General features: G+C 36.7%; 6 protein-coding genes across 7 annotated transcripts; 4 read left to right on the top strand and 2 right to left on the bottom strand.

Annotated features, from left to right (window-relative positions):
- Positions 1-1,988: 1,988 nt before the first annotated feature.
- On the top strand, positions 1,989-5,147 carry LOC113314045 (probable glycosyltransferase At5g03795). The gene is made up of 4 exons (XM_026562820.1): positions 1,989-2,471; positions 3,054-3,184; positions 3,876-4,224; positions 4,372-5,147. The coding sequence occupies exons 1-4, from the start codon at positions 2,193-2,195 to the stop codon at positions 5,032-5,034; spliced, it is 1,422 nt and encodes a 473-aa protein (XP_026418605.1). The 5' UTR covers positions 1,989-2,192; the 3' UTR covers positions 5,035-5,147.
- A 614-nt stretch (positions 5,148-5,761) lies between these two features.
- LOC113310355 (uncharacterized protein At4g26485-like) lies at positions 5,762-7,832 on the top strand. Its single transcript, XM_026559003.1, has 3 exons — positions 5,762-6,117; positions 6,207-6,405; positions 7,269-7,832. Exons 1-3 carry the CDS (start codon positions 5,937-5,939, stop codon positions 7,555-7,557), a joined length of 669 nt encoding a protein of 222 aa, XP_026414788.1. The 5' UTR covers positions 5,762-5,936; the 3' UTR covers positions 7,558-7,832.
- Positions 7,833-7,959: 127 nt separating this feature from the next.
- LOC113310354 (7-deoxyloganetin glucosyltransferase-like) lies at positions 7,960-9,891 on the top strand. Its single transcript, XM_026559002.1, has 2 exons — positions 7,960-8,678; positions 8,751-9,891. Exons 1-2 carry the CDS (start codon positions 8,177-8,179, stop codon positions 9,419-9,421), a joined length of 1,173 nt encoding a protein of 390 aa, XP_026414787.1. The 5' UTR covers positions 7,960-8,176; the 3' UTR covers positions 9,422-9,891.
- Positions 9,892-11,061: 1,170 nt separating this feature from the next.
- Positions 11,062-11,628, bottom strand: LOC113312311 (uncharacterized mitochondrial protein AtMg00310-like). Its single transcript, XM_026561074.1, has one exon. The coding sequence runs from the start codon at positions 11,626-11,628 to the stop codon at positions 11,062-11,064; it is 567 nt and encodes a 188-aa protein (XP_026416859.1).
- A 27,528-nt stretch (positions 11,629-39,156) lies between these two features.
- On the top strand, positions 39,157-41,787 carry LOC113310231 (protein SINE1-like). Of its 2 annotated transcripts, XM_026558828.1 has the most exons (3): positions 39,157-39,203; positions 39,579-40,951; positions 41,242-41,787. In XM_026558828.1, the coding sequence occupies exons 2-3, from the start codon at positions 39,587-39,589 to the stop codon at positions 41,713-41,715; spliced, it is 1,839 nt and encodes a 612-aa protein (XP_026414613.1). In that variant the 5' UTR covers positions 39,157-39,203; positions 39,579-39,586; the 3' UTR covers positions 41,716-41,787. The 2 variants fall into 2 exon arrangements, with proteins under 2 accessions (XP_026414613.1, XP_026414614.1); XM_026558829.1 differs by lacking the exon at positions 39,157-39,203 and having other exon boundaries at positions 39,258-40,951; positions 41,245-41,787.
- A 226-nt stretch (positions 41,788-42,013) lies between these two features.
- Positions 42,014-43,521, bottom strand: LOC113310232 (protein NDH-DEPENDENT CYCLIC ELECTRON FLOW 5-like). The gene is made up of 3 exons (XM_026558830.1): positions 42,958-43,521; positions 42,397-42,864; positions 42,014-42,303 (listed from the first exon to the last, which is right to left on the bottom strand). The coding sequence occupies exons 1-3, from the start codon at positions 43,483-43,485 to the stop codon at positions 42,109-42,111; spliced, it is 1,191 nt and encodes a 396-aa protein (XP_026414615.1). The 5' UTR covers positions 43,486-43,521; the 3' UTR covers positions 42,014-42,108.
- Between the last annotated feature and the right edge of the window lie 28,568 nt (positions 43,522-72,089).

The following is a 72,089-nucleotide window of genomic DNA, read 5'->3' as shown; positions in this document are numbered from 1 at the left end:
TTACTAGTTAAAGATTTTCCAAGGAGATTTTCGGTCATTATTTTGGACAGAGCATTTCCAGGAATTATGAAAACCGAATTTGGAATGTATGGAATATCTTTGAGAATATTTTCGGTTTCGGAAATCCTTGGTGTCCAAACTTCCTTGTCTATAAATACTTCAAGTTTGCATTTCTAGCAAACCAATCCTTCGTGACAGCAAACTTCCTCGGTTGTGTTGTTACTGGTATAGTCGCCTATTCGAAGAGGAGAGTAACCTAATTAGGCGAAATCTCTTTCGGTCGCTCAGTTTAAAGTCTTCTTTGGGATTGAGAAGCTCTACGAGTACCGTTGGTGGGAAACTAGATAATTGCGGTTTATCTTGTGTTTTCGATTGATTTGGTTGACTAACGGTGGTTGAACTTTGATTGCACCTAGTTTGTTCATGCTTGAGAATCTTCTCTTCTGATATAAGATTCACTCAAACTAAATCGAAGTTTCGACAGGGATCTTTAGACTGTTGTTAGTGCTAAAGACGATCTTGTGATACTCCATTGTTACCAGACTCCGTTCTGTGCGTGATTGATCACAAGAGATTCAAGTTGTTGTGTGCATGTGTTTATTGAAGATCTAAGAAGATTTAAAGAAAAATAAGAGATTAAAGATTTCTGACTTGGGTTTATAATCTTTGGTGTGCACAGTACTTGTTTCTGTATAAGAGGATCCAACTATAATTGGTTTATCCTTATAGTAGATTGGATTGATTAGTTGTGTAGATCGGCATCAATACAATTCTTTGTTATTAAAAGTATTGATTACAAAATCTTAACGATTACCTTTGGTAATTGAACATAAGATAGATTTAAGAACCTGACGAAGGAGTTTATGTTAAGATAAACAGAAGAGCCTTTGTCCGACTCATATCACTTGGTTGAATAGAGTTGATACCAAACAGATTTGTTGTTCCTTTACTGTTTGGAATACGAACCAAAGGAATTGTTCCAAGTAGGCGTGGGAATACATACAGAACTAGGTGAACTATAGGTTTAGTTGCTTGGTCTCAACTATACGAAGTTGGTGTAATTTTGTGTAGCGGCTTAATCCTCAGAGCATTCAATTCTGGACAAGGTCTCAGTGTTTTTCTGCATTTGCGGTTTCCTCGTTAACAAAATCTTGTTGTGTCATTTACTTTATCTTTCCGCATTATAATTGTTTTATTATAATTAGAGTAAATTACACAAACGTTAATTCTTATTTACTTGATAAGCAATCCTATTGTGTTTTGTAAGTCCCAACATTTGTATCAAGTAAACATACTTCGTTGTTGTATTGTCTCGATCTCGTATCCATAGACAATCACACGAAGTGTGAACCGATTAGTTGTATTGTCTCGACTCAGTTCATACACAATCACTTTCGGAGAAAGGACTTATAGGTAGGAAAAGTTTTAGCTTGAGGTATATTTGGGTACCCTCGCCTTTTCACATATCTTCATAACTCTGTCTTCATTTTGACCAATTCCATCATAGTTTAATTAAAATTATATTAACTTGTTGTTCATTTATTATTCAAAATACCATCGTTCAAGCCCAATTTGTTAAAAAAAACGAAAAAAGAATTTAAGTATTTTGAATATTACGAACTTTTTAAATTGTATGGTTATAGGTCTAATTCATTGTAATTGTTTTAATCCATTAATTTTGATTCTAGTGTTGACGTTATGAAATCGAATTATTTTATATGGAAATTTAAATGCGTATAAAATCCACATATCCCATCCACCTAGCTCACTATTTTTTTTCTTTTTTGATTTTGTTTAGAATTCTTTCCAACCAACAACATGCATTGAGTACCATTTTATAAAGAAAAAGTTTCTTTTGGGAGGCGAGGCAATAGTCTTTTCATGGTCCACTAAAGCGTGTTTTTCTTTTTCCGAAGGAGCTACATCACGGATTCACACATGGGCATGCTGTATGGGTTTTCACAATGCGGATACCATTTGTTATGTTTCCTGTGTGATACTGACACATGGGTATATTGCTATAATTAACTCTGGAGGACGAGGTTACACTCTCTTTGTAACTGTTGAGATAGAGCTCCTTCAATGGCAAATCATAAGATTAGTTATTTACAGCTGAAGAAACCTTCTTTTTAAGGTTTTAACACCAACACTCAATCCAAATCACTAGATTTAAATTGATTGGGATAGAGAGAATGCCCTCCTTAATATCTCCTTCTACACCAACATTTTCTTCTTCTACTTCATCAAAGCTTCAATGGGTTGTTATAATTTCGACACTGATAATTGGGTTTGTGATCATGATTAGTAACAAGAACCCTGATTGTCTGTCAGAAAATAATGGAGGTAAAACATCACCTCATGCTGTTACTACCCATAATCAAGAAAATGAAAACGGAGAAGCACTTCTGTTATCTTCGTCATCATCCTCTTCGTTTCGACGCACCGACAATTCTCGTATACTCTCAGAACAGGTACCAATCCCGCCCTGTATTTTTTATTGATTCATCTTCAAAAATCTGATCTTTATTGAAGTTAAGGATATTTAACTGATTAATGCTAATAGGTTTTGTGAAAATTTTCTATTCAATTTTTTATTAATCAGCTTTAATTCAATTTAGTTGATATCATTTTGGGCTGTTTCATTTGATTTTTATCTTTTGGATCCAAATTTCTGCGTTGCTTTGAAATAAATTATGGAACATGATATCTGGTGATTTTGGGCTACTGCATTTGCTTGCGTTAAATGTACTAGATCGGTGATGCATTGACGTGATTCTGATATTTGGTGGAATAAATTTACTCTTGTGTCTGAAATATGTTAGTGGAGACCGTAATGGTACACAGAACCATGAGTAGCAGTGGATGCCCGGATGAATCTTCTACTCAACTACACTCTCCGCCCAAAATAGAGAACCTTTCCTTCTTCAATTGTAACCAGGAACATATTTGCATGGTGGCAATGAGATCGAATGTCTCATGTTTCTGTAGTTGTCTTGTTAGATTTTGATTGTAGTTTGCATTGAGCTTGTAATGACTGCCGTGTCCTTTTGCAGTTGAGTAAATTACAAGGACTTGAAGAAGGTCTAGCAAGAGCTCGGTCTGGGATAAGAAATGCAGCTCGAAACCAAACATCACATGGAGAAGATAAAAATTCCATTTATAGGAATGCTGGTGAGTTTCACTGGTAAGTTTTTCAGACTGATGTTATTATGGGATTACGGGAACACCTTTTGAACCATAGATTTGTAGGCTTCATGCCGACTGCTTCTCTGTTTAGGAGTGTGCCCTTCTCGTTGGAATAAACATGTATTCCATGATACCTTCAAAACCATAGATTTCAATACAACTAAATTTCAGAAATCCTATCGCACTAGTAGGTAAGGTAACGCATTTACTACCACCACCCACATGATCATGTAGCTCGCTACCAGCGCGACTGTAAAAGCAAATAAAACGTATGCTCTGATCGAACCAAAATCAGATACTGTCTGTTTTCGTTGTTCATTGTAAACATTAATTCAATTGTCTGCGAAAGATTATGACTAAATAGATACTGAACTTTAAGTTAAAGATTTGAAACCGCCGGGATTATATGGCAAGTACTAATACTTTTCTGAATTCCAGTAATTGTTGCTGAGTTTCAACGTTTTGAACCGTATTCATATGCAGAAATTGATTACTAGATGTTCAAACAGCTGGTTAGTCAGCTGTCACAACTCTTGTTTTAGTTCTCTAAAAGTGGATGCCATTGTTATCTCTTTAGTACTTAAGATCTTATGTTTCAATTTGCCATGTGTGAAAATTACCTGCCTCACCATTAATAGCATACTTTTCTTATGAATTTTGTTCTAAATTCTTGGTCTAAAAAATTGTAGGAGTTACTCAAAAATGGAGAAAATGTTTAAGATCTATGTATATGAGGAGGGCAACCCACCACTATTCCACAACGGCCCTTACAAGGGCCTCTATTCAACAGAGGGAATGTTTATAAACGGGATAGAGACTAGTAAACAATTACGAACACGGGATCCTGATAGAGCTCATGTCTATTTCCTCCCATTTAGCATCAAAGTGATGGTTCGTTATCTTTATGAGAGTGATTCTCAAGACGTCGAGCCGATAAAACGTACCATTGCCGATTATGTTGATATCATTGCCAGAAAATATCCCTATTGGAACAGAAGCTCAGGAGCTGATCATTCCATGCTATCCTGCCATGATTGGGTAAGTTGTTTGCTTTCAGAACTCCTCTATAATTTACTCTCATTCCATAAGCATCACACATGCACCAGATTTCTTGAATAACTTTCTCCAATCCTGGGAATGGAATCCTAATACTAACATACTTCATCATGTGGTTGATACTTACAGGGTCCACGCACATCTTCCTCCATTCCATTACTAAACAAAAATTCAATTAGGGCTCTCTGCAATGCCAATACCTCCGAGGGGTTCAATCCCTCAAAAGATTTATCTTTTCCAGAAATCAATCTTCGCAAAGGTAATCTACCAGTTATAGTTGAGGGCTTACCGCCATCTGACCGTTCTATACTTGGTTTTTTTGCCGGGCGACTGCATGGAAATATCAGAGTCATACTAGTACAACACTGGAAAGACAAAGATGATAAGATACTAGTCTATGACCACCTCCCAGCAGGAATCTCATATGGCACCATGATGAGAAAGAGCAGATTCTGCTTATGCCCAAGTGGCTATGAAGTCGCGAGCCCAAGAATTGTTGAATCAATTTACTCAGAATGTGTTCCAGTTCTAATATCTGACCATTATGTTCCCCCATTTAGTGACATCCTTAATTGGAATTCGTTTTCAGTTCAGGTACGGGTAAATGAGATTCCGAACCTGAAAACAATCCTAATGAGTATAACTGAGGAACGGTATTTGGAACTGCACAAGAACTTGAAGCAGGTCCTGAAACATTTTATGGTTAACGATCCTCCCGTTAGACATGACGCCTTCTATATGACTATTCATTCAATTTGGCTTAGGAGATTAAATTTTCGAATCAACACTTGATTTTTTTAGTGATTGTAGGCAAATCCTGTGTGAATTCTTCAGAGTGTCATTGTTGTTACTTGTTCATTTGTTTATACATAAATGTAAATTTCCTTATCCCATTTCAGCTCTGTTATTATTCTTCCAGGATCCGCTAATACTGTATATGCACATATATATTCCGATAATGATTCATGGTATTTATAGAAATCCGTCTCTTCCATAATAATGCACTCGTAAGAACTTCTTTGACCTGAACAGTGCACTTAGTCCCATTGAGCGCTGTTAAATTCAGTTGTTTTGAAGAATTTTTTATATGATTGTGGACTTCTTTTAGTCCTGTATTTTTTTTCTCACTTCCTGGAGCAGACATGGCAAGCCGGGAGCTAGAGCAGCCACACTGCCAAGCCAATCCAACAACTTGTCATTCCTAAGCAACAATTCCAAGATCCCATTATCCATGGCTTCTAACAGGGGGATATCAATTTGCTTGGGGGTATACCATTCCAAAGGTGAGGAAAATGTTGTCTTGCATAGACTTTTAGTACACCTCCAAGTAAATTGTTGCCCCCAATCTTGCATCTCTCTGTGGTAACTTGTTACCATCCTAACCAAGGACACTATTTTTCAATAAAGAAATAGGAAATCCAACCAAACACTCCCTTTGTGTATGTTCACATCAATCAACTTTTCCTTGGAACTAGACTAGACATTGGAACCCCAGTGTAGCCCCCCCGGTCCAGTCTTCTATGTCCAGCCTTTGGTAATACCAGAAGACTTGCAGTCAAAACGTAAATTTGGTTAGAATTATTAAAGATATGGAGATCAATTGTATTGATTTCGGGAAAGCTTAAACTTTTCATCTTACTGAAGAACAAAGGTTTATTTTTGGAAGTTCGAAATTCATCACTAAAGAAGAGAGAATGAACAAAGAAGAAGAAGAAGAGGAGGAGGAGGAGGAGGAAGAAGAGAAATGGATTAATCATTACTCAAATTCACAGAGAATATTATTAGTAGGTGAAGGAGATTTTTCGTTTTCACTATGCTTAGCTAAAGCTTTTGGTGATGCAACAAACATGGTTTCTACATCCATAGATACTCAAGGTATGTATGCCACCTTCGAATCTCTCCCTTTATTTCTTTCTTTCTTCAACTTGTGTTGATCAGTTTTGGGTATTGATATCATATTTTAGATAGTCTAGCAAAGAAGTACAGTCATGCAATTGGGAATGTTAGAGAGTTGGAAGAGAAAGGGTGTTTAGTGTTGCTTGGAGTGGATGCAACTCAGATGAGCCAACACTTCTTTCTAAAAACTCAGAGATTTGATCGAATCGTTTACAACTTCCCTCATGTGGGTTTTCTCCATCGTGAAAATAGTTATTGCCAAATTCAGTAAGTTACTGTTACTGGATGTTTCTTATACTTTCTTACTCTCTTTTTTTTTTTTTTTGTCAAAAATGTATAGATCAAGCCCTTCGATTATCTTTGTGTTATCTTTAAATTAGTCCCAACACAAGCAATATGCACCACTAATCACATACCCTACTGGAATTCATAGTTCTGAAACATCAACTCTCCTGTAAACTTACAAGGTTCTTGTATGGGGAAGCTCACCTTAAGAAATTGAACTAATTACCAATCAATGCAAAGAGCAGAGTTCTCTTTTACTAGGTAGTATTAAGGAAAGTCTGTTTGCTAGATCTCAAGTATTATTCTCATGTCTCGTTGAATTGAGTGGGTATGTGTATAAGTAAATCATCAAATATCTACCAAATGATTTCCCATCCTCCCTTGTGTCTGCCTTTGTTTATAAGAGAATTGATGCTACTAGTTCCTATTAAATAGACTTGCATTTTGCAAACTGGAATTTTAGCAGTGTAAATTTCTTGATAGAATTTGGTGGTACATTGTATATAATCGTGAGAAGTTGAAACGGCAAAAGCAAGTGAGCACCATGTTAAAAAATTTACTGTGCTTGGTGTTCCTGGATTAAATCTGTATTACACAGACATTTTATGACTGCATCGACATTTAAGAGATTCTGATAGTGCTAGCGTTTGTACTGACTAGGGACATAATTAGTCTTTTGAGGTATTGCAATCATGTTGTTGTGAAGCCTCACTGTAATTGCACATTCCTGTTCAGTTGCACATTTCTTATTTTTTGCATTCTTATTTGACCTGATCCCTAGCGAGACTCCCACAACATAAGGTCTAGATTTGTGGTATTGATGGAATACTTGGATTGTAATGTAGGTTGAATAAAGGATTGGTGAAGAAATTCTTGAAAGGCGCCAAAGAGTTGATGCAGAAGACAGGAGAAATACATGTGACTCACAAGAAGGGTGAACCGTATGACAAATGGGAGATAGAGAAGAAGGCAGCGAAGATTGGCCTGGCTTTACATGAGAGTGTACCTTTCAAGAAACAAGACTATCCTGGTTATGCCAACAAGAGAGCTCATGGTAACAATTCTAACTTACCTTTTGCTCTTGGGGAAGCCAATACCTTCAAATTTACGCTCAAATCACGTGTCACTGGTTAAATGACTCGTATGCACTTGAATGTTTTTCTTAATAGTTCATTTTTCCTATTATATGGACATTATGGCGTGGCTAGACACTAAGTCTGTATAATATTACAATTGCTTCCTGTCCAATGCAAAATGCGGTTAGCTCGTTACTCTATATGTCTTGCAAGGCTTTTGCTATGGGGAGCAATAAGTCTAACTGGGTTTGTCAAATTGGGTTCAAACTTGATTTCTGGAAGGGGCCATCAAAACTAGCAAAAAAATAACTGATTATCTGTGTTTTTAGACTGCATATCGTTTCGATTACAGGTGCATCAAAATGCCCAAGTAATCCTTAAAACCACAAATTGTATAAAATCACAAGTTGTGGACAGCTACATCAGACATTTCGTTGTTCTTGAAATAAGGTATTGATTTGCTAAGCTAAGATTATCAATTTATAAACGGCTATGAATAAAAGTGGTGTACTGTTCAATGATAACCACAAGCATTAAGCAAAACATGTGGTTTCAAATAATGTGACTTCAGTATCATAAACCATTCTTGCATCTCACTTATTTAGTTCTATGCTAAACGCCTAAACTTCAAGAGTTCTTAAAGCTTGCATAATTCGCATTGGATACCAAGAAACAATATGGAGAAGATTCATGTGGTTTCCGTCCCATACCCAACTCAGAGTCACATAAGTGCCATGATGAAGCTAGCAAAGATTCTTCATTTCAGAGGCTTTCATATAACCTTTGTAAACACAGAATTCAATCATCAACGCCTGCTGAATTCAAGGGGACCAGATTCACTTACCGGCTTGCCTGATTTTCGTTTTGAAACAATCCCTGACGGTCTTCCACCTCCAGTCAATCCAAATGCTAGCCAAGATTTCATAGCCCTCTCCATCTCCATACAAAAGAATGGCTTAGAACCCTTTCGGAATCTCATACACAAACTCAACGATAACAAGTATTCAAATGTCCCACCTGTGAGCTTTATAGTTTCTGATAGTTTTATGAGCTTCACTCTACAAGCAGCTAAAGAGTTCGGAATCCCTGAAATGTTATACTGTCCAATTAGCTTCTGTGCTTTCGCATGTTTTCCGCACTTTCCCCATCTCATCCAAAGAGGCCTCGTTCCACTTAAAGGTATGCAGAATCTAGTTGCATTCATATAGTTCATTTACTTAAGTTTTTTCAATTTCTTATTTAATACTGCAGATGAGAGCTGTTTTACAAACGGCTATTTAGACACACAAATTGACTGGATACCGGGGATGAAAGATATTAGATTTAGAGATCTCCCAAGTTTTGTTCAAACTACAGATCCAAATGCTCCCTTTCTCCATGCTTCAATGATAGAAATGGGAAGAACTTACGATGCTACGGCCCTTATTTTCAATACCTTTGATGCGCTGGAGGTGGAGGTTCTGGATGCATTCAAGTCTCAATTGTCATTGCCTCCTATTTATGCAGTTGGTCCTCTTCAATTACTCCTCAATCAGATTCCACAAAGTGAGTCACTGTCTCTTGGATCAAATCTCTGGAAAGAAGACACCCAGTGTCTAAACTGGATTGATTCCAAAGAACCAAACTCGGTCGTCTACGTCAATTTCGGCAGCATCACTGTTATGACTACCCAACAACTCGTCGAATTCGCATGGGGACTAGCTAACATCAAGCATAACTTATTATGGACTATAAGACCCGATCTGGTAGTTGGTGATTCGGAGATACTGCCGCCTGAATTCTTAGAAGAAATCAAGGGAAGAGGACTGCTTACGAGTTGGCGTCCGCAAGAAGATGTCTTAAATCACTCATCTGTAGCTGGATTCTTAACACATTGTGGTTGGAATTCTACACTAGAAAGCTTAAGCGTGGAGTCCCTGTAATGTGTTGGCCGTTTGTAGGAGACCAGCAAACAAACTGCGGGTACTCATGTCATCATTGGGGAGTCGGCATGGAGATCGATAGCAATGTGAAAAGGGATGAAGTTGAGAGGGTGGTTCGTGAATTAATGGAAGCCGAGAAAGGTAAAAACATGAAGAAAAGAGCCATGGAGTGGAAGAAGAAAGCAGAAGAGGCAACTTCAGCTGGTGGCTCCTCTTCTGCTAATATGGACAAGATTGTAAATGAGATACTTGTTAGGAAAATCACAGACCAATAAAACTTCGATTGTCAGGAATCCGGCCGGTAGAAAGAACTGCTTTACTAGCTTGCAAAGAAAGATCTAAATACACTAGGAGTAGGACGATTATTACATGCTCTTGTAATTCTTAACAATAAATACTACAAGGCTTATTGCTAAGGCTTATTGCTAAGGCTTATTGCTATGCACAAGGTTAAAAGATGTTGTTTGACATATCAGATGGGCTGGCAAATGAGTTGCGTCGCTGTTGAAAAACAACTTTTTCTTTTATAGATAAAAAAAAATTTACCGACAAATATCCAAAAGCAAGGGTGCCTCCCACAGTTGAGGACGTTAAGATTTTCCTCCGGCTATGGCCAGCCATTGGAGATCAGAAAAGGCGCCATGTTTAATAGTTTTACAGCAAATTATGTCAAAGTTTTTTAGACACAAAATAAGTTTATCTATTCTGGCATTATTTTTCTAACTGGAGCTTTAGTGATACTTGGATTGCTTCCTAGAAGATTGATGGATCTGCAGTGGAGTTGAGAGACCCAATCTATAGCATCATGCGCTGCTAAGCAGTCTTCTTCTTCCCTTCCATGGATTCTGGTTCTCCTTCCTGTGTCTCCTGTTGGACCTAAAATACAAACACCAATCCATGTTAGTCCAGTGATATTATCATAAGAGGACTTAAAAGCAAAGGTGATCTTTCCATTTGGAGACTGATCAACTCTGTCAGAACTTATTTCAGGTATTTTATTCCCCTATGTTTGTGTGTGCATCAGAACAGAGGTTAAGTGACATATTATCTGCTTCCTTGTTTGTCTAGGACAAGATTTGATTTTTTTGAACACCAAATCACACTTGGATTTCCAAATAAACCAGCATATGGTGGAACAAAGATCTGCCCAAGGGCCCCATTGTGTCTGGTGATTGTTCCTGGAAAACCAGCTAGAGCACCAGTCCTCTAAGTTATAAAATCTTGAACTAGAGTTTTCAAGATTCAAAGAACAGTAATCCTTAACAGCTCTGGCAAAGTTACAATACATAAGAGAATGCTCCCCAGTTTCAGCATGGTTATTGCAAAGAAGACAAATAGGATCAGTATTCCTGAAAAATCTAGCATAATAAGCACTAAAGGGTAGGATATTATTTTTTATATCCCAGATGAATAACCGAATCCTAAGAATGACCTTCATATTCCAAATTTTCCTAGCCAGAGTATCATTCGGTCGAGAAATCTTCTTATCCAGAAGATGATAAAGAGACTTGCTAGTGAAATGCCCTTGAGGATTATCAATCCATCTTAGAATGTCATTCATCTTTCGGATTTAGTTCACAATGTTCCACTCAAAAATCTCATTTAAAAAAGTCACATTCCAACATGTTTCTGTCATAAGCTCATGAAACCATTTTGAGATTTGTAACTTCTTCCATATATTCTAATTTTATAGGATTTCCTTCCTCACCGGGAATCCATTCTTTCCAGATAGGGCCATTGCCAATCTGCCAGATACTAAAGTCTTTCAGAATCATCAGACATTTATAGACACTTTTCCAAGCCCAAGAAGAGCCATCATTACAAGTGTCATGGAAGGGGTTCGAGTTAGGAAAGTATTTCCCTCTCATAGTTTTAGTAAAGACATTATTAGGTTGATGAAACAGTCTCCAGCCATTTTTGGCAATGAGAGAAATGTTTATAAGATCCAACTTTTTAAGACCATTTCCCCATTTTTCCTTGCTCTTACATAGACCTCTCCAGCCTTTTATGTACATCCCTTTTTTAGGACCTAGCTTCTCCCACCAGAAATCTCTTATGGTGTTAGTGACTCTTTTGGTGATAGTTTTAGGTAAAATAAAGGTTGGCATAGTGTAAACAAGTAGGGATTCCAGCATTGTGTTTGCCATCACCCCTCTCCCAGGAGGGGACATCGATTCACTCTTCCAACCCTTTAGTCTACCTCCCATTTTATCTGTCAGGTTATCAAAACAGTGAATTTTAGACTTGTTTGTAAATAGCGGCCTCTCTAAATATTTATCATCTAGTCTAATCTTTTTAACTTTAAGAATATCAATTATGTTTCTACCTAAGCTTCTTTGAATATGGGGAGTGAAAAAGAATACCATACTTGAAAAAATTTATCATCTGCCAAGAGGTTTTACCATAGTCTTCTAAGGCAGTCAGAAGATTTTTGTTGTGGGCAATGTTAGCTTTCGAAAAAAATCAGGCAGTCATCTGCGAAAAGTAAATGACTGATATAGGGAGAATTCTTATTAATTTTAAAACCAGCAATAAGACCTTGTTGTTCAGCATTTGATAGAGTCCTTGAGAAGGATTCCATACAAAGAATGAACATATAAGGGGATAAAAGATCCCCTTGTCTTAATCCCCTAGAGGGCTTGAATGGTTTACAAGGTACACCATTCACAAGAATAGCAGACATTGGAAGATAAGAGAACACCAAGCTTCACATAACCCCATTCTACGAAGGATGGCAATGAGAAAATCCCATTCAACACGGTCAAAGGCTTTGTACATGTCTATTTTTAGACCTAGAAATTCAGTTTTACTCTTCTTTTTCTTCCTCATAGCATGAATTATTTCATGAGCCACAAGGATGTTGTCAGAATAAGACGTTGTTTGAAAAAAAAAAAACATATTGATATGGGATGTCAAGGAAGGGCTTTATCCTATTGGCAATAACTTTAGAAATAACCTTATACACTATCTTGCATAGACTAATAGGTCTGTAATCCCCAGGACCCGTATGATGAAGGATTTTTGGGATTAAGGATATATAGGTTTGGTTCAACTTGGTTAGCATATGCCCACTCCTAAAAAAAGCCTTAACAGTTTCTATAATATCAGTTTTGACAATGCTCCAATTTTTTTGAAAAAAACTAGCAGGAAACCCATCTAGGCCAGGTATGGAATTAGGAAGCATCCAAAGAGGGCAGTATGGATTTCTTCTTCGGAAAGAGACTCCATAAGTTGCTCATTCTCTAACTCAGAGATGGAGAAAGGAACTAAGTTAACTATATCATTGTTTATTACTGACTTAGAGGTAGTTAGAAGGGTTTCAAAATAAATATTTAAACAGTTTGCAATTTTATCTCTTCCCTCCACCCAATTGTTATTATTATCATATAAACCCATAATCATATTCCTTTTTTGTCTAATAACAACATTTTGGTGGAAATAATGGGTGTCTCTATCTCCTAATTGAATGGTAATTTCCCTACCTTTTATTTTCCAGAGCTCTTCTTCATAATCATGCAATTTTTGTATCCTAGTCTTAGTATCTAAAAGGTTTCGATCATTTAATCTAACACTGGGGTTAGACATGGTTTGATTAAGTTTTTTGTTCATACGGAAAAACAATTAAGCGATAGAGTTACTGTCGACAATTATTATTTATAGTGTTGGCGATATTATGAATATCGTTGGCGTCATAGCCTCGCTCGCTAGCCTGATGGTCTCCATCGCTCTATCATTTCTATATCGTTCAACGACTATTTTGTAACCTCTATTTCCACCATGCTTGTTCCTATATATATACCCACATATACTTCTTCAAATTACTCACACTTACTTCTACATATATTTTACCAATTTCTTTATATGTATTCTCGATTTTAAATTTCATAATCATCAATTAAAAAATCCAATGAAGAGTGAAATTTTTTTATGAATCGGTTTAGATTATAGTAATAAATACATCAGCGGAGGTGCAACAACTTGATGATGAGGAAGGTGAAGATAAACAACTAATCGACACTCTTATGCTCGTACATTCGGGCCAAATCCCTAGAGTTCCAGAGCCAAAAGAAGTATTCTTAAGAAGATATACGTATCGAGGGAGGGAATTTTACCACCAGAAGCTTATGCACGATTATTTTCTTCCCAATTGTGTGTACCTTGATCAAGTTTTCCAACGTCGATTCCATATGCCTCAACACCTACCTGGTGGAAAAGATTATTGATGAGCTTTGTGGAGTAGAACCTCAATGTAGTTGCAGGAGATCCTACACTACACCACTCATATGATTTCATGGATGATCAGCTCATTTTTAGGTTTTCACTCTTAATTTTATTGATTAATTTTTGAATGTTCTTACAAGAAAGATAAAGAAGTCAAGAATAATCTCTGCTCTAAACTTTCTCTCTCCTATTTACTTGTTTCTTACTCAAAAAAGATCTCTCCCTCTCTTTACAACTCGAATGACTATTTATAGGGAAATACATAGTGGATGACAGCTAATCTGTCCTTTATTTTAGGATATAGTTTGCGATATTCTCGCAACCTTACAAATGTTAATTTCGCAAGCTCTCTAATTTTCGCAAGACTTTCACATCTTTCTCATGACTTTAAATGACGTCATTTATTCTATCATTTCTAAAACTGTTCTGCGACGCTATTGTGCTGTACCATTGATAATTTCGCTGAGACATAATTGTTGCGAGATTCTGATCCTACATCTTGCCTCTTCTCATATCTTCTCTGCAAAGTAGAGAATGATGTGAGAAATGCCGTAGCTGCTTATCTTTTCATATTCCACATTTATCACATGTACTCTCTCTTCCATTTATTTCTTGACACGTCTTCTGTAACCGCTACTTTTCAACCGCTCACGTCTCTTCGTCTTAATGGTGTTTATTTCTTCGAGTAAAAAATTTTCTTTATATACTCTTCTCCCCCCCTTTTTCCACTTTTTTTTTACTTTCTCTTCTATTTTTATTCTCTCATCTCTGCAACTTTACTATTCTTCTGCAAATTCTGCTGTTGTAATTTTTTCTTCCTTCAATCCTTTTACTTTCCATACATTCCCATACTCTATATTCAAACATGGCTCTAAGTGGTCATAGATATGAGAAGGATTTACAAGATGTCCAAAAAGATCTTGCTGATAAAGGTTTTACACTCTCCACCATTCCTAGTGAGAATGCCAAATGAATTCTTTCTGTCAAGCTTTTCTCTGATCAAAATTGTGATGATCAATCAATCATAATCTCGCTAGGTCAGATTCTCGCAGGTCTCCTTATTGCTCTTTATAACCCAGATCTTTCTTTATTTTATGAAACTCTCGCTCATCCGGGATTTTCGCAAGCCATCTTCCAACTAAGTGGGGACTGCATCCGTATGATGCTAGAGTTCGCTAATTGTGGTGCTGGTAGAGGATCTCTTTACTCCAAAGAACTTAGGGATCCAAAATTCACAAACCTATAAATAGTTGCTGAGAAGTATACAGTGTCAAATTTCTTTGAAAACTACGAACTTATCTCCATGAAGAAAGAGAATACTCGCTGGGGTATTCGATTAAGAAGGAAAGATAACACTGATGAAGCCAAAATTCTTATGCAAGATATTGACTGGCATTCTGGTAAAAACACAACTCCTAGTCAATCCAAAGATGATAAATGGTGTTTTTTTCCTTTAATGTTAAAGGGACCCTACATTGTTGGATCAAACGTTCTTCCTGCGAATCTCGCTGCATATCAACCTTGGGTTTTCTCTTGGCCCGAGAAGGAGAAAGAGGTATGTTTCTCCACTTTAACTCATTTTATATTTATTTATTGATTTTTAGTATTATGTTCGCTAAAACTTGCGATATTCCGCAGATCCAAAAATTGAAGGATAGTTATAATATGACTGGGAAATCTAGTACTGTGTTAGCTCTTCGCTCATGCACAGATGAGGTATGAAATTTTGTCTTATGACTTTAAATAGTAATGTTACTTTCATGATTCCATTTCTTATTTCTATCTGTGTGTGAAGATTATTGCTGAAGTAGAAGAATCTGCTGATGCTGCGAATATTGGTGATAAAGGTAAAGGTGATCTTCGCAGGGAAAAATCAACTGGTCCTCCTCCAAAGAAAAGAAAAGTTCGTTCTCCTTCTCCTTCAAATGTTCCTTCTAACGAAAATTTCGAAAGTGACAAGGGTGATGAGGATAACGATGATCTTGCTGCAACTGGAGATTCTCCACCTGAATCTTCTATGGCTAAGATTTCTGGCCTCTTTTCTGATTCTCTACAAGGAATGGGAGATAGCCAATTCTCTAATACCTGCAAAGCTCTCGCTACCCTTTGTGACGTCCCTTTACTAGATGGTGGTAGCTCTCTTCGTGGAGTTTCTAGATCAGTGACTCCCGACTTCTTGCATTCTCTCAATAGTCTGGTATACTTTTATTTCTTTTACTTCTTCATTGTTATAACTCAAAATCTCTTTCTATATTAATATTTTTTATTTCTTTTCGCATGCTGGAAAAGCTTCTTTTGCGGTTGCCTCAGATCTAGAGAGAAGACGCGAAAATCTTGAAAAGAAGAATCTTCAATTTCGCAAGAAGAATGAAGAATTGGAAGCTGAAGTTAAAGGTCTTCGCGAGAAAAATAGACAATTAGAAATTGATTCTTCCTCGTACAAGAACAAAATTTCTAGTCTTCAACAAGCTAATAATCAGCTTTACGGTATTCTACTTTTCTCTTTTCTCTTTATTCATTCATCCTGTTGTTTTATCTTATTTACATGATCCTTTTTGCAGAAATTTCTGGTCTTTCTGATGAAGCTACCCTTCTTCGCTCATTTCCTAATGCCTTGGATAATGATACCCTTCTTGAACGTCTTAACAATTCTTTAAATAGCTTCTCAAATGATAGAATTTCATCTCTTTATCTAAATGAACTTAGATCGAAATTTCGCCTCTTAGAAATTGATCATAGATCCAGTTTAGGCTTAGACAATAGATTTAAGCGTCTCCTTATTGATTCCAAAGAGAAAACCAATGAGTTAAGAACCAAGATTAGCGGTCTTATAGATGATAAGGATCGTATCTCTGATCAAGGTGCCAAGGCTTTGGTGAAATTCCAAGAGGCTCTCCTTGAAGTTCAACTTGAGCGAGATGAAGCTAACCGCAAGAATATTGAACTCTGCGAAAGGGAAAATCAAATTCGTTCTCGTCTTCTCATAACTAGTGAAGATGAATTTGTCTGGGCTGCGAAAATTTTAGATGATGCTAGAAAAGATTTAGGCGTAAGTGTTAGTCTCCAAGTTGAACATACAGCCTTGATTAGAGACATGATTTCTGACAGAGAAGGTTGCTAATTTCCCTTCTTTACTAATATTTTGCTTCTTATGAATTTTCATCAAGTTAATAATTGGTTGTCTTTTGTTCGCAGATTCTGAAAATAGATATCGTGAAAAGATTGAAGAACTTAAAGCTGAAAAGGAGGAACTCGCAAAGAATCTTTCTTCTCGCAACGACAAGTATTCTAGATTAAAGAATCAAATCAAAATCACCGTTGAGAATTTTAAGAATGACGATATGCATTTTCGCAATCAAACCATCCATATGGTTTGTGATGATCATAATATCCCACATTCTGATTATCCTTGTCTTTTGGAAGAAATCCCACAGAATACTCCCAGTTTGATTATCTCTGATAGCGAAGCTGACGATGAAGAATCTGATAGTGATGGAAGTTCTGATGGTGATGAAGATTCTGGCGAAGATGAAGAAGGAAACAAGTCTGATGAAGATAATGAAGGATTAACCAAGAAATAGTTTTTACTTCTTTCTTTGACTCTTTGTAATACTTGTATATTTATTCCTTCTTTCTGTATATTTGTGTTTCTTCCATTTTAACCTGCGTAAATGAAAACAATTCTTCTTTGCAATACAGTTAATCAATACAATCATTAATTCTTGAATTTTTGAGTAAATCTCTCATATGGAGATAAATAACATTTTCTAATTTCATACATTCCCATACTTGCCTCTGTTATTTGAATCCAAATGAGAGATTTCATAAAAAAATTCTTATTGTATAATTTCGCAATCTTTTGCGAAGTGAATTTTGTTTCTTTTCAAAATCTCATTCCCGTGTGGTCTTATTTTGCCTTCCTAATTAAAGGTCTTATTATGCCACCTCTTGTCATTGCGACAAAATCGCAGGACGTCCTTGCATTTTCATGCAAAAACCCATTGATCTTGCCTTAACTTTTTCTTTTGTATTATGGCCTCTTCAGGAATATTGCGACAATATGACAGGCCTAAATATTCTTGCGAAAATAAATCCCTGTGACATTGCCGTCGTGCAACGAAATCGCAGGACGTCTTCGCACTTTCATGCGAAAAACCATTGATCTCGTCTTATCCTTTTTTTTTGTATTATTGACTCTTCAGGATTTCCATCTTTATATTAACAAAGCATCCCCTCTTTCTTCGATCTTTTGGAACCGGTATAGAAATAGGTGTTTTTTCTACGTTCTTTACCTTAGTGACTGGAGCTTTCTGGGGGGGTAACTCTTGACTCAACCGTGTACCTCGGCGCCTTGATCAGATATGCACTCCTTGGGAGAGTCCTTATTACCTTAGTCGCCCAACCCAAGTCATATGTTCAAGTTGAGAATCCAAGGTGCCTCTCCCGGATGGGCTTTATTGACCCCAAATCTTTATGACTCAGGTTCCGGTGGAGGTGTAGCCTTTCCCTGGATCATGCAATAGGTACCCCCTTATATGACGTACTTTAGGTCTTACATTTGCCTCTTGCGAAATTGTATTCGCGAACTAGGGTGTACGCCATAAAGGTTCGCCTCTTTCTCTTTTGTCATTCTTCTCTGATTATTTTCTGTAAAATTCATTATCTCTGCGAGAGTCTCGCAAATCATTATATTATATCCGAACTTCGCAATCTCAATTTTGTTGCTCAATCAAATATTTTTTTTGAGAATTTTACTTATTGCGAGATTATCGCAACAACTTAATCATTCATACATTTATTGTTTTTATTGCCTTCGCCATCCTCTGCTTCTTTATTATTTTCTGCTACTGCTTCCTTGGTAGTGGTATATTCATCCTTTTTATTCTGAACTAGCATTAATTTCGCAACATCTCTTCTCATTTCTTTTCGATTGTATCCACCATCAACCTCTCACTTCTTTGTAAGTCTTTGATTTTGCGTCGCCAGTTTTCCTTCTTGTTTGCTCTTCCTTCGCAAGATTCTATCTCAGTTTCGTAACATCTCTTTCCTTCAATCCAATCTCCCTTTATGATTCCTACACCATTAGGGTGAGGGAATTTGATGCATTGGTGGAAAATTGAAGCTACACCTAGAATCCCATGTAGCCAAGGTCGACCAATTAATGCATTGTAGGGTGATTCTACGTCAACGACACATAATGAGATTTCAGAAGATATTCCCTTCAATGGAATTTGCATAGTAACCTCCCCTTTAGGCTTGTTAGCAGTACCATTAAAACCATAAATCTTATATGTTGATGGTATAAGATCATCATCTCTTCCACCCATGGTTTTATAAGTATGATAAAATAAGATGTTCACAGAGCTTCCAGTATCGACTAGAATTCTATTGATTGTCCATGAATCTTCAGCTTCATCATCCTCATCTTCTTTCGGTTTTGGATTAATTTCTAATTTTATTACCAATGGATTGTCATGCACCTCTTCTCCTTCGGGAATTTCTTTTGTGGTAAAAGAAATGATCTGTTTCTGCCATTCCTCTAATCGCAAGATTTTCGCAATATTCATAATTTCTCTTCCATCATTATCTCTTGCGAACACTCTACTCAAAACATTATCATGAAAATCTTCAATTTTCTTATATGAATGTACGATAGAGTGACAGAATAGATTTTTTGCTTTTGCACCAACTTCTATGAAGAATGTTTCTTTCTTTTTCATCGTATTCACTTTGTGATGTTCTGGTGGTGGTGGTAATGGTTGAGATTGTGGATGCCCTATCATAAAGTCGTTTAGTTTTCCTTGATCTATCATTCTCAAAATAATTCTCTTTACATTTCTGCAATCGTTTGTGGTATGTCCATGAAAATGATGATAAGAACAAAATTCATGACTTCTGTGGTTTGGGGGTGGTTCCGATCCCATGTTCCATGGTGTTGGTATATTCTCCATCAAAATTATAGCTTCCCATATCTTCTCCACACTTGCATTTAGAGGTGGCATCTTGATTTCTTCCCATATTACCTTGTGACTTCCTTGTCCTCTATTACAGTTTGGTCTTTGACCTCCATAAGTTTCTTATGGTTGATCGAGTCTTTGAATCTTGTTATTTCCTCCACGATTGTAGAAATTTCTTTCTCTTTCATACTCTTCTTGATATCGACTTCCCATAGCTACCAACTTTTGTTGATTGTTACCTGTCACCTTTTCTTGTTGTACTTGCGAAGTATTCGCCACTGTGTTTATTAGCTTGGGTAATAAGCTTGCATTCGCTGTTTGTGAGCTGGTGTTCGCAACTGGATATGATTTCATTTCATTTTGTCTTTCCTCTAAAGCAATGTATTCTTCTTGAAGTTCTCGCAATTCAATCATTGTAATTGTATTCTTGACTCTGAAAATTTGGACATACAACAAGTTTGTTGCAAACATAGCATTAATGAATGATAATATGAGATATCTCTCATCTACACGGCCAGCCATTTCGCTACACATAGTTCTCCATCTTTTAGTCAAGTTTTTCAAACTTTCGCCAATCCTTTGTTTTAATCCAAACACATCTTCTATACCAGGTTGTGAGGAATTATTACTTATATATGCTCCCAATAATGTGGTCTGCAAATGATTGAAAGTGGTTATTGTATTCTTTGGTAAACCTTCAAACCATTTTAACGCTTCTCCTGTTAAGCTGGATGCGAAATATTTGCACAATACCGCATCATGATTTTCCCATTGTAACATGCACCTCACATAAGCTTTAATGTGTTGAATTGCACAAGTTGTTCCATCTAAAATGCTGGTTAATGCAGGCAAATTGCATTTTGGTGGTATTCCTCCTAATTGTACTTCCCTTGTAAATGGAGTTTTCGCAGCTTCTTCTATTGCTTCATCCAATTGTCTTCTACCTACTTCTCCTCTGTTATTTAGCATTCCTCTCATTTCTTCTAATTCTTTCAAGATTTGTTTATTTACACCTGAATCTTGATCCATTGGTCTCTTTAATTTTGCTTCTCTTCTTCTACGTTCACGTCTATCTTCTCTTGCGAAATTTTGCATCTCTTCTTCATTATCCTCATCTCGCCTTCTTCTGCGATTCTGTTCCTCATCTCTATCTTGAATTCGCAAATGATGATGCCTTTCATTTTCCCCTCAATTATTTTGTTCATTTCTTATCAATTCAATTTGCTGTCTTTCAGCCATTCTCTTTACTCTATCATACTCCTCATTGAGATTATCATTATTCCGGTTTTGTGTACGCCTTCTCTCTCGATTGTCATGATTGTTCTGGCGAATTGTCTCCTGAAGTTCTTGTTCTTCCATTTCCGCTCTCAATCTTTCACGTTCGCAGATTAAACGTGCTTGTTCAACATAATGTCTTTCAATTTCTTCTTCAATGTCTGTTGATTTCTTTGAGTTTCTCACACATGTAAAGATCTTCTTCCTTCCTCTTTATTTCCTTCGCCATCTTGGTTATTTTGTCCATGATTTTGTCCGTTCTCTTGATTTCCTCCAATTTGCCTATCATCAAAAGTTTCATTTTGTGCAACGTAACGATCATCAGTTCTTTCTCTATTTTCGCGATTTTCTTCATTAGGATTTGATATTTCTTATTGAATATTATTTCCAGCATTGATTGTGGGTGAATTTCGCCTCATTTCTCTTCTAGTCGATCTTGAATATGATTTTGTAATACTTCTCGATCTTCTATTCTGTAGTCTTATATTCTCCATCCTTAATTCGTGATTTTTCCTTGTTAAATTTGCACGTTCTTCTGCTTCAGATCTTCTTTCTTCATGTATTCTTCGTCTCAATGCTTCTAACGCTCCAATTTCCTCACCTCCATGAATTATTCTTTCATCTACTTCTTGATTTCTCTCTTCCTGTCTATAATTTCTGTTTTGTTGATCTTCTTCTATTTCTTCTGCTGAATTTGATCGCCAAGTGTGTATACTCACCCTGTCATAATCTGTATTCCTCTCTTGAACTAGTGTTTGTTGAATTGGCGGTTGAATTTTATTTTCTCTATCATTTCCCATTCTAGTAGATTCTCCCATTTCACTTCAATCTCTTCCAGCAATTCTTTTGCTTCTTCTAATAGTAGTCGGTTGTTCGGATATATTTCTTCTTTTAGCCATTTCTTTAAATTTTCACGAATCTCAATATCAATCTTTAGCCTTTTCTAGAATAATCTTATACTCAATAATGTTTCTAGCGCCATTATATAGTTGCAGGAAATCCTACACTACATCACTCATATGATTTCATGGATGATCAGCTCATTTTTAGGTTTTCACTCTTAATTTTATTGATTAATTTTTGAATGTTCTTACAAGAAAGATAAAGAAGTCAAGAATAATCTCTGCTCTGAACTTTCTCTCTCTTATTTACTTATTACTTACTCAAAAAAAATCTCTCCCTCTCTTTACAACTCGAATGACTATTTATAGGGAAATACATAGTGGATGACAGCTAATTTGTCCTTTATTTTCGGATATAGTTTGCAATATTCTTGCAACCTTACAAAATTTAATTTCGCAAGCTCTCTAATTTTCGCAAGACTGTCACATCTTTCTCATGACTTTAAATGACGTCATTTATTCTATCATTTCTAAAATTGTTCTGCGATGCTATTGTGTTGTACCATTGATAATTTCGCTGAGACATAATTGTTGCGAGATTCTGATCCTACACTCAATTTAGTTATCAGTTTGATGCACTAAATATTAGAGGTCATAGTCCTGAACAAAAAGTTACTTCGACTCTAAGGATTCTAGGTTATGGCAAACCAGCGGATGTGAATGATGAGTACCTTCGTATGGGCAATACAACTTCATTCACTTATCTTTCATTGTTTTGCCAAGTAATAATTAATCATTTTGGTCCAACGTATTTACGAAAACCAACTGAGGAAGATGTTAGGCAAATATTAAGGGATAATCGGGAAAGGGGATTCCAAGGATTGCTAGGTAGTCTCGATTGTATGCATTGGGTATGGCAGGGATGCCCTGTTTATTGAGCCGGCAATATAAAGGTCATTACGGAAAACCAATTGTTATCCTTGAAGATGTTGCTTGGCACGTTTTTGTTGTTGTTGGATATGGCACGCTTTTTTTGGATGTGACGATCAATATAAGGGTCCACATCTTCGAAATATGATAACAACTTTCGAATGCAATTTTTTTGCCATTTTTACGCTGTCATTCTGTACGAACCTGTCTTTCAACATCACCATCCACGAGACCACTCTATCGGCCTCTCTTGGCTTGCATTATCAGTGCAACATAAGAGGCGACTTCCTTATTGACCATAATGAAGCGTTGTGCTAACCCAGTCGTATCACGATCATTGATGTTCATGGTTTGCTCTTGATATCTCAGAAATATGTTATCCCACATGGTGTTACCATGTTGATGTGCACCATAGATACAATTTTGGGTAAAATAAACATAATTACGACAGATACATTCATCTTATGTGATGTTGAATTTTGCACCCGGAACTTTGACCTTTTTACCTTTACCTTTGCCTTGACGTTGAGATTGTGAATCAATATTACAAAAAAAATAAGAAATTAAGAAGTGTAGAGAATGTATGATTGGTTAATCTTGTTTTACATCAGAAGAATATTGAGAGATAAGGAAAATTCTAGAGAGATTTAGAAATTCTGGTGTGAGTTGAAATGAATTTGAACTTGGGTATTTATAGAGAATGTATGATTAGTTAATCTTGTTTTACATCGGAAGAATATTTGGAAATAAAGAAATCCTAGAGAGATTTAGAAATTCTGGTGTGAGTTGAAATGAATTTGAACTTAGGTAATTATAAAGGGGAAAAATTGTAGTCGTTGGATGAGAAACTGTTGAGCGATGATCTAGTCAACGAACAACAGCGTGACTAGGTACTGGACTGACCATCGAGCGATGTTAAGACCATATAACAATGGAGACAAGGGCGGAACTATGTATAGACTTGGGCTGGCTTAAGCCAGCCCAAAGTCCGGAGAAACTTAGATTTTACAAGATTTTGTTAAGTTTGGTTAAAAACTCAAGTCTAAAAAATAGGCTTAAGCCAGCCCAAAGTACTAGCCATTTAGTTTTCAAGCCACCCGACCCCACATTTATTTTGAACGCGCGATTGGGGGATATTAAAAACAATTGGGGGATATAGATTACTTCTCCCAACCAGTAGTGTCTTTTAAGGGGTGATTTTTGGGTATGAAAATACTAAAATACCCTTTGGTTAATCAAAAAACATTATGAAAAGACCATAATACTCTTTCTACTAAAACTTAAAATCGAAAACCAAATTCATATATCCCCCATTCTCTAAAAACAGTACCGGCACTCTTAGGGTTAGGTTTTGGAAAAAAAAATTCTTTCATCTTCTTCTTCATCCATTCTTCATCGACGATTCAAAAATTTCTTCGTCAATTAACCTACCTGAATCATAACAATGCCTCCACGAAAGAAATCAAACGCCCAATAGAAATCAAACTTGATTGCTCAACAGAAATTATTGGAAAGGCTTGCTTTGATTTCTCAAGAGCAAGAAGAAGAGGAAGCATCCAACTCGGACAATCAACCTCTCGTAAACATGGCTTCTGTGAGAAGGTAAGTGATTTTGAACTACTTTATGAGTGTTTAAATCGATTTATAACAATGGGTTTAGATTAGAATCGCAAACCCTAACTCAACCAATTGAGTTTCAGTGAGTACCGGCATTGAAATTTGTATGAATACCACGCCGGTACTCAATTACGGCATTCAATCTAGAATGAAGGCAGTGCCGGTATTGGGTTACATCATTGATTTTAGTATGAATACAATGCCGTTTTCAAACTCAGAGTCTCCTGAAGCTGAATGTTCTATACCGGCATTCAAATTAAGTTGAATATTATGCCGGTATTGGGTTACGACATTACTTTAAAATTGTTCGTGTATGCCGGTAGTGCAGTTTTGGTATCCAGGAACATTCTAGGAATTACCGGCATTGGTTTGAGTTAGCATTCTGTGCCGGTACATGGTTACGACATGGAGTGAATTATTAAGTGTGTGGCGGTAGTGTTCATTTTGTATCCAGGAACAATCTAAAATACTACCGGCATTATCGATATTTATTGTACATTGCCGGAACTGTGTTCCGGCATGCGGTATTTGCTTGATGACCATGTCGTTTCTGGTCCCGGCACTGTTTTTTTTTAGTGATTCTATGCCGGTATTAAGAATAAAATTGTGTTGTCTTGTATTCATTTCATGTGTCTTTTGATAAGGAAAAAAGCCAAGGAAGCTAACAAAGGAAAAACTAAAGATGTTGTCGTTAAGAGTAGAAGGAAGGACGGTCTTGATACTCCTCAGTCTCTGCCTCCTCGAGGGAAAGACAAAGGTCGCAAAAAGCGTTTGGGGGCTGATACAAGAGGGATAATTTGGGAGAGTGGTGGTGACCGTAATCGACTTGTAATCCGTGAAGCTACTGGAACAGTTGAGGATGATGAGCATGATGAAGAGGAAAGTGAGGAGGAAGATGATGAGGTTCATCCAAGTCAATTATCAAGCAAAATCGAAGTTGGTGGGCCAAGTCAACAACCGACGCAAGGCAAGGCCAAAGGCATAGTCAAAGTAAAAGTTAAATGTTCGCACCTTCATCATAAGGATGACATGATACCTGACCTTGCTCGTGGTAGAATTTGGGGTGAAGCTCTGGAACCGAAAATGCTATTTGGATATAAGGACTTGTGGGCTCGTACTATCTATCAAACCTATGTAATCATTTTTTATCTTGTGCATATGCATTGTTGTGTATTTATGTAAAATTTCTTAATTGTATTGTCTCCTAATTGTAGGATCATAAGAAGGTTGTGCGTGTTTGCCGAAACCAAGCCACGGATGGTTGGAATTTGTCTGAGGAATGTGAAGAGGTCCAAACAATAGTAAGGGATTCTGGTCTATATGCTTTGGTTGTAAATTATGTGAAGCCTGATTCTGTGACTGTCAATTGCTTCGTCGATAGGTATCATGGTGAAACTGATACCATGCACTTCCCTTTTGGGGAGATGACCTTCATCCCTGAAGATGCTCAGAACATTCTAGGCTTGAACGTTATCGGCAAATCAATTGCAGAAGGAGATAAGTCTCCGGACCTAGAGTGGTCGAAGTTGCACGCTCTGACTAACAAGCTGTTTGGTTGGGACTACAAGACTTCTGTGGAGAGCTTCTATGTATCTAAGGCTAGTAGGACAAAGACATACTCTGGTAGTTTGCGATCCAAAACCTATTCTTGCACATTTGAGTGAAAGAGGAGAACGAGGACTTGTGTTGGATAGGGTTGGTTGGTAATTGGCGAAAAACGATTATGAGACCGAACCAACCTTTCTCAGAAGTCATTGGAAGTACTCGCATCCTGATGTTGTACGCCCGGCTAACATAGAAGTTCCTCCACAAGCAGCACCTCCCTCCACAACTGCGGCTGAACTTACTGTACCCGGACTACAAAAGATCCTTACGTTGTTGGTATGTATTTCTTGTTCATTTCCTATTCTTTCAATCTATATCTATGAACTTATATAACTCTACACACACTAATTACATTTTTAAAAATATGACAACATCGTCAACGGATAGGAAATTTGGCAACGTTCTTTAAGAAAAAGAAAAAGAAATGAGAGGTGTTGACCAAGAAAGAAATGGATAAAGTCAAGCAAAAGATGGACAAAATAGAAGATCCAGATGCAAAAGAATTGTGGGGCGAAAAGAAGAAGAGGGCACACAAGAAGCCAAGGACCGAGTGATCGTGTGTTTGTTCTATAGTGTTAGTTTGGTCTTAAACAATCTAGTGTTGGTTTATATTTTTTTGTGTGTCTTGAACAATGTGTTTGTTTGTGTGTCTTTATAAACTCTTTGCTTGATTTGGTTTATGTTCGATTTGTTTTAGGTTTGGAACCTCTTAAATTGGAGTTTGTCTTTTGATACAATCTAGTGTTGTTATTTGATTTATTATGTTGATAAACCAGTGTCAATTACCTCTTTTACAGAGTTTGAATGTGCCAAGACTTAACAAATTTCCAAGTTTTTCTTAAGTACCGGCATGTTCGAAAAGCGTAATATCAATGTCGGCACTCAGAATTTTCAAAATCCCAAAAATTGCAGAGTTTCGGCATTGAATGTATTTTGGCCTACCATGCCGGCAGTCTGTAACTCCAGGTGAAAAATATTTTTGTCTGAGTACCGGCACTGTTTTTATTTTACTTCCATTGCCGGCACATTTACTAATATCTCTGGATGTTTTTCAGAATTTCCGGCACTGTTTCAAAAGGTAAGTTATACGCCGGCACCTAAGTCCCGGCATTGTAATAATGAAACATAACCATGCCGTCATTGGAATCAAAAGATTATTTATTGTTTACAATTCACACTTCCAAAAAGAAAACAAAATGTTGCGTATTAGTGAACCATATATATCCAAATTACTCATCATCGCTTCCACACGAATGAATTTGCATCTTCTCCTCTTGGAGAGGTTTGTTTGATAAGGCCAACGCATCCCAAAATTGGTGATTCTCCTCATACAATGCCATTCATCCCTTCCAGATATTGGGATCTAGATCCTTGTTTTTAACCATCCCGCAAACATGTGGCAATAGACAATTTTCCTTAATTTTTAGAATAACGAAATGATTACCGTTCACGAACGCCAAAACAACTCTTCTCTTCTTAAGGGATCCTTCGCACTTTTGCCACTTTGGTGTAAATGTTACTTCTACGGTGGGGGTAAAATAAAGAACAACACAATTAAATATATCTGCTACTAGATGCCCACAAAGAGACTTTCTCATCCAATATTCAGAAGGAATAAACTTCATCTCCTGCTCGGGTCCTAACACTTGAGCATACATATTACCAAACCCCTCGCTTTGACCAACCAATTGCTCATAAAAGATCCTTTTTTCACAAGTTGTTCGGCCATCCTAATTCTAGCATATCGGCATGGTGTCATTCCTCTACTAATCGTCGTCTCGAAGATTCCTAATTGTTCGGTCACGGAATTATAGCCACAATTTCCATCTCCATCGACATCATCCGTGTACACAATAAACTCGTGAATAGTCTCAGAAAGTTGGTTTACGTAAGACTCTATCTTGGTATGGTAATGTATATAAGTCCTACCTGTTTTGGAATCCTTAAACATCTTCATATTACCAACTTTTAGCTTAATCATATCCATTCCATCCTCTGCAATCTCTACATTTCCAATGTCTTCAGTATGTGTTGGGAGTCCGTACTTCCTTGAACTACCCCTTCGCCTTGGAACCGAAACTACATCAACTTTGGTCATGCCTACGGAGTTCTCATCCTCGTGTGGTTTTTGACTAGATATGGGTCGCTTACCTTTGCTATCACTTATTTTTGGGGCAGCTTCGGAATTTTCACCTTGATTTACTTAACTTGATGTAGGTTCCTTATTCGGCCTTCCCTTTTTGTTTGGCACTCCCGCCTCGTCACCTTGTTGTTCTTGGTAGCTTGATGTTTGTACCTTTGGCGGCCTACCCCTTTTCCTTGGAACCTCCGCTACATCGACTATGGGTGTGGCTTCGGAATGCTCACCTTGTTGTTCTTGGTATCTTGATGTTGGTACCTTTGGCGGCCTACCCCTTTTCTTTGGAACCTCCGCTACAACAACTATGGGTGGGGCTTCGAAATTTTCATGTTGTTGTTCTTGTTCGATCGATGTGGGTACCTTCTTCGGTCTACCCCTTTTCTTTGGAACCTCCAATTTATCGGTTTTTGGTGTGGATACAGAATCCGTCGTTTGTTGTTGACTTGATAGCGGTTCCTTTCTCAGCCTACCCCTTTTGTTTGGAACCAGCGCTTCCGCGAACCTTGCTTCTGAAATCTTACATACGGTTAGATCTATTTTCTTACTTTCCTTGATTTCATTTTCACGTTGACTCATTTCTTTCAATTCCTTCCTTTGTTTTCTCCTTGCTATTTTGGTTTGTGGTCTACCGGGAGGATCTCCCTTTGTTGGATCTTCACTTTGTGTTGTCCATGGGCGTGTAATTAGCCTTAGTTGGCTCAACAAGACTTGTCGGCTAACCGAGTTTCCACGTGAGTAAGCTTCGTAGAATTCCTCTGCTTCGTCCGTATCCCAAGGTGATTATCCGGGATCTTCCGTAGGGGGAGGATCGAAAGATAGTTGCTTCCAAAACGGATCGATAACCTCAATAGGTATCACTTCTTCATACTTCACAAGCATATGACGACACGGAAGCCCCGATGGAGACATGTCGGGACAAATACACACATCACCCGGTTTGTCGTAGTGTCTCTCCCATATCATTTGTCTCATCATATGTTTTATTTCCCATTGAGAGACGTTGAACTCTATTCCTTAGAGCAACTTAAAAAATGGTAAATATGAAGTCATCCTTTCCATTGAGCTTTTCTCAAAAGACTTCTTGATCCTATCGATATCACTCTTAAAGTATTGCTCCATTTCCTCGGTGACCGTAACCACGTTTCCTTGGCCGGACCGGATTAGATCTTTAAATCTCCCATGAGCGGCCTCCGCTATACTAGTTTCTTCATTCTCGTAGTGTCTATACCGGTTTGTCCATGCACGCACAAATATTTTCTTGAACTTATCCAACCATTGAGTCTGACAATACCAGACGACAGTCGGATAAACTTCATTCCAATCGGCAATAAACTTGTCCAATCTCTTTTCATACATATCCTCGGTAAGAGACCAATAAACTTTCTCCCAATCTCTTAAAAATTCCAACCACTTTTTCTGATTTTCCTCATGTTCTTTATCCACTCACTCTTTGATCTTGCCTCTCACATCTTCTTCTTCTTCGGGTGATAGTTTGTTTTTGCGAACATCTTCCTCTAGTTGAACAATCATTCTCTTCTTAATATCCGCCTTTGTAGGTTCAAACAAGGCATGACAAGTTTTTATCACATTATTACGTATATGCTATGTACATATGAAATTTTGTGCATCCGGGAAGACGTTGGATATTGCATTCATTAATGCATCATCTTGATCGGTTACGATGACCCTCGGGAGTTGATTTTCCCGGAAGAATATTTTCAATTGACGTAATGCCCAATGATAATTATAGTCCCTCTCATTTTCCATTAAACACCAAGCCAATGTGAATGTTACCTTGTCCGATATGTGCCCCAAGATGTTCAACAACGACATATTGTATTTGCTTTTCTTTTAGGTGCAATCCATCATAAGAACACCACAACATGTATGAGCCAATTGTGAAAGCAAAGGATGCGAAATGAATATTTGAAGGGGCTTGTTGTCTGAACCTCTTTTAATGACACGCGTGTAGTTGTAATCTCAAATTATCTTCTCAAATTCTTGCATAACGCTCCTCCCTTCCCATTGCACCCTTCTAATACTTGCTTGTGCGCTATAAATTGTACTTAGAGAAGACACGTTCGTCTTATCATTTTCGTTGAAGCCTCTGAGAATTTGTCTCGGTTTGATAAATGCTTTGGTCAATCTCTTTACATCCTCCATTTCATGAGGTTTTAGCTTCGCAACTAGGGAGTGACCAACAAAATCTTTCGGATCCCGGTGGTTATGACGGCAGAATGAAACCTCACAATCCCATTCATTGTTCTTGTCATTTAAACGGAATACAAGCTTAAAGGGGAAATTATCCTTCCTCGCATGAGTCTTGTATACCCTATTAGTCTTCTTTGGATATACATAATCCTTTCTCTTGTGGCTATTCTTCTCCTTGTATTGCCCAATTCTCTCGCAAACCATCTCAAAACGGCTTTTTGAACCTTGGGTATTCCTCACCAACACACACATGTTCTTAAGAGCAGTCTTTTTAGCCCAAGCAATTGCTTCCTTTGGATTTTTTATTCCCTACATAAGGACAACAATGGGAGATTATAAGGTTCATTACAAGCAATCCATTGGTAATATTCAAGATACTAGGTGAAAAGAAATCTTTGGTAACATACCGGAGGCATTTTATAGTATTCTGACGTATCCCGACCGAGCGGTTTTGCATTTGTTGGATCAATATATGTCACAACCTAAGGATCGAACGAAAAGAAAATAAATTAGTTCCAAAAAAGAAAAATTGAATACTATGCCGGTATGAAGTTCCGGCATGCTTGATCACAGTCCCGGCATAGTCGAACTGCACCGAAACTGAAGACCAGTTTTGAGACGCTTCCGGCATTAACAATATATTTGAAAGCAATGCCGGAAATACTGGTTCCGGCATGCTCGTAATCTAAGTTACCACGCCGGTAGGGGGTTCCGGCGTGGCCCATATTAATATACCATGCCGGTATTTAGATTTGGAAAACACTCCTTCTTGTATGTTTTTTCGCAGGTACCGACATGGTAACGTTAAAATTGAACAACGCCGGCAGATGTTCCGGCATGCTCGTTATCTATGGTTCCACGCTGGTACACAGTTCCGGCGTGGTAGTTAATTAATTTTACATGCCGGTATTTAACTTCGAAAGACACTGTTTCCTGTATATTTTTCATGCAGTACCGGTATGGTAACCTTAGAATTTAACAATGTAGGTAGCATATTCGATAGAATATTCCGTGGTAGGTAAAACGTAACTTTTGTACCGGCATAGTTTTTTGGTTGCAAACTATGCGGCTTTTAGTTTTAAAATGGGGGATATCAAGGTTCCGGCATGGTCGTAGTATGAATACTATGCCGATATTGGTGGTTCCGGCATGGTATTCATACTTTGACCATGCCAGTACCGAGCTTTTACAGCAGCAACAATGGTGGATTTAAAGAAAAAAATCAACTTTTCAACCTATTCGCAGCTTTACCTGAGTATTGGGAGTGCTTATATGTTGAGCTAGTTTACTCTCTTGGGTTGGTTCTTTACGAAACACTTCATGCTCATAAAATTCATGTTCCAAAGGTGCTGGTTCCACAAAAACTTACAATTGTGAGTTGTTGTCATTGGATGAAGATTCAAGATATGCTCCTTGTTGTAGTTGAGTTAGCTAAAGATTCAGCCGCAACAATTCTCTCTTCACAATCATCCTCCATTTTCACAATTCCCTCTCAAATTTTCTTTCCCTCCTTCTACTCTCACCTCACTCACCCAAACACAAATAATAACACACACTAATCATTTACCAAAAATCTTAAGATTTTACTAATTATTATTAATCATTAATCCTGATTAATGAAGGGTAGATTAGGAATTACATAAAATACTTAGATAAGGGGTGACTCTGATTTGATATTTGGATCCCGTTTTTGTCCTTTTCCTATATCCCCCATTATTTTTTATATCCCCCAATCGTGCGTTCTTTATTTTCTAGTTCCCACTGAATGGAGATTTTATCGTTCGCTGGAAACTTCATAATGTATACCTAGATGGTATATTTGACACATTAGTGCATACATTTACCGCTTTGACATACCCATAATGAGTATAAGAATGACAAATTTTGGTGTTTGATGTGTGAAAAAGCATGTGCCTAAATAAAATCAAATTATAACATTCGTAATATTGTAGTGGCGGATGGTAGGAAGTTGCAATCACGGTCGGATTTTCCAACCCCTCAGGTACAGTTACTGGACCCAAATGCCACTTATTTCGCCGGTGGTTGTATAGAAAGTTTTTTTTTTTTTTTAATAAGCAAAAGTTTTTTCTTTTACAAAATCGTAGCAGGAGGAAAACTTGAAAATTTGAAATGAGCCATGCGACAGTTTCATCCATGGACCACCACATCCACGAGACTAGATCGGCAGCAGATAGGTATGTATCAAGCAGTAGACCAACAGTCGTCCAATTAAAAAAGAGAAATCACGTGGTGAGTGGTGACCATCAGATGAGACAACTAAGAGACTTCTCCATGTTTTTTTTTTTTTTGTTTAAATTTTGTCCGATTCAGAAATTATTTATCAATAAAAAATTGACAGCGCAGTAGAATGAAAAGGAAAAAAACGAGCGGGATGAAATCAAATTTCAAAATTCGAATTATCTAAAAGATGCTCTACTGCTGTACTTTTGTGTTTTGTCTTCGCATCAACTAGTACAGCTCTACCTCCAAAATAACTATTTTACCCCTTCTACCGCTCCACCTCCAAAGGACTATTTTACCCCTTTTAGCTCTAAAACTCAATTTTTCCTCATCATTTTTCATTATAACTACTGATGGTAATTTTCAACGCGTGTTTCCCATGTAGGTTCCATTAGTCCATGCATCCACATTACTGTGTCATATACCATGAAAACCACTATTTTTTTGACCCACAATTAATGATTTATTTTCATATGAAAATTTTCAAATTTAAAGCATTATTTTGAAGACAAAAATAATACATTTAAACACTAAAATGACAAACAACTTCTCTGAAAATGTAGTCAAAATAAATTATATAATTATCTACAAATACATACAAAATTTTCATAGGTTCATATAATTGAAACTGGATATTTATAAGATGTTTGAATTCCAAAGACAGAAGAGCAGAAATTTAACCCAAAAAATCAGTAGCAAAAAAGTTCATCTCATCACAGTAACAAAAAAATTCATCACATGGCTAATCAAATGTTCTGTACCAAAGTTAAATTGTCCAAGAAAAACAAAAGAATGAGGTCAAAGGAAATTGTAGAATAAAGGATGGCGGGGTAATTTTAAATAAAGAGTTCGAACATCAAGACAACAAAACAAAACACTCTCACTCACAGCCTCAACTCAAGCGCTGCTGTTTCAACTGAACCTAATAAAAGGAAAGGTCTTTATTATTTTTCCTCACACCCAGATCTTGCAATAAATTCTCAGAAATAAAAATATAAAAAAATTTAATCTTTCAATCGTTTCATGAAAACCCTAACTTAAACACATCTCTGTTTCTGATTAGTGATTGGGAAAATTGGGAAACTACCCCAATTTGGACTGCAATCTTGGAAAACTGCCCCAACGTTAAAAAAAGTTGGAAAACTGCCCCACTGTTAGAAATCTCAGTTAACTCCGCGTGTGCGAGTTCTCACGTGCCAAAAAAGACAAAAATACCCCGAACCGCTAAGATGTTGCCACGTATGCGAAAGATCTGACGGACTGAGATGAAGAAGTAAGCACGTGACTCGCACGTGATATTCAGTGAAATTACTAAAACAATATTACCTTTTCCCATTTTGACTTCTGTGAACATTGTCTCAAATTGTGACACGTCGCCGGAGTAAATGCTTACAGCCGTTGATTGATAACACTATTAGATTCTTCCACGTGTCATGTAAAGAATGCAAGGCATTCCAAAGGGTTTCCGATGCACACTTTGTTGCACAGCACAAGAAATTTGCTGATCAGGAAAATGCTCTACGTGAACAATTTGAAAGTAAAATGCTTTCATTATGTAAGCATAACATATGAATTGCACTACTAATTTTATAACAATAAAGACCATACCATCATACCATAATAAAGGCTATACCATAATACCATAATATATTACAACCATATTATCTTTATGTAACATAACATAACCGGTCTTCAAAGTTTTTGGGAAGCATAACATAGCCAGTCTTCAAAGTTTTTGGGAAGCATAACATAACCGTAAGTCTTAATACAACCATAATACCACTGACCACTAGAACAAAGAAAAACTAGACTAGACATACTTTGAGTTAGGCTTTCTTTTCCTTTTTGATAATGGTTCACAAATATTATTTGTCTGGTTCTGTATGTTAACCGTGTCATGGTAAGTTTGACTAAACAAACCAGCAGCTAAAGAAGAACCAGCACCACCTGCGGAAGAGGTGGTTGGTGCAGTAGTTACCTTCTTTGAAACAGATGTAGATGGTGTTGTAGAGGTTGATGGTGCAGCAGTTCCATTTGCCTTCCTTTTCGATCCAGTAGAAGATGTAGCTTTAGCGGCAGAGGTCAAAGGTGCAGCAGTTCCATTTGCCTTCCTTTTCGATCCAGCAACATATGTAGCTTTAGGGACAGAGGTTGAACGTGCAGCAGCAGTTCCATTTGCCTTCCTTTTCGATCCAGCAGCAGATGTAGATCCAGCAACAACAGCAGCAGAGGTTGATGTAGCTCTATCAGCAGCAACACTTTTGCTTGAAGATGCAGTTGCTGATGCAGATTTTAATGCAGATTTCTTCCTGATCTTCTTTGTGTCTATAGTTCCTACAACAATAGTATCTCCATCAACAAGAATCTCTGTTCTCACTCTTTTCTTCTTTGGATTAGATCCAACAGGCCCACCCTTGCATGTTCTGCTGTTGTGATCATCACCACCACATGTACTACAATGCCTAGGTTTGCTTTGTTTATTCTTCTCCATCAAAGATTTCTTCCTTCTTACACAAGGTCTTCCAGGATCTCTTAATCTGATTATAGCAACCAGATCCACCTTAGACTACACAAGATGAAGAAAGGGATTATGTTCAGTATTCTTTATATACCTAGATCTAGAAAGAAAACAAAAAAAATTATAAAGAAAAAGTACAAATAAGATAATGTTATTTAAAAAAAGATTCTCAAAACAAGCAATAAAGGTCACCTAACTTTCCCATTCATCAATGTCTCCTAGTGGAGTTATTGACCAAGAGTAAGTGGTCCTATACATGTCCACAATATAATACTTACTACAGTACCTGCAAACATAAATAACCCATTCATTGATTACTGCAACCTATAACACACACCACTCATTCATTGAAGCTCTATATTCTATAAATTGTAGGGATTATTATTGTGAAAGATTACTCACATTGCCCAATTGGGATTCAATCTATGCAAAACACAGGTAGCATGCACACATGGAAATTTTCTTAGTTGCCATTGTCTGCAAGTGCAAGTTTTTTCTTCAATTTCAACAGTAAAGACCTTCTTTGTGATTTTATTAGTCACCTCATATGTCTTCATCTCTTCTGCAGGGTCAACATCAAAGTTTCCTCTAAGGGACTCCATCACCTCAATGAGATCTTTGGCAGCAGGTACCAGATCACCAGATTGCCATGTTTGAGCTAGTTTCCTTCTCTTGTAATACAATCCATTAACCAACTGTGTGTACATGGTGACCAACTTGATGATAGGTTTTTTTCTAAGTTTTTTAGCCATGTTGTTAAAGCTTTCTGAAAAATTGCTATTTATATGTTCACAAACAACATCGTGTGGGAACCATGACCTTGCCCAGTGTTTTGGGTCCAAATCCATCAAATACTCATGTGCATCACTATTAACTTCTACCATTTCATCCATATGTACCTAAAAAATATGTAATAGGTGTAGTAAATTACTACTGACAATTACCACAAAAAAGTATAACAAATTTACAAATAGTACGTACCTTCCAGTGACTATACTTATAGGCTTTCGCAGCCTGCCATAGAAGGGTTGTCAGTTTTTCCCCTTTGTATCCATTGTTCTGGAAATTCTGGTATAGATGTCTGCAAAAAAGGTAACAAACGGTTATCCAAATTATCCAAAATAAAATTGTTGTGGTACAAATAATAAACATAAGTTGTATTACCTAAAGCAAAACCTATGATTTGCCAGTGGAAATAACTCAGCCACTGCCTCGGTAAGACCCTTTTGTCTGTCAGAGATAAATGTCAATCCATACTGATCTGGTATTTTTGTCTTCAATTCTTTCAAGAAAATGTACCAATTAGCCTTTGTCTCTGCCGTACCAACACCCATAGCAATTGGGAATATGCTATTTTCACCATCTAAACCTGTAGCAGCCATCATTACACCACCTAATTTACCTGTCAAGTGCATTGCATCAAGCCCTATAACCAATCTACAACCATTTGAGAATCCTTTAAGTTGTGCGTTGTATGATATAAATAAACTCTCAAATCTATCAACATCTCCATCTTTGGCATAAGTGAAGTGGCCAATGCTTCCAGGGTTCAAAGTTGTAGCAGCAGTACAAAGTTGTGGAACTTTGGTGAAACTTTCCTCAAAAGTGCCATTCAACTTGCCTAGGACCAGATTCTGTTTACACAAAAAAAATTGAATTTTCACTTAAGTTAGCCATGTGAATTTCTTAAACAAAGAACCAATAAACTGAAGAAGAAATAATGTTAAAAAATGTCATACCCTTGCATCATTTGCAACCCAATAAGGTATGTCAACCTTTAATTGGGGCCAAATGATTTTTTTCATGATTTTTCTACCCTTCTTCAAAGAAGTGGAAGCAGTCATTGTCTTCAACAAGTAATCTGCTACAAATCTAGAATTACATTTTGGGTTTTTATCAGCACCAGTCCTCTTACATTTGTGTTCTAAGTTGCATCTCCTGACAGTTACAGTCTTACAATTAGGAATTGCTCTTGCACTCACATTCCATTCACAGTCATTGATGTGTCTGAACTTGCAAACAACATAACATCTTTCTTTATCTGTCTTCTTAATTTCATACTGCATAAATTTCAGTAGTGCATATTCTCTTAGATGTTTCTTGAAAGCAACTATGTCTGGAAATGCCATTTTAGTACACAACACACCAGGTTCAGGGTCAGGTGCTTCTTCATTCTCCATTGTCAGAGTTTGTTTCCCAATATAGCCACCATAGTCTTTTTCCCATTCTTCATCTTCATCTTCATCCATCTCATACTGATGACCATCAACAATTCCTTTAACATTGCAACCCAAATTCTCATCACCATCCCCACTAGTACCACCAGCTAAATTCTCATCACCATCCCCACTAGTACCACCAGCTAAATTCTCATCACCAGCCCCACCACTATCAGGCAAAATCTCATCACCAGACCCATCCAAATTCCATTCCACATCACCAACTCCATCCCTAACATCTTCATTATTAAAAAACTTGGACAAAAATTCTTCATAATAGGCACTATCAACAGCATCTTCGTCTTCGTCTTCGTCTTCATCGTCCTCATCATCTGCACTAAGATCATACTGAAATTCTGGCCTATCATCTGGATGACACTGATCTTCCGCTTCATTCTGCAGATTCACTGGGTCTTCACTAATATTAGCATCTTCAATAATTGAACATTGTGTAACAGCATCATCCCAGAACTCCGTTTCTTGCTGATCATGTATATTGTTTGCCACACTAGCTTTTGTTGTCATAACTTCAGGCACATCTTCATTACCAAAGTTCAATCTAGTTGTTCTGAACTCTGTCTTCTGTTGCTGCTTTGTAGACTGTTTCTTAGCTAGTTCAGCTAGTCTTGGACTCTTCCTAACATTAAGCTTCTTACTAACCCTTTTTTTTGGAGGAGTACTATGTAGACTAGACAAACCACTACCACTGCCACTGTGTGCACCACCAACTGAACTATTTACCTTATCACTGCCACAACCAAATGGTACATCACCATCAACCATAAACACTTTATACTCAACAAATCCATCTTCATCTGGGACAGCTTTGTTCCACATTTTAATAAAGTCATTTTCCTTTTCACACATAAAATTTTCTTTATCAAACAACATAAGGTTAAACTTTTCTTCCATACCCATTTTGATCATCCTATCCTTCACCATTTGTATAAACCCAAGACCACTAATACCAGCAACAACATTTGGAAAATACATAGGTGTAAACTTATTATTTCCATTGCTCACAGTAACTCTGATGTTCCTATCCATATTACCCTGATATATATACAAACAAAATTCAATACATGCATGTCAAAATCCACACCAGCAAGTCAAAATATTACATACAACTCATGTTAAATAACAATCAAAACTTTCAGTTTCACACAAATTGAACCCTAAATTACAAAAGAAAAAAAAAATTCATGAAACCCTTAAATTATAATTTCATTTCGTTTACAAATTAGCACAAAATATCATATGATTCAAGCATAAACAACGATTGAGTTTCAATAACTTACTTGTTTATCGACCAATTAAACTGCAAATTTTTCAAACTTATACTTTCATCGTCTCTAAGTATGTTCTTCAGGATCTTTCATCGATGTAACATTAAGAGAAGAATCTTAATCATTAACAGTTAAAAAATTTCGAGTTCAATCGAGATGAAATTGTAGTGCCAGTCACCTTACCTAATATTCTTCTCATTCTTTCTCCTCTCTCGTCTCTGGTTAGATCTAAATGAAACAAAGAAGAAAATATCTTCTCGATATCTTTTAGGGCAGAACTTACAACCATGTGAGATATCACGTGTGACGGTGACACATCTCACCATAAGAAGTCGACACGTAGGTGACATGTGTCGTGACTGGACGGTGACACGTCTCGTAGATGAACTTCACTGAATATCACGTGCGAGTCACGTGCTTACTTCTTCATCTCAGTCCGTCAGATCTTTCGCATACGTGGCAACATCTTAGCGGTTCGGGGTATTTTTGTCTTTTTTGGCACATGAGAACTCGCACACGTGGAGTTAACTGAGATTTCTAACAGTGGGACAGTTTTCCAATTTTTTTTAACGTTGGGGCAGTTTTTTAAAATTGCGGTCCAAATTGGGGGCAGTTTCCCAATTTTCCCTTAGTGATTTTGACATTCTCTAGTGTAAACTCATTACACTTAGAAGTTAAACTAGTGAAATACCAAAGATAAGATTTGATTCTCTCATTCAGGTACGTTTTTTTTTATCTCTTGTTGTGTGTTTTTTGGTTTCTTATGTCGATGATTACTAGAATATTCATGCAAGAAAGAAAAAGGGGGTTCTACTTCTACCCACTGATAAACCCTTCTTGTTAATTTTTCTGAAAAAAATATCTGTTTTTCAAGTTGAAAATCTTAGATGTATGAGGTGTTTCAAAAAAACCATCTCTAATACTTTGTTAGATTCATGGTTAAAGCGAACCCTTAAAAATGATTCTTAATTTGATGATTTTTTGAAAAGCCCTTTTCTTGGTTCTCAGCACAATTACTCATTTTTTCATGTGTGTTCTTCTTACTTTTACATAAAGAATGGATTTTTATTAAATTTTGGTGTTTGTTTTTGTTAGATTTATCAATGGGTAGAAATCTGAGTCCAGTAATGAGAAGGGAGCTAGCAAATTTGGATAAAGATGCTGATAGTAGGAAATCAGCAATGAAAGCACTAAAGTCCTATGTAAAAGACCTTGATTCAAAGGCGATTCCTTTGTTTCTTGCCCAGGTTTCGGAAACAAAAAATCCTGGCTCAATGGCTGGGGAACACACAATCTCTCTCTATGAAGTCCTGGCTAGAGTTCATGGAACTAATATTGTGCCTCAGATTGACAACATAATGTTCACCATTATCAGGACTTTAACATCCAGTGCTGGGTCTTTTCCTCTTCAACAGGCTTGTTCTAAGGTAGTACCTGCAATTGCAAGGTATGCAATCGATCCATCAACACCTGAAGACAAGAAAAAAAGGATAATTGAATCTCTTTGTAAGCCTCTTTCAGAGTCCCTCTTGGGTACTCAAGAAAGTCTTGCAGTTGGAGCTGCTCTATGTCTTAAATCCCTGGTAGATTCAGATAACTGGAGATTTGCATCAGATGAGCTGGTCAATGAGGTATGTCTGAGAGTTGCAGGAGCATTAGAAGAGAAACCAACTCAGAGCAATTCACACATGAGCTTGGCTATGTCTCTGGGCAAGAATAATAGCCTAATTGTTGAGGCCTATGCAAGATCTCTAATTCGATCTGGATTGCGAATCTTGAATGTTGGAGTAGTAGAGGGCAATTCTCAGAAAAGGTTATCAGCCATTCAGATGGTGAATTTCTTGATGAAGTGCGTTGATCCCAGGAGTATATTCTCAGAGCTTGAGACAGTGATGGAGGAAATGGAGAAGTGCGACAATGATCAGATGGCATTTGTGAAGGGAGCTGCTTATGAAGCATTGCAGACTGCAAAATTGATAGCTTCGGATAAAGGATCCAAGTTGATAGCTTCAGATAAAGGATCAAAATTGGAGAAGGACCCAGGTTCAGCTACGGGGTCAAATTTCACCAGAAGAACTGATTACCACAGGAGGCAGAATTCATGGGGTGGTAGAAGTAGATCTCCAGTTTCTGCTGTATCACAAGAGTCACAGACGGTTTATTCGGTTGAGTACGATTCTTTTGTTGATTCTCCTATATCAACAGGGCAATCTTCTTCTAATTTTGATTATAGGGGGAGATCAGTTAACAGGAAGCTCTGGAGGAATGAAAACGGTGGAGTGGACGTATCGCTTAAGGATGGACTTTACGCAAATGGTTTCAGTAGCAATGGCTTGAAAAATTATTCTGAACATATGGAAGATGACAACCTTAGCGATGATGGAGGCGATCAGTCGGAGGCCTTCTCAGGATTTGTTCACGCTGCCCCTAGAAATGGTGTTGCAATATGTGCTACCCCCAGTCCTCAGGTAATCTTCCATTAGATCTTTTTGTACAGATGGTTTTTTTTTTTTTTTTTGCTAAGTCAAGAAAATATATTGAAAAAAAAAAGATATTTACAAGATAGGTGAAGGAGAAAAGGGATCAGAGAAACCCCTAAAAGATATTTTTCTTTTTGTACAGATGGTACAGATGGGCATCTGCTTATTTACTCCCTATAGTTGTCTGAGTTTGGCATTGATTACTGTTGACTACTACCTTTTATTGGCACGGCTAATTTTGGATGTTAACTCTGCATTTCTCCACATTTATGTTTCAGCAGGGATTCGATCAGTGCAATGTTGATGATATTAGGATATTTACAACTCCACGGAAACTCATTCGATCACTTCAGGATCCGATTGATTCTAACTCTGACTACTCTTCCGCTAAACCAGTCAGGAGGATTAGGACTCCAGCATCAAGCAATTCGGAAAGGAGTCCAGCAAGGATGAACGCAATCCCTATGAATGATGAGCGAAATGATAATGAAAATGTGAAGACATGCAAGCAGTCATCAGATGGGTCTGAATCTGTTTCATCAACATGTGAAGTAGTTGCGGAGGATAATAATGAAGTTTCTAATGGCGCAACTCCTGAATGCAAAACTATAGCTCAGAGTATAACTCCAAAAAGGCGGAGTTTCACAAAGGTTATTCTGAAATTCCTTTTTGTGGTCCTATTTTTTCTCATTGCAATCATGGTATCAACCATGTTGAGCGACAATCAGGAAGGATCACTTGTTCCTACCTAGTTTAGGCTACTGAGTTTAGGAAGCTCAATTATCAGCTTCCCACAGTTGTAAGAGGTAAGAATGATCACAATCTCGTAGACTTGTACTGACTTCTCTTGGAGTAGAGCTTATCCAGTTGCCACTGCTGTAACTAGTTAGTAGCTGGTATTTAGTTGTAAGATGTAACAACTTAAATGTAGGATATTATTTGCTCAATGAGTAAAGTATTTTGTTGTTAAAAAAATAGTCTGTACATTTTCAACTCTTTGTGTTTGCTAGTTAATGTTCTGTTTGACCATCAGAAATGCGTAAACCCAAATTTGAAAGTGAAGCAAAACAATGCTTAACATCTGCATTGGTACTTCCTTGATTACTGTAAGTCAGGAAAACAGATATGAGCTTTCTCGGCATGGTTTACATATTTGGATTGTATATAAACTGTCCACCTCTCCAGATATCTTCCGGACTTATGTTTATTGGTTTTAACATTGCTGATGGACCTGTACACACAAAAGAATATTTCCCATAAAAATCTTTGGTCGAGCCAGGACTAAAAATGTACAGTTCTTCGAACCCATCTCTTCCGATTCCAACCGAGTTTCTTCTACCCTGTTTGTCATAGAACAAGAAATAAAAACTTTACATGATTCTGATTATCTAATCTGTTGATGGTTAGAAGAAAGGTGCGAAAGAGCTAATTACCCTGTCATTGAATGAAAACCTTGTAGGTGCATAGGTATAGATCCTGCTCATTTTGTCAGTCAGCTGTGCATAGTTATCATCCTCTACCAACTCAATTTCTTCATCTTCCTTGACTACACATTTTGCATCCGCATTACCGTTGCTGCCCCAGTTAGGCAGAAGTCCAGGAAATACTGTTTTGACCCATGATTGCCCTTGTCCTGTTTGTTTATCTTTAAAATCTGGAGGAATAATGCTGAAATGTGTCTCTACCGGTGGTTTGTTCAAGTAATTTGAACCTTCTAGACCAATAGCATAAGTTGCATCAGGACTACTCACAGTTAAGTGGCTCAGAAATGAACCTATCAATTGGATAGATGAAGAAGTTGAGTTAGTGACTGCAATTTCTGATGTTAGGTTATCCGGGTGGAGAGTCACCGTGTATTTGATTTCAACTGTCTTTTCCGAATCACTACTCATTAGTTCTACCTGCAGTTAAAGGTTCAATCATTATTCTTTTTTGTGTTTGTGATATAAATTTGTGAGTTGAAAAGATAATTGAGGATAGGGTAATAAACATGCCTGAATGAATTCCTGAGGACTCCCTTTTACGTCGTGAAGCACCCATGTTTTCGGAGACCATTTATTCATCCCATCTTCAATTCCTAACATCAAACCCAATGACACACCTCCTTGAATAACAGCATTACCATCGCCTCCATCAGCAACATTTGTATGTAGTAACTCAACTGTGCCACCGTGCCACATACGAGCTTTATATGATGTTATCAAGCCGCTCGGTAGCATTAGCGTCGTTAAACTTCCATTTTCCATTCGCATTCTGACCACACAACTTTCACCAATTTCTGCAAAACTCACTCCATGGCCACTAAATTCACTCTCTAAGTAGTCCACATTTATGACTGGAAATGAACTTGAGGCTGAAGCTAGTATTGACGAGTCTTTCTTATGTTTTAGAGAATGAGAAGTGAACACAAGAGAAGATTGACAAAATTGAAGATACTTGCTTGGGTTTGTAAAGGTGAGAGGAGTGTGTTTGTTGGAAGAGAAGAGAAGGGAGCTGTTGGGTATGGCCATGGATTCTGACATTAAATTTAGGGAGAGAATCTGATTTATCTTTGCACTCGCTTATGTGTAGATAACATGTTCGTTTTTGTTTGCTTCAATATATTTTCATGGCTGGCTTAGCCGATGAATCTCATCCTTAGATATTTTGATATTTGTTTGTCCCTTCTGGCTTGGGTAGTCTATCACTCTATCCTCTGTTAGTCACTTGGTCTTGTTTACTTTTACAGTCAAGTTCTTTTTTTACTTCGAAAAACCCCGAACCTGCTGCCCAGTGGACTAGATCCAAGTCCTGGATCTCGGGTGAACCCCTTTGGCCCAACGGGTCTCGGTTGAATAGTTATGGATCAGTATTTGTGCGACATCTAAGTAGTGTATTTTTTTATGCAAGGAAACGTAAATGGTAAACGTTTGTGGAGAAAAAATGCTTTATAATAAGAAATTCGGACCAATGTTGCAATATACTCCCTCCGTCCAAGTTATATAAACGGAGTATTAATTTTTGGTTGTCTATTTATATAGGCATGATTCTAATTCTTAGATGACTTTCTCTAAATTTGTCCTTATTTATGATAGTAATAATTATACTAAAACTATTTTAACATTTCTAGTCTTCATTAAAAGTAAAGGATAAAACAAGAGAAAAAAAGATGAAAAAAAAAAGATGAATAATTATGAGACCCATAAGAAAAATTTAATCTAAGAGATTTGGTTTCTCCGCCTATATAACTTAGACGGAGAGAATGGTATATATCACATAAACATAGCATAGGATAACATTAAATGATATCCATGAGAAATACCCATCCCAATTAGAAAATTAGAAAATAGTAAGATGTCCCCACTTTTTAGAATCGGATAGTTTGACACCTAATTATTTCTTTACGTATCCAATAAATAAGGACAAGTGATGTCTAAAATAGGTAAAATTACTAAGGTACTCTCAAGATTAATGCCTAATTCTAGACATAATTCTTTTAACATTAAGGCATATTCAACTAACGCCTCACTAAAATTATTTATCTCTTAATAATCAAACATAAAACTAACTAAATCTATCAAAATCAACCAATATGCCAATGTAATTTTATTGACGTGTTCCTCTTAAATAGGTTTTGAGAAGAGATAGAGATATAAACTCTACATATATATTGTTAAGGATCATAAAGTTGGTCTAATTGCAGTTGTATTTGGTTTTGTCCATATAGATTGTCGAACGAAAAGGTTAGTGGTGTACTTAGTACCTCACCTTTTCAAACTCCTATTAAGAGCATAAGATGTATTCACACCCAAATCGATTCGGTACATTTTGGACTCACTATTAGCGATGTAATTGCACCAAGTCAAACAAAAATTGACTATCTTTAGCAGATACAAGTGCGTAGGAGACAATTATGACAACCTCATTTGGATTTATGTTGTAGGTGTTAGAGCATTGCTCGGTCGAACTCGTGTGCGTTGCTATCTCAAGCATGTTTGTCAATGTTAGTGATCAAAACTATAAGTCCTGATTTCTAGCCTATTTATAGATGTCTCTGACTAGGATATAGATAGTGTAGTTGAGCTTAGATCTCTCGGCGTTCATCTCTTGAAGACGAAGAACTACTAAGGAGAGCTTGTGGAACTTCTTCGACAAAAGGTATGTGGAGACTGAACTCATCTATCACTTGGAAAGTCTATTTCTACTATCTCCTATATTGAGACATAAGTCGTGTTACTGAAAATGCGAGGGGCTACCAACCACACCCAACAATTCGTTTGGCAATCTTGGAGGACTTACTCCAATACACTTTCTAGAGAATCAACTAGACAGTCAGACTCAATCTAGATTAAAGTATATCAAAGAGTTTAATATCTCTTAACTCTTAATTCAATCCGCAATCAGCAAATAGAAATCTGCGAGCCTGATTGAATATAAGAGGAATTACTTGATCGGTACCAAAGACCAATGTTCAGTGTCAATCAATGTAAATCAACAACCAAAGGTTGGATATTCTAATTGATTGATCTTAACGCACAACCTGTGATATTTCAACTATATACCAAAATAGAATGCGGAAAAGAAATAACACAGACACCGTAATTTTGTTAACGAGGAAACCGCAAATGCAGAAAAACCCCGGGACCTAGTCCAGATTGAACACCACACTGTATTAAGCCGCTACAGACACTAGCCAACTACCAATTAACTTCGGAATGGACTGTAGTTGAACCCTAATCAATCTCACACTGATTCAAGGTACAGTTGCGCTCCTCACGTCTCTGATCCCAGCAAGATACTACGCACTTGATTCTGTTAGCTGATCTCACCCACAACTAAGAGTTGCTACGAGCCAAAGTCGAAGACTTGATAGAGAAATCTGTCTCACACAGAAAAGTCTATAGGATTGAATAAATTTGTCTCCCATAGAAATACCCAAGAGTTTTTGTTCCGTCTTTTGATAAATCAAGGTGAACAGGAACCAATTGATAAACCAGACTTATATTCCCAAAGAACAACCTAGTATTATCAATCACCTCACAATAAACTTAATCGACTAGCGAAACAAGTTATTGTGGAATCACAAACGATGAGGCGAAGTTTGTTTGTGATTACTTTTCTATCTTGCCTATTGGAGATATAAAATCTCGAGACAATTATTTCAATTGCACTCAACACGATAGAAACAACAAGATCAGATCACGCAACTACAAAGATAATAGTTGGGTCTGGCTTCATAATCCCAATGAAGTCTTCAAGTCGTTAACCTACAGGGTCTCGAGAAGAAACCTAAGGTTAAAGGAGAATCGACTATAGTTATGCAACCAGTAACACACAGGAGGTGTGGGGATTAGGTTTCCTAGTTGCGAAAGTTCTCCTTTATATAGTTTTCAAATCAGGGTTTGCAATTAAAGTTATCTTGGTAACAAAACATTCAATATTCACCGTTAGATGAAAAACCTGATTCAACCAAGCTAATCTCTTTCAATCGTTAGATCGAACTTAGCTTGTTACATTCAAATGAAATGTACCCTTATTTAGGTTTATGTAGCCGTACCTAAACATGTACACCATGTTGGTTCACAAATAGTTAACCAAGGTTAGCCATATGATTACTGTGATATCAACCTTATTCATCTCAATCATAACTAGTTCAAATGACTCAAATGAAATTAGTTAAAGAGTTGTTCAATTGTTTAGAAAACACAATTGAAATCAAATCGGTTTGATTAACTTGAATCAATCATGAACATTATAGCCACGGTTTGCAAAGATTGCATTCCTTATGATTTAAATGTTTAAGTTCATGGACTTGACCGATTTGACAAAGTAACCAGCTTAAGTATGCGTACTTAAGCAACCGGATTTTAGTTTGTAAAGTTTCCAAACTCAGCTGAAATTTTCGGTTCAAAAAATTCCGCCAGTATGCGTACGGGTACGCATACTTAAGGTGACTAGTTAAGAGTTTTGCCAAAACCAAACTCAGCAGAAATTCTCGGTTCGAGAAATTCCGCCGGTATGCGTACGGGTACGCATACTTAACCTGTCTCCTTCACCAATTCCGTATACACACATATGCACACTCTTGGATTCCGGTTTATGGGCTTATACACTAATGTGCGAACACACTATATATGCTTATATCCAAAGATGGTTACATCGTCAACTCTTTATTTCAATCATTGAAACATTCTTCTATAATGTTAATAGCCGTTTTCACACACTATTAACATCAAAGCAATTTTCAAGATTTTGAAATAATCATTATTGAAACCTTCCAAGACTTACACCAAATGATTGTATCACACAAACCATGTAAGATGTTACTCGGTAATTTCCTCATGATATAAGATGAACTTGGTCGAAGCGAAAGCTTACCAACACATATTTAGAGAAATATGTAAGCGAGATATACTCAGCTCGAAATCTCAAATGTGTATAGAGAAAACTATATCGTAACACGACTTATGTCTCAATATAGGAGATAGTAGAAATAGACTTTCCAAGTGATAGATAAGTTCAAGTCTCCACATACCTTTTGTCGAAGAAGTTCCACAATCTCCCCTTAGTAGTTCTTCGTCTTCAAGAGATGAATGTCAAGAGATTTAAGCTCAAATACACTATCTATGTCCTAGTCTGAGACATCTACCAATAGGCTAGAAATCAAGACTTATAGTTTTGATCACTAACATTGACAAACATGCTTGAGATAGCAACGCATGCGAGTTTGACCGAGCAATGCTCTAACAGTCTCCCCCTTTGTCAATTTTGGTGACAAAACTATCAATACATATGGATTACAAAAAAAGATTAAAAAAAATGAGCTTCTTATCCACATGCTTGATCTCCTTGGAATCTTCAACGCGGCTCTCAATCTTCGTCACTTCCAAGTACTCCATGATCCTAAAGGTTGTAAGTTCTGCATCACAATTGTTGAAGATCCGTAGCTATAACAATGAGAAAGAAAAATGCTCTAAATCATTGTTATACAATGTCATAGTATTATTACACAACATCAAAGTTCAATTTTAAAAAGTGGGGGTATAACAACCACACCCAACATTTCGATTAACAATATGTATAGACTAACTCAACTATACTTTCAAGAGAATCAACTAGACTCAATCTTAATGAAGTATATCAAAGAGTTATATCTCTCTTTCTCGATTCAATTCTTACTCAAGCAAATAGAAATCTGCGAGTCTAATTGAATACAAGAGAAATCACTTGAATGGTACCAAAGACAATTGTTCAAGTATCAATCAATTCCAATCAACAACCAAAGGTCGGATTTCCAATTGATTGATTCTAACGCACAACCTGTGATATTTCAATTATATAACAAAATATAATGCGGAATAGAAATAACACAGACACCAGAATTTTGTTAACGAGGAAACCGCAAAGGCAGAAAAACCCTGGACCTAGTCTAGATTGAACACACACTGTATTAAGCCGCTACAGACACTAGCCTACTACAAACTAACTTCGGTCTGGACTGTAGTTGAACCCCAATCAATCTCACACTGGTCCAAGGTACAGTTATGCTCCTACGTCTCTGATCCCAGCAGGATACTACGCACTTGATTCCCTTAGTCCACAACTAAGAGTTGCTACGACCCAAAGTCGAAGATTTTAATAAACAAATATGTATCACACTGAAAAGTCTATGGTAATAGATAAATCTGTCTCCCATAGAAATACCTACGAGCTTTTCGTTCCGTCTTTTGATAAATCAAGGTGAACAGGAACCAATTGATAAACCAAAGTTATATTCCCGAAGAACAGCCTAGTATTATCAATCACCTCACAATAATCTTAATCGACGCGGCGAAAGAAGATATTGTGGAATCACAAACGATGATACGAAGATGTTTGTGACTAATTTTATATCTTGCCTGTCGGAGATATTAATCTCAAGCCAATCGTTATGATCGTACTCAAAACGATAGAATATGCAAGATCAGATCACACAACTACAAGAAAGTAGTTTCGGTCTGGCTTCACAATCCCAATGAAGTCTTTAAGTCGTTAACCTGGTTCTTAAGAAGAAACCTAACGTTAAAGGATAATCGACTCTAGCTAATACAACTAGTATCACACTGAAGGTGTGGGGATTAGGTTTCCCAGTTGCTAGAGTTCTCCCTTATATAGCCTTTCAAATCAGGGTTTGCAGTCAATGTTAGCTTGGTAACAAAGCATTCAATATTCACCGTTAGATGAAAACCTGATTAGATTCAAGCTAATAACTTTCAACCGTTGGATCGAAAACTTAGCTTGTTACACACAAATGAAATGCACGATTTTAGGTTTGTGTAACCGTACCCAAACATGTACATTTGTTGTTTCAACAATAGTTAACCAAATGGTTAGCCATATGAGCACTTTCATATCAACCGTATTCTTCTTCACCATAACTAGTTCAAATGACTCAAATGAACTAGTTAGAGAGTTGCTTAATTGCATGGAAATATTATGTAACTACACAAGACACAGTCGAAGCAAAAACGATTTGATTCACTCGAATCGGTTCATGAACTTTATAGCCACGGTTTGCATTTTGCATTCCTTAGTTAATATAAACATAAGTTCACAAACAATCGTCTTTAGATATAACCTACTTAAGTTCACAGACTTAGTTCCCGGAAGGAGTTCTCAAACTCCAGCAGATTTTCTCGGGTCGGGAACTTCCGTCAGTTCGCCGACGGAGTTCACAGCTCTTGTTCCGGTTCTCTTGATCAACAAAGTTCGCAAACTTCGATTCAAGGAAAAAGAACTTATACATATATGTGTTACCACACAATGCTTATATCCATCATTGGTTATGTAATCTAAACTCTCATTTCAGTCATTGAAACATTCTTAGAGGACGTTATTATATAGTTGTTATTCACAAACTATTTTTCGTCAAAATAAGCAATTTTCAAAGTGATTGAAACATAAAATGACTTTCGTCACTAGGTAAAGATGAACTTTTCCAAAGAAAAAGCTTACCAACATATATTTCGAGAAATAGATATGCGAGATAAACTCGGCTCGGAATAGCAAATGTGTATAATCAAAGTCTATATAGCAAAACGACTTTTGTCTCAAAATAGGAGATAGAGTAGATAGACTTTTGAGTGATATATAAGTTCAAGTCTCCACATACCTTTTAGTCGATGAAGTTCCACCAGTTCCTTGAGTAGTTCTTCGTCTTGTATGATGATTGCCAGGGAGTTCTTGAGCTCAACTACACTTTCTATCCTAGTCCGGGACTTAGCTATAGTAGACTAGAAATCAATACTTATATTTTTGATCACTAACATTGACAAACATGCTTGAGATAGACCGAGCAATGCTCTAACACAATTGTATTACAATTTTAACAATAACATTATGGTGATATGCATCACTACCCCTTACATAATGATTCCTAAACCATATGTATTTGTAGTGTGAACTACACATTAATTCTCCCCCTTTTTGTTAACAATATTGGCAAAGGTACGAAAATTAGTGGGATCTTAATGAAATTTCTACGGAGATACATCATGACCAAAAGGTGTATTAACATACCAATAAATTTAGATGCAATTGTAAAGACGAAGCTAAATGCATTCATCAAGGAGTTAATGAAGATACAAGATAAACCCTGAAAATTCCACAGCCGCACTCCCCACAAAGATTTGGCAATTAAGCACAAGTTCAAAATGAACTCTCCCCCGTAAAATGTCATCCCCGAAGGAACAACAAAGGCGACCTTACTTTCACAAGAAAAGAAGGATTTCTTACAAACACTAAGGTAAGGAACATAAATAAATCTACTATAAGCAAATGCAAACAACTTAACACTATTCTGGAGTTCCAAACTCAATTGCCCAAAGGATCGAGATAAAAGCAGGGGCAAGAGTTATGAGGAACTAATGAACTAGAACAACACCAATATACTGCCGCAAGTGCTGAAATGTGGCAGTGTCTAATGGTTTGGTGAGAATATTATCCAATTGTTGTTCATAAGGCACAAATTCCATAGTGATGATACTATCTTCATAAATATGTCGAATAAAATGGTACCTGATGTCTATGTGCTTAGTTCTTGAGTGCTCAACATGATTCTCAGTGATGTGAATCGCACTTGAGTTATCACAAAAGATCTTCATTATTCCAGAATCAATTCCATAATCAGCAAGCATTTGTTTCTTCCATAGAAGTTGAGTACAACATGACCCAGCAGTAATGTATTCTGCTTCACATGTTGAAAGATATTGTGAATTTTATTTCTTGCTATGCCAAGCTACAAGATTCATTCTTACACAGTAGAATCCTCCTGGTGTACTCTTTCTGTCTTCCACACATCTTGCCCAATCGGCATCTGAATAGGCAGTAAGATCAGTGTTAGTATCAAAAGTGTAAGAAAGACCATACCCGGCAGTGTGACTGATGTAACGTATGATCCTCTTTGTCGCAGCAAGATGAGATTCCTTTGGATTTGCCTGAAATCTAGCACAACAACCAACACTGAAAGCAATATCAGGTCTCGTAGCAGTGAGATACAAAAGACTTCCAATAATAGATCGATAAAGTTTTTGATCCACATTTACACCTTTCTCATCTCTATGTAGTTTACCCGTGGTAGGCATATGAGTGAGTATTGGAGTTGACTTATCAAGACCAAATCTTGAAACTAGATTTTTTGCATATTTTCCTTGAGATAAGTAAATTCCATCTTTGTTTTGTTGAATTTGTAAACCCAAAAAGAATTTTAATTCACCAACATTGCTCATCTCAAACTCCTTACCAAGAGACACTTGAAACTCATTTGCAAGTTTCTCCGATGTTGATCCATAGATGATATCATCTACATAACCTTGAGCAATAAAAACATCTTTTCCACTCCACTTGGTAAACAAAGTTTTATCAGCTCCACCTCTTGAAAAACCTTTCCTAAGAAGAGAAGTAGTTAGTTTTTCAAATCAGGCACGAGGTGCTTGTTTTATCACGTATAATGCCTTATTGAGTTTAAGAACATGATCAGGGAACTCAGGGTTTTCAAAACCTTTAGGTTGAGCGACATAGACTTCTTCCTTTAAATTTCCATTTAGGAAGGCGGATTTAATGTCCATCTGAAATAACTTAACCTTAAGAAAACAAGCATGGGTTAATAACAACTGAATGGACTCAAGGCGTGCCACGGGAGCAAAGGTTTTTTCAAAGTAGATTCCTTCAATCTGTGAATAACCCTGAGCGACAAGTCTAGATTTGTTTCTGACAATGGTTCCAAATTCATCAGACTTGTTCTTAAATATCCATTTGGTACCAACAATATTTATATTGGGGGGGACAAGGTACGAGTTTCCATACGTCTTGTCTTTCAAATTGATTTAACTCTTCATGCATTGCGTTCACCCAAAAGGGATCACTAAGAGCTTCAGTAATGTTCCTAGGCTCCACTTGCGATAGATAACAACCAAAATTGCAAATATTTTAAAGTCGACCTCTCGTCTTAGCAGTAGAGTCCTCACCACCAATAATATTGTTAGTATCATGATTCCTTTGAACCCAAAGGTGTCGAGTAGAGACACGCTCTTATTCAAGAGGAACAACCTGACTGGAATTTTTATCCTCATCACTAGAGACATCAGGATCAGCAACCATTGGAACAACTTCTTATGATTCTGACGTTTCTTTGACATTCTCAATTGTCTCAGTTGGAGGCAATTCAATAGGAGAGTCATCATGATGAATGTTACTTAGATCATCAATGATAACATTAGCAGATTCCATCATGACCTGGGTTCTGAGATTAAACACTCGGAAACCACGACTGTCAGATGCATATCCGAGAAAAATACCCCCATCGCTTTTTGAATCAAACTTCCCTTTCTGTTCTCGATCCTTTAGAATATAGCACTTACTGCCGAACACTCTGAGATAGTGTAAGTTGGGTTTCCTACCATACCACAACTCATAGGGAGTGTTTAAGGTCTTTGACCCTAAGTAAACACGATTGATCAAATAACAAGCTGTAAAAATAGCCTCACTCCAAAACCTTAATGGTAGGTTTTTTGTTATGGAGCATCACCCTGGACATTTCCTGAATATTTCTATTTTTCCTTTTTGCAACTCCATTTGCTTGTGGGGTGATTGGTGGTGATTATTGTTGAATAATTCCTAGAGAGTCACAGTATTCAAATACTTTGGTGTCTTTGAATTTTGTTCCACGATCGCTTCTAATTTTCTTTAGTTTGCGAACTTGCTCATTCTGGATTCTATTAACAATAATCTTGAACTCACTGAGAGTTTCATTCTTGTGAGCCAAGAATGCCACCAAGGTGAATCTAATGTAATCATCTACCATAACCAAAGCATACTTCTTTCCAGCCACTGTAGATTATTAAATTGGGCCAAAAAGATCCAAATGAATTAAATCAAGTGGAGCTTTGGTGAGAATATTCCGGGATGATTTGTGTGGAACTTTCGTTTGTTTACCCTTTTGATAGGCACCACATACACCTTCAACCTTAGCACTAATTTTGGGAGCGCCTCTAACAAGTTCTTTATTAATGATCTCAGTTAGAAGACGATAATTGATGTGACCAAAACGTTCATGCCAAAGGTGTGTAGATTCAACCTTAGTAAAATCGCAACATTACTGAACTGAGTATCAAAAAGATAACATTTATTTTTGCCACGTGATCCTTGAAAAATCACTTTTCCAGATTTGTCGACAATGTCATATCCTTTATCATTGAAGACAACCTTATGGCCCTTGTCACAGATTTGACTTATAGAAAGGAGATTAGAAGTCATACCTTTAACGTATAGGACATCATGAATTTCAGGAACGCCAGGTAATTTGATTGTCCCTTTCTTGCTTATGTAGCAGCATCTTCCATCTCCAAAAGTTACGGGTCCACCATCAAAATCGCTTGAGTTGATGAACCATGAGAGATCACCAGTCATGTGCCTGCTACATCCACTATCAAGGAACCATGAAAGGGTGATGTTGACTTTAAAGCAAAATCTCTCATACTAGCACTACTAGCCATTCTGGACTTTCTTGTTAGTATTGAAGATATTTTAAGAGATGATACAAGTTGAGTAGTTTTTTTATGAAAATCACTAAAAACCTTTAGTCTTCTCTTGAAGGACAAGCACACATGTTGAAAGTGATTGTGAGAACCACAAAACAAACATGTACCAACATCATTAACCTTGTTCGAAGAGTTATGAGCGCTGTCATATTTCACAAAGCCTAAACCTTGTTTATCACCTAACAAGCGACAATTCTTCAAGGACGAATTAGGGTTGTTATTCAATTCCTTTGAAAAAGTTTTTACGGACTTCAAATCCTTAAGATTTGCAATTTCTGCAGCAAGATCAGAATTGATCTGGATTTGTTTATCTAACAACCTCTTCAGAGCAATCTTGAGCAATAGGTTTTTTGATATAACCTTCTCAACGAGGATTATCAATTTCTTTCATCCATCAAAATTTTTCGAGACGCAAGAACTTGATAAGTTTTTTTAAATCAGGATTCTCAACCTTTTCGACGGTTTCTAGAGCACACTCGATGTTGAGTTTATCCATTTATGGTGAAATGTTTTTAAAGACAATATTTTCATCATCAGATTGCTACAAACACAGAAATATAAGGTCTTTAATGTGTTTTCCTGCTCTGATACCAATTGAAAATGCGGGGGTCTAACAACCACAGCCAACAATTCGTTTGGCAATATGAGAGGACTTACTCCAATACACTTTCTAGAGAATCAACTAGACAGTCAGAATCAATCTAGATTAAAGTATATCAAAGAGTTTAACATATCTAACTCTTAATTCAATCCGCAATCAGCAAATAGAAATATGCGAGCCTGATTGAATATAAGAGGAATTACTTGAACGGTACCAAAGACCAATGTTCAAGTCTCAATCAATGTAAATCAACAACCAAAGGTTGGACATTCTAATTGATTGATCTTAACGCACAACCTGTGATATTTCAATTATATAACAAAATATAATGCGTCAAAGAAATAACACATACACCAGAATTTTGTTAACGAGGAAATCGCAAATGCAAAAAACCCCCGGGACCTAATACAGATTGAACACACACTATATTAAGCCGCTACATACACTAGCCTACTACAAACTAACTTCGGTCTGGACTGTAGTCGAACCCCAATCAATCTCACACTGATCCAAGGTACAGTTGTGCTCCTTACGTCTCTGATCCCAGCAGGATACTACGCACTTGATTCCCTTAGCTGATCTCACCCACAACTAAGAGTTGCTACGACCCAAAGTCGAAGACTTGATAGACAAATCTGTCTCATACAGAAAAATCTAAAGGATTGAATAAATCTGTCTCCCACATAAATACTCAAGAGTTTTTGTTCCGTCTTTTGATAAATCAAGGTGAACATGAACCAATCGATAAACCAAACTTATATTCCCAGAGAACAACCTAGTATTATCAATCACCTCACAATAAACTTAATCGACTAGCGAAACAAGTTATTGTGGAATCACAAACGATGAGACGAAGTTTGTTTGTGATTACTTTTCTATCTTGCCTATCGGAGATATAAAATCTCGAGCCAATTATTTCAATTTAACTCAACACGATAGAAACAACAAGATCATATCACGCAACTACAAAGATAATAGTTGGGTCTGGATTCACAATCCCCATGAAGTCTTCAAGTCGTTAACCTACAGGGGTCTCTAGAAGAAACCTAAGGTTAAAGGAGAATCGACTCTAGTTATGCATCTAGTAACACACATGAGGTGTGGGGATTAGGTTTCCAAGTTGTTAGAGTTCTCCTTTATATAGTTTTCAAATCAGGGTTTGCAATCCAAGTTACCTTGGTAACAAAGCTTTCAATATCCACCGTTAGATGAAAAACCTGATTCAACCAAGCTAATATCTTTCAACCGTTAGATCGAACTTAGCTTGTTATACACAAATAAAATGTACCCTCATTTAGGTTTATGTAGCCGTACCTAAACGTGTAAACCATGTTGGTTCACAAATAGTTAACCAAGATTATCCATATGATTACTCTCATATCAACCTTATTCATCTCAATCATAACTAGTTCAAATGACTCAAATGAAACTAGTTAAAGAGTTGTTCAATTGTTTAGAAAACACAAATGAAATCAAATCGGTTTGATTCACTTGAATCAATCATGAACATTATAGCCACGGTTTGCAAAGATTGCATTCCTTATGATTTAAATATTTAAGTTCATGGACTTGACCGATTTGACAAAGTAACCAGCTTGAGTATACGTACAGGTATGCGTACTTAAGCAACCAGATTTGAGTTTGTAAAGTTTCCAAACTCAGCTGAAATTTTCGGTTCAAAAACTTCCGCCAGTATACGTACGGGTACGCATACTTAAGGTGACTAGTTAAGAGTTTTGCCAAAACCAAACTCAGCAGAAATTCTCGATTCTAGAACTTCCGCCGGTATGCATATGGGTACGCATACTTAACATGTCTCCTTCACCAATTCCATATACACACATATGCACACTCTTGGCTTCCGGTTTATGGACTTATACACTCATGTGCGAACACACTATATATGCTTATATCCAAAGATGGTTACATCATCAACTCATTGTTTCAATCATTGAAACATTCTTCTATAATGTTAATAGCCGTTTTCACACACTATTAACATCAAAGCAATTTTCAAGATTTTGAAATAATCATTATTGAAACCTTCCAAGACTTACACCAAATGATTGTATCACACAAACCATGTAAGATGTTACTCGGTAATTTCCTCATGATATAAGATGAACTTGGTCGAAGCGAAAGCTTACCAACACATATTTCGAGAAATATGTAAGCGAGATATACTCAACTCGAAATCTCAAATGTGTATAGAGAAAACTACATCGTAACACGACTTATGTCTCAATATAGGAGATATTAGAAATAGACTTTCCAAGTGATAGATAAGTTCAAGTCTCCACATACCTTTTGTCGAAGAAGTTCCACAAGCTCCCCTTAGTAGTTCTTCGTCTTTAAGAGATGAAAGTCGAGAGATTTAAGCTCAACTATACTATTTATGTCCTAGTCTGAGACATCTACAAATAGGCTGGAAATCAAGACTTATAATTTTGATCACTAACATTGACAAACATGCTTGAGATAGCAACGCATGCGAGTTTGACCGAGCAATGCTCTAACAGTTACGATACAGTTTTCTCTATTCACATTTGAGATTTCGAGCTGAGTATATCTCACTTACATATTTCTCGAAATATGTGTGATAAGTGCATAATTCATATGATTTCAGTATCCATTCCATACTTGTTTTAGCTCTTATTCTTGCATGTATTCGTATTATTACTCTTGTTTTCTCTTATTTGCCTCCAATAGGTGTATCTTCCAAAAAGGAGCTACAAGGTGCTGAAAATAGCTAACAAGAGAAGTTTCCAAGTATCCAAGTGCCCAATTCCAATAGAAGTGGAAGAAGTGCGACAAAAAGGAGCAAAATGCTCAAATTCAAGAGAAGGGACAAAGACCGATCTTAACTCATTCAAATTAAGGATTTATCATCATCATATTGAAGATAATTGAAAGATTAAAATAATTAAAAAATAATGAGGACATTCCGAGTTCGGACGAAGAAGTTGTGGCCAAAACAAGCTTTTAACGAATACCAAAAACAGTAAAGTATGCAAACGGGTACGCATACTTTAATTCCGAAAATTTCTGCTGTAATTTGAAGTTCGCATACTGGTACGCATACTAACTAGTAGGAAAACGTGTATTTATACCTTAGAAGGCCTAAGGTCACGTTTGGGGGTCTCTATGTCGTATTTTCGGGTCGGGTTCTTGAATCGAACTAGATACTTGATGGCCAAGCAATGTAAACCTATAAAAATAGGTATTAGGCCTTTCACATATCGAATATCATCTCATATCAAAAGTTCTATATCAAAACCTAGGGTTTACCCCTTTAGGGGGAAACCACCATTATTCATCTTCTTAGTAATATGAGTAGCTAAACCCTTTGTTGATTAGGGATGAATTCAATGTTCTAAGCGTGAAGTTTTATTAATAATACAAATCTATTGAGAGTTTTTATCATCATCGTTTGTCTTTACCATATCTAGGATTTATGAGTGATTCTTAAATTGATTTGGTATGCATACTAGATAAGTCTATTGATTGTTCTATCACTAGTAGAAGTTATGAGATAAGTAATCGTCGATTCACTCTCTACACAAGTAGAAATCGCGAGACCTTACACAGGGATTCCGTGGAGCAATCGTGTGTAAAAGCAACACCAGCAAGTAAACCTTGATCTAAGAGTTTAACTATTGGGATCAACCTAAATTCACAAAGCTTAAGGCGTTCGATTGGATTACACCTTGAGTGATATACTACTTGGTGGTTCGTTGGATAAAATCTGGTAGTCGAGAACTTCTGTATCCAGTGATTGAAGGAGTTTCGGGGATAACACTGATCTAGTTGTTATTTCTACGGTTGGTGATACATGAATCGAACAAAAGATAGATAAATATTCTAATCCTGTTGACGCTTGATAACGGCGAAGTATTCCTTAATCACCTCTTTTCTTTATTATTATCTTTATATTCATCTTACAACCTGTTAGAGCATTGCTCGGTCGAACTCGCATGCGTTGCTATCTCAAGCATGTTTGTCAATGTTAGTGATCAAAACTATAAGTCTTGATTTCTAGTCTACTACAGCTAAGGTCTCACACTAGGATAGAAAGTCTAGTTGAGATCAAGAACTCCATGGCAATCATCATACAAGACGAAGGACTACTCAAGGAACCGGTGGATATTCATCGACTAAAAGGTATGTGGAGACTTAAACTTATCTATCACTCAAAAGTCTATTTATCTCCTATCTTGAGACAAAAGTAGTTTTGCTATATAGACTTAGATTATACACATTTGCTATTTTGAGCCGAGTTTATCTCGCCTATCTATTTCTCGAAATATGTGTTGGTAAGCTTTCGATTTAGCCAAGTTCATCTTTACCTAGTGAGGAAAGTCATGACAAGTTTCAATCACTTTGAAAATTGCGTACTTTGACGAAAAAGTTTTTGAATAACAACTATAGAATATCAACGTCCTCTAAGAATGTTTCAATGATTGAAATGAGATTTTAGATAATATAACTATTGGAGGATATAAGCATTGTTGTGGAAAAACATATACGTATAAGTCCTTATTCCTTGAACCGAAGTTTGCGAACTTTGTTGATCAAGAGACCCGGAATGGTGGCGTGAGCCAAGTCCGCGAACTGGCGGAAGTTCTCGACCCGAGAAATTCTGCTGGAGTTTGTGAACTCCGTCCGCGAACCCAGTCCGCGAACTTGAGTAGGTTATATCTAAAAACGATTTTTGTGAACTTATTCTTATATAAACTAAGGAATGCAAATTGCAAACCGTGGCTATATAGTTCATGAATCGATTAGAGTGAATCAAATCGTTTTTGCTTCGATTGTGTCTCGTGTAGTTACATAAGATTTCCTTGCAATTGAACAACTGTCTAACTAGTTCATTTGAGTCACTTGAACTAGTTATGGTGAAGAAGAATATGGTTGATATGAAAGTGATCATATGGCTAACCATTTGGTTGACTATTGTTGAACCAACAAATGTACAAGTTTGTGTACGGTTACACAAGCCTATAAACGTGCATTTCATTTGTGTGTAACAAGCTAGTTTTTCGATCTAACGGTTGAAAGATATTATCTTGAATCTAATCAGGTTTTCATCTAACGATGAATATTGAATGCTTTGTTACCAAGCTAACATTGATTCCAAACCCTGATTTGAAAGACTATATAAGGAAAAACTATAGCAACTGGGAAACATAATCCCCACACCTTCTGTGTGATACTAGTTGTGCTAAGCTAGAGTCGATTCTCCTTTAACCTTTGGTTTCTTCTTCCAAACCAGTTTAACGACTTAAAGACTTCTTTGGGATTGTGAAGCCAGACCGATACTACTTTCTTGTAGATGTGTGATCTGATCTTGTTGTTTCTATCGTACGAGTATAATTGTAATAATTGGCTTGAGATTGATATCTCCAATAGGCAAGATATAAAAGAAATCACAAACACTTCGTCTCATCGTTTGTGATTCCGCAATATCTTTTTAGCTGCTTCGATTAAGATTATCGTGAGGTGATTGATAATACTAGGTTGTTCTTCGGGAATATAAGTCTCGTTTATCAATTGGTTCATGTTCACCTTGATTTATCAAAAGACGGAACAAAACTCGTAGGTATATTCGTGGGAGATGGATTTATCTATTACCGTAGAATTTTCTGTGTGATACAGATTTGTTTATTAAAGTCTTCGACTTTGGGTCGTAGCAACTCTTAGTTGTGGGTGAGATCAGCTAAGGGAATCAAGTACGTAGCATCCTGCTGGGATCAGAGACGTAGGAGCATAACTGTACCTTGGATCAGTGTGAGATTGATTGGGGTTCAACTACAGTCCAGACCGAAGTTAATTTGGAGTAGGCTAGTGTCTATAGCGGCTTAATATAGTGTGTGTTCAAACTAGACTAGGTCCCGGGATTTTTCTGCATTTGTGGTTTCCTCGTTAACAAAATTCTGGTGTTTGTGTTATTTCTTTTTCGCATTATATTTTGTTATATAATTGAAATATCACAGGTTGTGCGTTGTTCAATCAATTAGAATATTCGACCTTTTGGTTGTTGATTTAAATTGATTGACACTTGGATATTGGTCTTTGGTACCATCCAAGTTATCTCTCTAGTATTTGATAAATACTCGCAAATTTCTATTTTCTTGAGTATATATCAAATCGAGAGATTGAGATATAAACTCTTTGATATACTTTTTTTCTAGATTGAGTCTGACTGTCTAGTTGATTCTCTAGAAAGTATATTGGAGTTTGTCCATACAGATTGCTAAGCGAAATATCGGGTGTGGTTGTTGTCCCCCCCACTTTTTCAATTGGTATCATAGCAGGAAAACACGTTTAAGACCTTACTAGTCTGTGTTTGTAGCGATCTGACTCTATGGACAGAGGTGCTATCTCAATTAACGTACCACCAGTCTTCGATGGCTCTAATTACTTATGGTGTAAAATTGTTATGCGAGTTTTTCTTCAAACACGTGATTTTCAATCATGGATATATGTTGTTAATGGCTATAATGCTCCCATTATGGCAGTTGGAGATGTAAACGTTCCCAAAGATATTGGTGAATACACCCCTGCCGAGATAAATGCTGCAAAGCAAAATTCTGAAGGTTTGAATGCCATCATACATGCCATTACCCCAAATCTTCAGCACCATGTGTCAAATTGGACGAGGTCTAAATATGCGTGGGATATCTTAGAAACCGTATTCGAAGGTAACTCCAGTGAAAAGGAAGCTAGGCTTCAAAACCTTAATTCCGATTGGGAAAACCTTCGTATGGAAGATGAAGATACATTTGATGAGTTTAATCACATAGTGTCTGAAATTGTTAATGCATCTTTTGCATTGAGTAAGATTATTCCTCAAAAGGACATTGTGATGAAAATTCTCATATCGTTGCCATCTAGATACGATTCTAAGAAGCATGCCATCGTTGAGGGAAATAACCTTGATAATCTCTCCAGAAATATGCTGGTTGGGAAGCTTAAGATCTTTGATCACGAACATTCATCCAAAACTAAGGATGTTGCGTTCAAAGCACAAAAGGACACTAAATTACTTGGTAAGAGTAAAAAAGTGTATATCTATGAAGATGATCACTCTGAGACAGATTCATCAGATGAAGATCTTGACAAATCGGTCTCGATGATCACAAGACAGTTTAGGGATCTTATGTTGAAGAGAAGTAAACGGTTCTCCAGAGATAAGCCTGAAGCATCAGTTATACCTCATAATTGTATTCCTCCTAAAAATAGGGAAACAAATGAAACTGATGATGAGGATATGCCTCGGTGCTTTAAGTGTAAGGGATTTGGTCATTTTTCGAACGAGTGCCAAATCGTAGAAAATACACCAGGAACAAAGGTCTTGCTGCAACTCTTGACGAAATGTCTGAAAACTATGATTCTAATGAAGACGAGAAATCAAGTGTTGCGCTTGTTAGTGAAAATATTGATTTTGATAACTGTAGCAATACATACATCAATCTCGATATCCTTTCAGAAGAAAACCCAACTAATCTGGAAGAAAAAATTGACCCATTTCTTGGAAACTTTGTTTGTAATGTTTCAGGTTCCACCATGTGTCTAGATGCATGCACATCTCATAAGCCTGACTTTTATCCTAGTTTGACGTGCTCATACTGTTCTCTAAAGGGTCATGAACTTTTAAAGTGCTACAAGTACAAACACCAATTGAGGCACGTCAACAAACTTCAACGAAGAGCAAATCAATTAGCAAATAAGCTTAAACTTTCTCAGAAGCCCGCTGAGGTATTAGGATTTTATCTTCGTCTAAGAAGTTACTTTCCAAGAATAAACCAAGACCATTGGAGAACAAAGGATGGTCGAGTCGTTTTGATAGACAGAGGTATGTGGATTTCTCTCAAGAGGAAAATGGTGGATAAATTGTTGTTCACCGCAACGCAACTTGATTGTGTTGTTTTGGAAATATTGTCTCACATGCCTGATCAAAAGAGACAATGATTTTGTACCTCTCAGGCTTTAGGAAAAGTTTTTTTCTCTTTTTTTCTTAGTTTTTGTTCTTCCATGTCTATCAACGAAAGAGTGTTATTATCGAAAATTCTACTCTTTATAGGGTTGTGAGTTGGACGTGTACGAACCTGTTTAAAGGTTTCGAAACCCTACTTTCCTTTTTCCTTCCTCAAAACCTCTTTTTATCTCAAGACTACTTGTTGAGTTCAATTTGTGATTTCCTCTCACAAACCCATACGTTATGGATACTCCAAGCGTGATGTCTTCTGATGGAAAAGATGTTAATATGATTGTTAAGCCATCAATCATGAAGGAAAAAGAGAAATCTCCGTTATCTCCTACCTTGAAAAGAAAGAGAAGGAATGTGAGGAAGCCAAGAGTCGTTCCTTCAAACTCTCAGAAGTTTTCTGATATTCTTGAAGAGTTGAAGGAGATGTGAAAGGAGATTCAACAAATAAAGGCTTTTGTGTATAAGACTCATGAGATTCAGAAGGCCCTGGTTCGACATCATCATCCAAGAAGGTTTATTGATATAAACTCCTACCTTAATGAACCTTAGGTCCCAATGGTTGTTGACGACGAGGAGTTCGGGGACGATAAAGAATTCTTCAAAAGTCTTATTGCCTAGTAAATCTTCTATCTACTTGTTTTTGTTAGAATAATAACTAGATTTTGGAATATCCATTATTGTGATTACACATAGCTATGTCCAACGTTTTCATCTTCATGTTTTTAGATTTATTGGTTTAAATTCTAAATTTGTTTGGAAGATGATTTTTGCAGTATTAATCTTTATGGTTATATATATTGCAATATTGTTATGGGATATGCGTGTTTGCGTCCGTGAACTATGATTGTCCCATACCTTGTCAAAAGTAAAGTCTTTCGTATGTCGATATGTATGTATTGATAAAAGAATGAATAGACTTTTGACAAATACAAAATTTAAGCCTATTATGTCAATTATTTATGGAAGATAGGTTAAAATCTTTTGTTTGCAAGGATTATGTCTATTGAATGTCGTTATGCGAATAGTGATGGAAAATAGAATGAATTCTTGTGTATTCCGCAGTATTGATCTTCCCTGATCCATATATTATGTATTACTGTGAGGCTCTGTAAAGTGTCTAATGTTGAGCACTAAAACGGCCAAGTTGATTATTTTTATGATTAGCTTAGTTGTTGTTCCGTGAGGTACTTTATGTCGAGCATATTCAACTAAATTAATCATCCTGTTTGGTTATTTAGTTGTTGCTCCGTAAGTTTTCTTATGATGAGCATGACCAATTAAATTGTTTACTTTTGTGATTAGTTTGGTTGTGTATTTCGATTAGATTAATTACGGGTTCTCTTATGATTAATCTAATTGTATATTTTTGAGTCTCCATAAGTTCACTTATGTTGAGCATTTTCGATTAAATTAATCATGGGTTCTCTTGTGGTTAATTTATTGAGTATTTTGGATTCAAATCCATACTTGTATGTGATTTTTTATGTCCAAAGAAATCTTTCTTTTCTTTCGAAATTAAGGTCGCTCTTGTTGTTCCTTTGGGAATGACATTATATGGGGGAGAGTTCTTAATTGAACTTGTGCTTAATTTCCAAATCTTTTTGGGGAGTGCGGCTGTGGAATATTATAGGAGTTATCATGTATCTTTATAAACTCATTGATGAATGCATTTAGCTTCGGCTTTATGATTGCATCTAAATAAGATGATATGTGTTTCTTTCTTTTGGTCATGAAATGTCTCTTTCGGAAATTTCATTAGGATCCCGTTCTTGTACCTTTGCCAATTTTATTGACAAAAAGGGGGAGAATTAATATGTAGTTCACACTACAAATACATATGGTTTTCGGATCATTATGTAAGGAGGAGTGGTTTCCATGTGAGATGGAGCATTGACTAAGGGGGAGTGATACATATCACCATAGTATTGTTGTTGAAGTTGTGATACAATTGAACTTTGACGTTGTGTAATGATACTGTGACACTGTATAACAATGATTGAGAACTCTTGTTTTATCGTTGTTATAGCTACGGATTTTCAACAACGATGATGTTGAACTTACAACCTTTGGGATCGTTGGAGTACTTGTAAGTGACAAAGATTTCAAGTAATGTTGAAGATTAGGCGTATGGAATAGGAGCTACAAAAGTTAATTTATTTATTTTTTGTATTCCATATGTATTGATAGTTTTGTCACTAAAATTGACAAAAGGGGAGATTGTTAGAGCATTTCTCGGTCGAATTCGCATGTGTTGCTATCTCAAGCATGTTTGTCAATGTTAGTGATCAAAACTATAAGTCTTGATTTCTAGTCTACTATAGATAAGGTCTCGGACTAGGATAGAAAGTGTAGTTGAGCTCAAGAACTCCATGGCAATCATCATACAAGACTAACGACTACTCAAGGAACCGGTGGATCTTCATCGACTAAAAGGTATGTGGAGACTTGAACTTATCTATCACTCAAAAGTCTATTTATCTCTTATCTTGAGACAAAAGTTGTTTTGCTATATAGACTTAGATTATACACATTTGCTATTTCGAGCCGAGTTTATCTCGCTTATCTATTTCTCAAAATATGTGTTGGTAAGCTTTCGCTTTAGCCAAGTTCATCTTTACCTAGTGACGAAAGTCATGACAAGTTTCAATCACTTTGAAAATTGCATACTTTGACGAAAAATAGTTTGTGAATAACAACTATAGAATATCAACGTCCTCTAAGAATGTTTCAATGATTGAAATGAGAGTTTAGATAATATAACCATTGGAGGATATAAGCATTGTTGTGGAAACACATATATGTATAAGTCCTTATTCCTTGAACCGAAGTTTGCGAATTTTGTTGATCAAGAGAACCGGAATGGTGGCGTGAGCCAAGTCCGCGAACTCAATCCGGGAACTGGCGGAAGTTCTCGACCCGAGAAATTCTGCTGGAGTTTGTGAACTCCATCCGGGAACTTAAGTCCGCGAACCCAGTCCGCGAACTTGAGTAGGTTATATCTAAAAACGATGTTTGTGAAATTATTCTTGTATAAATTAAGGAATGCAAATTGCAAACCTTGGCTATATAGTTCATGAATCGATTCGAGTGAATCAAATTATTTTTGCTTCGATTGTGTTTTGTGTAGTTACATAAGATTTCCTTGCAATTGAACAACTCTCTAACTAGTTCATTTGAGTCACTTGAACTAGTTATGGTGAAGAAGAATATGGTTGATATGAAAGTGATCATATGGCTAACCATTTGGTTAACTATTGTTGAACCAAAAAATGTACAAGTTTGGGTACGGTTACACAAGCCTAGAAACGTGCATTTCATTTGTGTGTAACAAGATAGTTTTTAGATCTAACGGTTGAAAGATATTAGCTTGAATCTAATCATGTTTTCATATAACGGTGAATATTGAATGCTTTGTTACCAAGCTAACATTGATTGCAAACCCTGATTTGAAAGACTATATAAGGGAGAACTCTAGCAACTGGGAAACCTAATCCCCACTCCTTCTGTGTGATACTAGTTGTGCTAAGCTAGAGTCGATTCTTCTTTAACCTTTGGTTTTTTCTTCTAAACCAGGTTAACGACTTAAAGACTTCATTGGGATTGTGAATCCAGACTGATACTACTTTCTTGTAGTTGTGTGATCTGATCTTGTTGCTTCTATCGTACGAGTACAATTATAATAATTTGCTTGAGATTGATATCTCTGATAGGCAAGATATAAAAGAAATCACAAACACTTCGTCTCATCGTTTGTGATTCCGCAATATCTTTTTTCGCTACGTCGATTAAGATTATTGTGAGGTGATTGATAATACTAGGCTGTTATTCGGGAATATAAGTCTGGTTTATCAATTGGTTCTTGTTCACCTTGATTTATCAAAAGACAGAACAAAACTCGTAGGTATATTCGTGGGAGATGGATTTATCTATTACCGTAGACTTCTGTGTGATACAGATTTGTTTATTAAAGTCTTCGACTTTGGGTCGTAGCAACTCTTAGTTGTGGGTGAGATCAGCTAAGGGAATCAAGTACTTAGCATCCTGCTGGGATCAGAGACGTAGGAGCATAACTGTACCTTGGATCAGTGTGAGATTGATTATGGTTCAACTACAATCCAGACCGAACTTAATTTGGAGTAGGCTAGTGTCTGTAGCGGCTTAATACAGTGTGTGTTCAAACTGGACTAGGTCCCGGGGTTTTTCTGCACTTGCGGTTTCCTCGTTAACAAAATTCTGGTGTCTGTGTTATTTCTTTTCCGCATTATATTTTGTTATATAATTGAAATATCACAGGTTGTGCGTTGTTCAATCAATTAGAATATCCGACCTTTTGGTTGTTGATTTAAATTGATTGACACTTGGATATTGGTCTTTGGTACCATCCAAGTTATCTCTCTAGTATTTGATAAAGACTCGCAGATTTCTATTTGCTTGCGTATCTATCAAATCGAGAGATTGAGATATAAACTATTTGATATACATTTTGTCTAGATTGAGTTTGACTATCTAGTTGATTCTCTAGAAAGTATATTGGAGTTTGTCCATACAGATTGCTAAGCGAAATATTGGGTGTGGTTGTTGTACGCCCACTTTTTCACAACCAAACCCCCTTTGTGATTTACTTTATTTTGATAATAAAAATAACCTATCAATTACACAGATCTCTGTGGGAATGATCTCTTACTACCCTATATTACCAGTTAATTAGTGGTAAATATAATTATTAATTTGTTGAGCCTACGACAGCCCATCAATGTGTTGGTAAGCATTCGCTTCGACCAAGTTCATCTTATATCATGAGAAAATTGCCGAGTAACATCTTACATGGTTTGTATGATACAATCATTTGATGTAGGCTTGGAATGCTTCGATAATGATTATCTTAATATCTTGAAAATTTCTTTGATGCTAATAGTGTGTAAAAACGGCTATTGTCATTATAGAAGAATGTTTCAATGATTGAAATAAAGAGTTGAGGATGTAACCATCTTTGGATATAAGCATATACAGTGTGTTCGCACATTAGTGTATAAATCCATAAACCGGGAACCAAGAGTATGCATATGTGTGTATACGAAATTGGTGAAGGAGACAAGATAAGTATGCGTACCCATACACATACTTTCGAAAGTTTTTGAACCGAAACTATCTGCTGAGTTTGGGAATTACAAACTCCCAAACTAGTCACCTTAAGTATGCATACCCGTACGCATACTGGCGGAAGTTTTCGAACCGAAAATTTCTGCTGAATTTGGAAACTTAACAAAATCAAACTCTGGTTGCTTAAGTACGCATACGTAAGCTGGTTACTTTGTCAAATCGGTAGTTCATGGACTCAAACATTTAAATCATAAGGAATGCGATATTTGCAAACCGTGGCTATAATATTCATGATTGATTCAAGTGAATCAAACCGATTTGGTTTCGATTGTGTTTTCTATATATACAATTCAACAACTCTTTAACTAGTTTCATTTGAGTCATTTGAACTAGTTATGGTTAAGATGAATAATGTTGATATGAGACTAATCATATGGCTAACCTCGGTTAATTATTTGTGAACCAACCTGGTGTACATGTTTAGGTACGGTTACATAAACCTAAATGTGGGTACATTTCATTTGTGTGTAACAAGCTAAGTTCGATCTAACGGTTGAGAGATATTAGCTTGGTTGAATCAGGTTTTTCATCTAACGGTGATAATTGAATGTTTTGTTACCAAGGTAACTTGGATTGCAAACCCTGATTTGAAAACTATATAAAGGAAAACTCTAGCAACTGGGAAACCTAATCCCCACACCTTCTGTGCGTTACGAGTTGCATAAATTGAGTCGATTCTCCTTTATCCTTAGGTTTGTTCTCGAGACCCTGTAGGTTAACGACTTGAAGACTTCATTGGGATTATGAAGCCAGACCCAACTATTATCTTTGTAGTTGCGTGATCTGATCTTGTTGTTTCTATCGTGTTGAATGCAATTGAAATAATTGGCTCGAGATTTTATATCCCCGATAGGCAAGATAGAAAAGTAATCACAAAAAAACTTCGTCTCATCGTTTGTGATTCCACAATAACTTGTTTCGCTAGTCGATTAAGTTTACTGTGAGGTGATTGATAATTCTAGGCAGTTCTTCGGGAATATAAGTCCGGGTTATCAATTGGTTCATGTTCACCTTGATTTATCAAAAGACAGAACAAAAACACTTGGGTATTTCTGTGGGCGACGAATTTATTCAATCCTATAGACTTTTCTGTGTGAGACACATTTGTATATCAAGTCTTCGACTTTGGGTCGTAGCAACTCTTAGTTGTGGGTGAGATCAGCTAAGGGAATCAAGCGCGTAGTATCATGCTGGGATCAGAGACGTAAGGAGCGCAACTGTACCTTGAATTAGTGTGAGATTGATTAGGGTTTAATTACAGTCCAGTCCGAAGTTAATTGGTAGTAGGCTAGTATCTGTAGCGGGTTAATACAGTATGGTGTTCAATATGGACTAGGTCCCGGGGGTTTTCTGCATTTGCGGTTTCCTCGTTAACAAAATTCTGGTGTCTGTGTTATTTCTTTTCCGCATTATATTTTGTTATATAATTGAAATATCACAGGTTGTGTGTTAAGATCAATCAATTAGAACATCCAACCTTGGGTTGTTGATTTACATTGATTGACACTTTAACATTGGTCTTTGGTACCGTTCAAGTTACTCCTTTTAATCAATCGGGCTCGCATATTTCTATTTGTTGATTGCAGACTGAATTAAGAGTTAGAGATATTAAACTCTTTGATATACTTTATTCTAGATTGAGTCTGACTGTCTAGTTGATTCTCTAGATAGTGTATTGGAGTAAGTCCTCTCAGATTGCCAAACGAATTTTTTGGGTGCGGTTGTTAGACCCTCGCATTTTCAATTGGTATCAGAGCAGGCAAACACTATAAACCTAATAAGTTTGTGTTTGTTTGATCCTTAAAAATTTCCCTATGGGAATTTTCTTTGGAAAACTTGCTCTTGGCATTTGTAACGCACGCCAGAAATCCTTAAAGATTGTTCAAATATTATTATGGACAAAGCCTCCGGTTTCTCATGATAATCTCATTTCATCTAAGATCTTGGAAAACTTAGATGATGAGAAACAATCTAAAGGAAAAATTAAAAAGAAGGGAAGATTGAGAAAACGTTCATTACGCTCAAAGATATGGACTCTCACTAGATTAAATCTTAATCTTTTTGAGAAATACTATCGTAATGGATCAATTGACAAAAATCTATTTAAAGCTTTTGAAAGCATTTTTAGATTCTTAGAAAAAACTTAATTTTGTTAAGTTTAAGGATCGACCCGATAAAAGTTATGTACATGTAAAACTATGGAATAATGATGTACGAACTAAACACTCTGTCAACACAAGTAGATCCAATAAGGGTTCTCATGTTTTTGACACAGGGTCAAGGTATCGGAAGAATCTTCTTTCTAGTCATATGAAAAGGAAGATAGAAAGCTCTGACAACCCTGATTATCATCATTACTTTGATTATATCACTGGGACTGCTCACAAATATCAACCAGAAATGTTGCATGAGGATTCCTCTGGACGTCATGCATCTTGGTAACAAGCCTGGCACTACCCCATTTGTATATAACTTGAGATGGGGCAAGAAATGGTTTGATTTGTGTACAGTTGGGTTGAACATATCATTCTGTTCTAATGAGCTTTCTCACAAATTGTGTTTTCACGGGATGCACAACCTTGGTGCGTGAACATCAAAGAAAGTCTCACATTACTTTTGTGGGTCGCGGTTTAAACGGGTCCAAGCCCATTAGTGGACATATAAAGAAGAAGTACGCGTACCTTCTTCTTCCTCCCATCAGTCCGCGTACGTGAACTTTCTAGGGTTCACGAATTTTCTCCATTAAATCTTCCTTGGAGAAAAATATGAAAAAGGGGTGTTCAAAGTTCATTCCAAGTAAGTGATTTCCTCTTGTCTTCTCTTCCGTTTTCTAGATCTCATGGTGAAGCTCAAGGCTTTAAAAGGAATTTCAAAAAAATTGGGTTCTTCATCTTCTATCATGAATTTTTCTATAGATCAAAATTCTCTTAGGATTAGATTTGTCAGTAACTCGTGTGCTGAAGTTTTTGAACGGATTTCATCCAATGGGTTTATTTTAGAAAATAAATTGGATTTTTCTAGTGGATATAAAGAGGATTTAGTTTGTGTTGAAAAATTCAAACTTGGAAACATCATTGATGGTCTTGGTGAAGGTTTTGACACTCTTACAAGAATCTTCTATGATAACATCCATGATGTTAACCTTAATGACCTGGAATTCATGACCATGGTTAATAGACAAAGGGTTCATGTAACTAGAGAGTTAATTTCAAAGATTACTAATATTCCTCTTGGGAATTATCGCCTTCCAAGACCTTGTCATGAACGTCCCTCTTATGAAACCATCTCCATTGGTCTATGTGGTAGGAGTGTAGCTTGGAATGAAGGTAAGTTTCCTACCAATGATCTTAGTCTTGTCTTGACGTCTTTTGCTAAACTTGGAATATCTAATCTTTGTCCCTCCACGATTGAGAATTCTCGTTGGAGTCGTGAGTTTGCGAAATTGGTCTATTTCCTTGTGTTGGAATTTCAAAGTCTCGACATTTGTGGTTTCATTATTTTTCAAATGGTGTCGATGACATCCTCCAACAAGAAGCTAGGATTTCCTTGCTTGATTGAGCGAATTTGTCGCACTTTCGATATAGATCCAATTGGGAACTCCATTGGTTCTCCTAAACTCGTCCGACCTTGTACCTTCAATCGCATGAAGGAGAATGCTTGCAAGATTTAAAGGTTCAACACACTTGATGGCTCATGTGATTCCTCTTCCATGAATCTTCTTCATCAAATTCACAAAGATGTTTGGAAGATCAATGCCAAAGTAAGGTGTGTTCAAGAGCAACTACTTGTAATTGCTACCAAATTTCCGGATATCAAAGATGACATGGATAGGATTCAAGCCACTCTTATGGTTTCGGATGATGAAGATGTTGACTAATCTTTCCGTGAATTGTATCTCGTTATTTTGAGAGATATTTTTTTATTTGTCTAGTAAATCTTCTTATGTTTTTAGAAGAATAACTAGGGTTTGGAATAACCATTATTGTGAGTACACATATCTATGTCCAACGATGTTCATCTTCATGTTTTTTAGATTTATTTATTTAAATTCTAAGTTTTTGGAAGATGTTTTTTTTTTTTTGCAATTTTAATCTTTATGATTTTATATATTGCAAATTGTTATGGGATATATTATTTACGTCCGTGAACCTATAACTGTCTTATACTTGTTCAAAAGTTATCTCTATTATGTCAGTATGAATGTATTGATGGAAGATAGAATGAAATTTTGACAGTTAAAGCCTTTTATGTCATTATTTGATGGAAGAAAGGATAAAACTTCTGTTAAAGCCTTTTATGTCATTATTTTATGTCATTATT

The sequence above is a fragment of the Papaver somniferum genome, chromosome 9 (genome assembly GCF_003573695.1).
Source record: "Papaver somniferum cultivar HN1 chromosome 9, ASM357369v1, whole genome shotgun sequence".
Lineage (NCBI taxonomy): Eukaryota > Viridiplantae > Streptophyta > Magnoliopsida > Ranunculales > Papaveraceae > Papaver > Papaver somniferum.
Note: the sequence above shows the minus strand (reverse complement) of the source record. Positions and strands in the feature narration are given on the sequence as shown.

Bases quoted from the DNA above. Each gene is read 5' to 3' on its own strand.
- LOC113314045 (XM_026562820.1), top strand. From the start codon at position 2,193: ATGCCCTCCTTAATATCTCCTTCTACACCAACATTTTCTTCTTCTACT. The intron at 2,472-3,053 runs GTACCAATCCCG...GTCCTTTTGCAG, and splicing joins CTCGTATACTCTCAGAACAG to TTGAGTAAATTACAAGGACT. The intron at 3,185-3,875 runs GTAAGTTTTTCA...AAAAAATTGTAG, and splicing joins AATGCTGGTGAGTTTCACTG to GAGTTACTCAAAAATGGAGA.
- LOC113310355 (XM_026559003.1), top strand. From the start codon at position 5,937: ATGAACAAAGAAGAAGAAGAAGAGGAGGAGGAGGAGGAGGAAGAAGAG. The intron at 6,118-6,206 runs GTATGTATGCCA...ATCATATTTTAG, and splicing joins TACATCCATAGATACTCAAG to ATAGTCTAGCAAAGAAGTAC. The intron at 6,406-7,268 runs GTAAGTTACTGT...ATTGTAATGTAG, and splicing joins AATAGTTATTGCCAAATTCA to GTTGAATAAAGGATTGGTGA.
- LOC113310354 (XM_026559002.1), top strand. From the start codon at position 8,177: ATGGAGAAGATTCATGTGGTTTCCGTCCCATACCCAACTCAGAGTCAC. The intron at 8,679-8,750 runs GTATGCAGAATC...TTAATACTGCAG, and splicing joins AGGCCTCGTTCCACTTAAAG to ATGAGAGCTGTTTTACAAAC.
- LOC113312311 (XM_026561074.1), bottom strand. From the start codon at position 11,628: ATGGGAGGTAGACTAAAGGGTTGGAAGAGTGAATCGATGTCCCCTCCT.
- LOC113310231 (XM_026558828.1), top strand. From the start codon at position 39,587: ATGGGTAGAAATCTGAGTCCAGTAATGAGAAGGGAGCTAGCAAATTTG. The intron at 40,952-41,241 runs GTAATCTTCCAT...TTTATGTTTCAG, and splicing joins GTGCTACCCCCAGTCCTCAG to CAGGGATTCGATCAGTGCAA.
- LOC113310232 (XM_026558830.1), bottom strand. From the start codon at position 43,485: ATGTCAGAATCCATGGCCATACCCAACAGCTCCCTTCTCTTCTCTTCC. The intron at 42,865-42,957 runs GCATGTTTATTA...CTTTAACTGCAG, and splicing joins GTCCTCAGGAATTCATTCAG to GTAGAACTAATGAGTAGTGA. The intron at 42,304-42,396 runs GTAATTAGCTCT...TATGACAAACAG, and splicing joins GGTTTTCATTCAATGACAGG to GGTAGAAGAAACTCGGTTGG.